This window comes from Platichthys flesus, chromosome 16, assembly GCF_949316205.1.
Source record: "Platichthys flesus chromosome 16, fPlaFle2.1, whole genome shotgun sequence".
NCBI classification, from domain to species: Eukaryota; Metazoa; Chordata; class Actinopteri; order Pleuronectiformes; family Pleuronectidae; genus Platichthys; species Platichthys flesus.
Window position 1 is genome coordinate 17,324,359 of NC_084960.1, and position 68,917 is coordinate 17,393,275.

The 68,917-nt window shown below is 41.5% G+C and overlaps 3 protein-coding genes across 4 annotated transcripts; 2 read left to right on the forward strand and 1 right to left on the reverse strand.

The window, feature by feature from the left end:
- Positions 1 to 19,138: 19,138 nt before the first annotated feature.
- hlfa (HLF transcription factor, PAR bZIP family member a) lies at positions 19,139 to 31,056 on the forward strand. The gene is made up of 4 exons (XM_062408594.1): positions 19,139 to 19,478; positions 20,255 to 20,614; positions 26,636 to 26,838; positions 27,290 to 31,056. The coding sequence occupies exons 1-4, from the start codon at positions 19,364 to 19,366 to the stop codon at positions 27,503 to 27,505; spliced, it is 894 nt and encodes a 297-aa protein (XP_062264578.1). The 5' UTR covers positions 19,139 to 19,363; the 3' UTR covers positions 27,506 to 31,056.
- Positions 31,057 to 31,548: 492 nt separating this feature from the next.
- Positions 31,549 to 47,162, reverse strand: mmd (monocyte to macrophage differentiation-associated). Of its 2 annotated transcripts, none has more exons than XM_062408596.1 (7): positions 47,006 to 47,162; positions 37,751 to 37,832; positions 37,488 to 37,648; positions 35,974 to 36,048; positions 35,761 to 35,862; positions 35,061 to 35,130; positions 31,549 to 33,203 (listed from the first exon to the last, which is right to left on the reverse strand). In XM_062408596.1, the coding sequence occupies exons 1-7, from the start codon at positions 47,041 to 47,043 to the stop codon at positions 33,000 to 33,002; spliced, it is 732 nt and encodes a 243-aa protein (XP_062264580.1). In that variant the 5' UTR covers positions 47,044 to 47,162; the 3' UTR covers positions 31,549 to 32,999. The 2 variants fall into 2 exon arrangements, with proteins under 2 accessions (XP_062264580.1, XP_062264581.1); XM_062408597.1 differs by lacking the exon at positions 47,006 to 47,162 and adding an exon at positions 38,681 to 39,069.
- A 2,965-nt stretch (positions 47,163 to 50,127) lies between these two features.
- On the forward strand, positions 50,128 to 52,595 carry LOC133970987 (EP300-interacting inhibitor of differentiation 3-like). The gene is made up of 3 exons (XM_062408153.1): positions 50,128 to 50,439; positions 51,581 to 51,714; positions 52,452 to 52,595. Exons 1-3 carry the CDS (start codon positions 50,259 to 50,261, stop codon positions 52,593 to 52,595), a joined length of 459 nt encoding a protein of 152 aa, XP_062264137.1. The 5' UTR covers positions 50,128 to 50,258.
- The last annotated feature ends 16,322 nt before the right edge of the window (positions 52,596 to 68,917 follow it).

Genomic DNA, 68,917 nt, shown 5'->3' on the forward strand with positions numbered 1-68,917 from the left:
AATGATTGTGCAGTGAGGGTTCTTGACTGTGATCTGGGTGACACGCAGCTGGCCAGTGGTGTGCGGAGCCGAGGAGAGAGGGAGGAACCCGTCAGGCGGCAACAACACACCCTGACCCGTTGATTAAAACAATGTTTGGCACACGCTTGGAGAGCAAAGTAAAACTTCTTTCACGCACAAAAAAAACAAAAAATCAGCAGCCTCATTGAACGACCCGTGTGTGCACGTCGGCCTGCAGGTTTCATGCCACAGAGGAAATGGATTGATCCATAATTGGGCAGCCATGAGGACACTGATGAATAAATGGAAGCATGAGCAGTGAGCTGAAGAGCGGGAAAAGGTCACAGCAACAAAAAGGGTCATGAAGTATTTTAACATGAAATGAAGCTTCTGCTAACGCGTCACAGCTCCTAGACCAGATGAACTCGTATCAGGTTCATTTCCTTGTTGCCATAGCCTCCAGTAAATTGATAATAAAAAGAAGAAAAAAATCTGGCAGGAGCTTGGTCCGTGTGCGTGCAGGTACATTCTGCATTTTTGTGCCCACTCAGTCTGAAATACTTTCTTCTTCTTTTTTCTGCTGAAAAGAATTTGGTATTCAGTCCACAGGGGCTTTAGCCCAGGCTGGGATCCTACCTAGAGAGAAGAACTGTTGCAAAACCCAAAGGACTTCGGATGATCTGCGATTGATGCACCTTGAGGAATGTTGTTTTGAACAAGCTCCAGCTGAAAATACACTAGTGACAAACACACACACACACACATACACGCACGCACACACACACACACACAAGTAAGATTGGTAGCGGGGATTTAGCTAAGTTTTGAACTGAATTACCATGAATTGAATCACACATTTGTCCTGTGATTTCATAAACCGTCACTCTCATTCTTTGAATAACTGTACAAAAATTATTTGGAGGGAAGATTTGGTTTTCGGGATTAATGGTTTTGAGTCATCGGTTGATGACTGTCAGCTGAGACAACTCAGATCGAATTTTATTTACACAACCCAATATCACTTTTGGCTTCCGGCAGCTGAACAGTCTGCAGGGCATATGACACCGTCTATCTTTTTAACCCCACAAATTGGATAAGGAAAAACATAAAAAAAAAGAGAAGAAAAACACTCAATGAGATCAACAACAGACGGATCCGCCCTGTGGGATGAGGAGTGGGCAGATGTGCAATTGTACATTTAAGAACAGTAGATTAGACCCTCAGGACATGGACGGTAAACAATGAAGAAAATGATCTGAGTGCTGAGATCAAGTGTTTTAGTTGACCCACTTCCATTTCATAGAATGTAATATACCTTATTGCACATGCATAAGTCTACATTTCATTTATTCTATTGCAGGGACATGTCAGACATAAAAACGGTCTATACGCGCATTATAAACAACAATTTATTATTTATAATTCCCAGGTTTTACCACTTAGAAAATGGTTGAATTTCTATCTTTTTTTTTTGTGGTTTTCGCTGGGTCTGAAAAACGAAATGTAATAATCTGAATGTTAGGCCGTTATAAAATTTCTGAGCATTTAACATTTTAGCACATTTAATTCTCATATACATTTAGGTAAGTTTTAATTAGGTTAATGTTCACTTCTAAACAGATTCTGCCTTTGAAAACATGGAGTACTGTAAACGGTGGGTGGTGACAAGAAGAAGTCTTGACCCAGCTCTGTACTATTGACACCAGAAGCCCCAAATATTGGCTTTCGCCCCCGGAGGCTAATGTGTCATCCGATGATCACTGAAGGGCGCCGGGATTAACGTAATTTACCGCCACTTCTGTTACACCTAAAACTGTGTCATCCTTCATTCTATTCATCACTATCAATCTCCATTCACCCGTCTGTGGTGAAGACTAGACTTACTGCTGTGTTTCAGGACTGATCTTCAATTATGAACTTAACGTGATTCTGGGACTCTGATATTTCTTGACAAAGATCTTTGCTTTCATTCATCAGGAAGCCTAAAATTGAACTGGTTGAAACCAGCAGCAACCCTGTGTTTTATTTATTTCTACATTTCCTCTCACTCTGCTACTTCTTGTGCTGCTTTGTCCAAATCTAATTTAAAATGTTCCCTTAAGGGGGAGGCTTTTCATTGTGAAAGAAAGACCGTGAAATAAGTATTAAAAGACGTGTGAACAGTGTGACTGACTAACTTCTTACCCAAAAGCCTTATAGCTTCTTTTACTTTATTGTATAATCAGCCGCATCTTCAGTTGATTAACCAAAACCAGAGCTAAGAGGGTAAATATGATTTGCTCACATCAGGTGGCCGGAGACACGGCTCTAAATGAAAGATAAAGCTACTCCCTCTCTTCTGCATTACTAAATAAGAACAGAACAGTTTTCACTTATTTTACTACAGTTTAAATTATGACATGTGATCTGCCAAAACGTCTGCTATTGCAGGTTTATATTTGAATGATCACACCTTATTTTATCATTTTTTGGAGCAAAGATGGGTTTGTTTTTAAAGAACACCAATAATTATCACATTTTCCCTAAATTCACATTTCCGTTGCACCAGGTTATGATTTGTTCTCATTTTCCTCTGGCAGAATAAACACCCAATAAAAGGATTGCAGATGATACTGTACAGTGATAAGCACAGGCAGGAGTTCAGTCTGTGTTTGAGCAGGTATATGCAGCATATGGTCTGGAAAAGTTTCCATTTCTTGAGCTAAATGAGTCAGTTTTCTTTTTCCTCTGTCGAAAAAGCCAAATGCCTCCCAACGTCAAAGTCTGCAGGTTTCAAATTGCTGTGCGGGGCCAGAATAAAGGAGACGTACGAGCAGTAATATGTCAGCTCTCCGTTTCCTGCTGCGATTCTGATAACCTTTTTCCTTCCTCATTAACAGATGGAGATTAGGGATTTTCTCAGTTTTTTTTTATCTGACATGTTTTCATCTCAGCGTGATAGAATCCCATCAAACAGGTTGTCTGGTCGGCCGGCCTCGCTGTTCCTAACTCCCTCATTCGTCTTCAGAGACTAATATTAAGTCGTTCAATCTGATAAATCTAGATGTAGTTGACTGTGGGGAAAAGTTTAGCGGTTGATATTTGTTCTCCTGCTGCAACATAAAGGAAGATGGCAGAGATGCTTTCTGTTCCGTCTCTCACCTCATGACTGAATTTGTTTTTCATGACTCATTATTAGAAAGAAAGGCCTCACCCGAGGGCGTGGGCGAGAGTGACACGTAAATATGTCAGGTGTGTCTTGTTTAAAAGAAAAACAAACAATAGTCAATTACCCATTTGAATAACACAGTAGAAGTGAGGTGTCCAGGTGAATGTATAGCCGACCGAGACTTGAATATATTTAAGTTATTTCCAGGGAACATGAGAAGAATTAAAGATTAGAAACCACATTTAAAATAATAACTACGACAGAGCGCCTCATTAATGTGATGAGCTTTCGCCACACTGTCACCACAAGGAAACAGGAGCACAACGTGTGATCGGTTTGAAACCATTAGAGAACATCTGTCATCACGAGCCACTAATCACACAGCAGACCGGGTCGGGCAGGTCTGTCAGGCTCAGCTCGACAGCAGTGACTGAGTGTTTTGTCACCTCAGGAAAAACGTGTGTTTCACAGGAGACATCTTGACATGTCAGAGAGGAAAGCACATGCTCTAATTCGAACAGGTGCACGTATTAATAAAGGTTAGATGCGTTGCTGCAGGGCCACAGGGGATAAGACTATGTGGATCTGAATTGAATTATATAATGACACATTTTTCATTTATTTACTCCGGTGTCGTATGGGATTATACCTGAAAATGAGAAAAGAGCAATTTATTTTGAATCCCTAATCTTAAAATTGCAGTTCATGACTAATCAATCTGTTTTCCAAAGTGTGTTATTTTGCCTATAAAATCTGTCCCAGTGACCATCCCTGCCAAATCTCAAATGACACTTATATACTGTGTGTTTGTTTCAAAGGTCTTTGGTTCTGCAGAGATTAATGCACGACTCACCATTGCATAATGCACGAGCTGCAGCAAAGGACACTATGAGGAAAGTGATGTGTTTTTCTGAATATTAGAACATGTCAACCTTCCTGAGTCATAACACAAGATAAAATCACCGACCTCGATATGAGGATAGGCCGTTTCCTTATAAAATGTCCTTCAGTCGATTCGGGGACACTGATCCCAGGACTTGCTGCCTCCATTCAGACTTAGACCGGAGTCGTTTAACTGCTATGAACGTGTTACCCAAGCTCCATCCAAAAAGAAACAATTTCCCGATGCCACTAACATGATTTGCTATTTGTTGTGCTGATAGGTTTTTTTCTACTTTCATTGTCCATTGCTCGCATGGTTTCAATCGTTCAAACAACCAGAAGTCCTGCCCCAGTAGCCCCACTCAGAGGCTCATAATGTCTCTCATTCAACTCTGAACATTAAACTGTGACATAAACATCACAAAAGGGTTTGTAGCTATCTTTAGAGCTTCAAGTTCAGTGAGGAAAAGTGGAATTATTTCCGATTTGAATCATTCATTTCAGCCACTTTCCAACTGTTTGACAGTTCAAAGAGATTAAACAAACCTGGACCCACTATACTGTTACATTGGTATGTTTCTATCCACCTCCATGTTTTTATTTGTGTTCCTTTCTTTAAAAATGGAATAATTGTATTTAGAACAGTCCAGTCTTTGCATGGTTTCGTGCTGCCCACACAGCTGCCTGCTTGTTTCTCTGTGTCTCTGTTTCCCGGCTCAGTGCTCAGTTTAGAGCTGCTCCTGTTGTCTGCCTCGTCCTCCGCAGGGAACAACAGAAGAATCCTCCAACTGCTCCTGCAGAGCTGCACAATGGAGGACTTCAAAGAAGCTCTTCGCCGTGGTGGAAGTGAATAAAAAATAAAAAATATTGTATAAATAAGGTATGAAGTTTTGGATCCGATGCCGACATTTTGTGTCCAATATATATATTTTCAAAGGTTTTTGCAATGATTACACACATGTAATAAACAAACCCTTGTGACAAAGGAATGTAATTGAGTCTTAATTTTGGACAATTTATCCAACGACTTATGTATAACTATAAATTAAGAAAACAAATGTTTTTCCTATCGTCCAACAGAAACGCAGATACCGACATGTCTGTGACACCGGCTGATTATCGGCCAACAGACAAATCGGTCAGGTTCAAATTGGAACCAGCTCAAATGATTGGTTCATGTTCATGTCCTCTCTGCTAACGCTGAGGAGGCCAGGTTTACGACCTACACTGCAGCCGGCCACCAGGGGGGAATGAGAACTTTTGGCTTTACTTTGTCATCCATCTGTATTTGCTGTGTTTTAATTGAACTATAATAGATCCCTCTTTTGATTGTCGAAAGGAAAGCAAGAAAGAAAGTAAGACCAGGCAAAGGCGACACAACTAATTACTGTCCTATTGTGTAAGGTGATTATTGGCTTCTTGTTTCAATGCTAACCGAAGGTTTAATGTAAAAAAACACATGCTTACACTTTTATGTTTGCCAGCTGCTGTTTCACTACGTATACATTTTCGTCTTGGCAGAACGTGGGTTCTGATGCAGCTCAGTGAAATGATCAATAATGGAAGGAGTCAACGTTCGGCCTTCTCGTCTCTGCAGGATCCAGTTCGCTGCAGAGACAAACCCTGCTGACACAGACGAGTCCTCGGGTCAAAACGTGGCTGGGTGCCGCACCTGCCGCCCGCCCTCCGCTGTGCGTCCTGAGCGGCTTCCCCGGCTCTGCCCTCAAAAGAGTCTTAACCCTGTGTGGCCCCCGACTGCTGCTTTTTATGCCCGACTGCTGACATGCTTACTCAGGGTAGGCAAGAGGATGAACATGGAGAGCTCAGATTTGTCCTCACTGCACCGCATCATCACACACTCACAGGATAGACTTCCAAGTCGCGGTGTCTCAAATCAATTTTTGTGATCTAATTACATTCTTTCTTTGTAATTACAATATAGCCAGCGATAATACGATTTTAGAGGTCAAAGGTCATGGTGACCTCATTTCTCCTACTGAAACTGGATATGCTGATGCAGGCATTGCAGCCGCAGAGCAGTCTTGACATTTTGTATTTCTTTTCTTGGAAGGAAATGTAAAAAAACCTGAACGTGTTTACATATTGTGTTACACCACCTGCCCTTGAGCAGCAAAACAGAATTTGTTGAGAGGTTCTTAGATCGTCTGAAACAGCTTCTTAGCACGTCACATGCCACCTAAAAGCTCATTTACAAAAATATTCTTTTATTCCACACCTGATCCGTGCTGTCAGACATGTGAAGACGCTGCAGAACAAACCTGCTGCTGTTGAACGCAGAGATGAGGAGAGCAGGTGTAAGTGAAGCTCGTGAGGGCGCCCTCATCAAATAGAGGATGATTGGCTCAGAGGGGAACGGGGGGGGGGGGGGTGTTTGTGTGGAACTAGGTCGCGTTAACCAGAATACATAAGAGGGACAGCTTGAACTCTCCTTTTGAACCCACCGCGGTCAGTGGAGACGATGTTGCCTAGAGACAGAAACTGCTTGTTCTTCAGTTGTGCAAGGTCTCACATTGCTGTTGTCGTAATGACATATTCATCACTACTCTTCACTCTGAGCGATTAGAGGCTAATTCTTAAAAGGAAAGAAGCACAGACACGTAACAGCAGCGAACAGCAGCGTCGCCCCCGTCCAAAGACGGCCATTATGTCATTCAGCCAATTTTCTCTCTATTGTCAGAGTCCCAGGTTTCTGCCGTGATTTCTTCTCAATGAGGTGAAATAAGTCTGGGGGACGAAAACACGGACCCAGTGAACCTTTATTCTTGATTCAGGCGAGTGGGAGCTGTGGACTTGGGGAAGTGAATACGGACGCCATGTTGTGGAGGAACCGCCGGACTCGATTCTTCTTTACCTCAGCTCCTGTCAAACTAGTGATCCAAAGTGCCCCGCCACACATTTAGGTGGCTTGTTAAGATTTCCAGGACATGGAGGGATTTACTTTGTAATCCTCCCATCAGCTGGTCAGTGCCCGTCGACTATTTTTGCCCTACTGATGCTACACAGCACCACTCCTGTTGTGTTTGTAATCGCTGGTGAGCACTTCTGCAGGAACACACGCTGCACGATGTGGGTTATTATTAGTAGTTTATTCATTCATTGATGATCAGGAAAAAATAACGGATCAATGCTTCGAGAAATCACAATCAAGCCTGAAGCTTCTGAAATGTGCAGATTTGAAAATCAAAGGGTTTTGGACGTCAACATTAGAGACATGTTCTCATCTGAAAAAGTCCATTTGGTTCCTTTGGCTTCAGTTGACGCTGACGTCACGTCCTCGAAAAGGTCACATAAGTCAGAGTAGCTAAATTTTCAGAGCGACAGTTTGGCTGTAATCACAGTGCTGCAGGAGGGAGATTAGAAAGGGCAGAGAGAGAAAAGGGCTGGAGACAGCGGGAGATGCAGAAAGAGATGCAGCTCGATATATTTTGTTACAATGCTTTTATAACCAATTATCAACCTCATCTTTTGCTTTAGTAGAATTGTATTCTATTGAAACGAATAACTCATTCTGTCTAAAAGAAAGAAACGTGGATGTTTACTGCATCATTTGTATCCATTTCTGTAATAGGGTTAATTAGTCTTATCTAACCAGTAGGTGTTGAAGGGACACAACCCTACAGTATGAAATTGATGTACTACATGAGAGCACTAAGAGTTGAGGTTGTCATCTGCCTCTGTTTGTCTGTTAGTTAGCAGGATGACAGGATTCTAAAACTACTGGATGAATAACCGTGAAACTTGGTGGAAGAGTGTGGTATGGGTCAGGAAAGAGCTCATACAATCTTGGTGTGGATCCAGGATTTATTTTTCTCTTTCATTAACGTTGCTACGTTTTTCTACAGAGACTGTAATTTACGAGTGTGTTCAATTTGGGGCAGCTTGGTAGATTTTTAGGAGGGCAGGGGTTTGAGCTGTGGCGATTGACAGAAGTTTATATTAGTGATTACAATAAACCTCTTTAACACCACATTTTGCAGTTATATACGTTTTTTTAAACACAGGTGAACCTGCTAAAAAAAAATACTAATTTCCCATTGCCACTAGAAGAGATGGCGGTTGTGTGATTTCCCCCGGTGCGTCATGTTTTACATTATGAACACAACAACAACTGAGGCGCTCTGTTACCTCGCTGTCCTTCTTCAAATTAGCACATTCATCTGAGTGTCATGTTTCCATCACTGCCAACTCAATCCTGTGTCCAGCAGAGTCATTTGACCCAGGAGCAGATAAAGATTGTATTCATTCCCATTGCAGACAAAAGCTGGACCTCAGTGTGTTAGTGGGTTCTTTGACCAGTGGGAAAGTGAGCTTTGTTTTGCTGTGTGCAGGGTCTCACCTCTTTCCCAGTGTCAGTATAGGTAATGGATGGGGGTGGAGAGATTTTGTTTTACTTTGTATGTGCCTCTGTGTAAATGTGGAATAAAAGGTTGCATGCCAGATGTATGTTTAAAGAGACGGAAAAGCAGCCAAGAGAATAAACAATCATCGTTTTGAAGCTTCATTCTCAGACTGTTAACATTACGTGTGGTTCATATAATCCAGTTGAGCCCTGTTTCTTACACACTTCCTATTAAAAAAAATTGCGTATCCCGGAGTGAAGCTGGGTCCTTGGCAGCTTAATGTTCGTTAGACAGCCGGAGGACGAACACCGCCCACCCCAACCCTCCCAAGAAAAACACTTTCACTCGTACAATAACACACACATATCTGAGCGTCCAGCTACACCAACTTCCCCCCCCGTCTCTGGAACCTCGGCTGGCTCTGCAGATGCCAGCCTTGGCTCGGCTCTGGCCGCCTGAAGGCAGGAGGACGGTACCGCCGGGGCAGCAGCTGCTGTTGCCATACCAACACTTGCATACCGGAAATAACAGACGGACCAGGAGACACTCTGTGCTTCATCCAAACAGTGCGTCACATCAGAGAATTCACATCTTCACCCATTCAATCAACGAAACCGGGTTGTGAGTAGATGCTCGTAAATATCGTCCGATCATGAGAAGCAGTCTTCAGTGACTCGGCTCGCTCTCACACTTATCCAGGTCCTGCGGCATGGAAACTTCTTTCACCTTCAGCCCAGGAAGGAATTTGGGGTGCCGCCAACAGATGGATTACTGAGAGCATGCAAACACATTGAACGGTCACACTTGTTTCTTGCTAAGACTCCTCTGAATGCGAGTGGTCAACAGGCCTGTTAAACATTAGAGCCACATTAGCTGTGGCTGAGGAGGATCCTGTGGAGCGTGAGGACCCGAGGAAATCAGTCCACAGTCCAACAGGGACATGAAGCTGCGGAGGTTCTGATGAATTATGGCCGTTTGTTTGTTCATCCGCTTGATTACACAAAAACTACTGAACATGTATTCACTAAACTTGTCGAGAGGATGGGACATGGGCCAAGAAAGTCACATTCATCTTGGTGCAAATATGGACAAAAGGACGAATACATTTTTCTTTTCACGTGCATTAACATTGTTAGGGGAGATCTTTTTGGGGGTTTAACCTTTTGCACTGATTTCCATAAGTGTAATTCCTGGATCAGACACATTTAGAGGTGTGATGTCCATGACTGTGTGAAATTTGGTGAAGCTTGGTTGGATTTAAGTGGAATGTTGGGCCTCTGCGGAGTTAAGAGCTCTACTGAGTGACTTTCAAGATTCAAATCAAACCATCTTTGTCAGTTTGACTGATCCCATTGGTCTACATTTTTTAGATTGATCTTTCACTGCACAACCTCGACCATATCCTCTGTTTCAATAAGAAATCAGCAGAGATGACCATGGTTGTTTTGTTTAAGTTGCTCTTTGTTCCCCCTCAAAGTTATTTTACTAATGGTTTCTTTTGAGCCCCTGAACTGGTTTGCATAATGGCTGAAAGTTCCCTGTTATCACAGTCACCACTTTTCAGACAGGATCTAAATCACCTGAGCTGCTCGTACTGAGTATGTTGCATGAATAGCAAGATACAGACACCTGAATGTGTCATTGCACAGCCAAGCAGCCTCACCTGCTGCTGTGACTGAGGCTTTCAGGTTTCAGGCTCTCCTGCACATTTTGGACCACGGCAGCCGGGATTTTCTCCTGTTCAGCGACAACAGCATTAACAACGGTGTTAAGAAATAAGGCCTGGCACACGTCCCCAAGGTGGAGGACAAGGTCGAGGTCAGGGTTCTGTGCAGGTCCTGTGTATCATTATTATTATTAGTAATTTTGTTGTTGTTGTTGTTGTTGTTGTTGTTGTTGTGGTTGTTGTTGTTGTTGTGTCTCATATTACCTTAATGGGGGAAAATTATTTTAAATGCAGCCAGTTTTAGCTGCACTGGATGCACTGATAACAAAAGATGACAATTTAGCCTTAGGGTAACCTATATTGTGGGACTTCCAGTGTAGAGAGCAGATAGAAGACACCTTCCATTCGCCTTACACTGTTTGTAGTCGGACTAGTTACAAAAACAAAACACAAACAGTGACACTTGTGTAGCTGTTTAAGGTCTCGATGATATTGTCTGTGATCTTTATTAACAGCTATCTGGATACGAAACGTAGATAACTTCAAAAGCCAACGCATTTCGGTCAATGTCTTCCGCCGCTTTAACGCTACACACGGACCTGTAGGCGACTCTGAAGCCTGCTCAAACGTGATTGGTTGAACTTGGGGTCTGCCCACAGACACTGTCTATATTTACACACTGACCCTATAAAATGCCACTTTCTTTGCTGAAGCGTTAACATACCTGCAGCAAAAGTGAACGGTGGTGGTTAATCACATGTTCTGTGGTTGCAGCAGTCGTTCAGTCCCCCAGTGATCCCCTCGACTCAACACCAGTACCTTCAATCAGCCGAGCGCTGGAATGGGAGCGAGCAGAGGTGGTTTAATGAGGCGCTCTGCTGGGTCCAGATTGTTTACGCTCTATGTCATGGAAAGATGAGAGGGCTAAATGGAAATGGTCTGCTGTGGCGTGTGGACTCGCACACTGCCTGTTTTCTTCTTCCACTTTCTGACTCACTGCGAGACGCATCAACATGGAAACACACAGACACACACAGGCCCGAAAACATCATCTACTGCACAACAGGTTTTTTTATTGACTGTGTGACGGGGAGAGAGAAGAGGAGAAAGGGTGCAAAGAAGAAAAATAAGAGAGACAGAGTGAAAAATAAGGGAGTGAAAGCTGACAGCATGTGACTCCTCCAAGTCTGTGAGTAGATGTGTGTGTGAGTGAGTAGGTCTCACTGGGCAGACCTACTACCTACTGAGTGTGTGTGTGTGTGGGTGTGTGTGTGTGTGTGTGTGTGTGTGTGTGTGTGTGTGTTTGTGTAAAATACATGCAGTCTAATTGACAACTTCACCAGAACCTTTGGTTTGCAGATTACAACAAAGACCAACAAACTAAGAAATAAAGGGAAATATAAGCTTTTAATGTAACCTCTTTTTAGGGATTATAATCAAGTTGTTTTATTCATTTTATTGTGAACATTCATCTATTGATTTTTTGGTCTTTTAAAGTCCCTGCATGTGTCAACAACATACCTCGAACAAAACTAGATTCTCATGCTTTTCAAGGTCCAGATATGGCTGTAGTTAGCCCAAAAACATTTGGTAGCTGACATCTGAATCAGGAGAGGAACAAATGAGAATGAATCAATTTTAGAATTAAACTAAATTTATTGTGAACAGAGGAATTGACTTTGGCTTTTAGAACTCAGGGGGAAATAAAGAACATCAGAATCAGAAATGAGGGTTTATTGTCGAGTAGGTTTACACATACAAGGAATTTTCGTGTTTTTTGGGAACATAAATGTAGACTAGAAAAAGCATTGAGCGATAAGTTGTAAATGTCATATAAAGGATTGTTCAATAACGATAGTGTATTGGAACACCATAGAAGCATTCCTGTGAATTAGATGCTTTGATATGAGGGAGATGTCCCTCCAGGGTGACCGTAGTTAAGATTGTGCAGGGGTGGAGCTGGCTCACTCAATGGTTTGATACTTAGAGACAACATTTTATACTTTGACAGCTTACAGGTGATTGGCTGAAGGTAAATGTGTTAGGTTGTGATTGGACATGAAGAGAGAATGCACTGGCGATACTACGAGATGGTGGAAACTGTGAATGTGACTTAGGAGGAGCTCCATGTATGCAAGCAGGATTTATTTTTTCCCCTCTAACATATTCACTTTCTTTCCTCCATGTCCTCTCTGACAACGTTCCTTTTCTCAAGCCCAATGCTACAAGTCCTGCGAAGTGCTGAAGAGATTACTGTGAGATTAACAACTGCAACAGCCGGGGTGCATGGAGGCCAAAACAAACACGTTGTTCCCCCTCGGCTCTCTCAGCATTAATTACCAAAAAGGCCAAATTGGACAGAGCCCTCTCTCCACTGTGCCGCGGACAAGTAACCAACAGGAAACACAGTCGGTTACTCGCTCTCGTCAGAGCTGCCAAATCACTGATTCCTGTACGGCTCTGCAGCACTCTGGCAATCTGAATAATCACTTGAGTGGAAGAAAATTGTTCCTACATCAATTTGCCTGCTGCAACACAAGACTCAGAAGATCTGAGTTTGTTTTTAGCAGCACGTTGCTCTTGAAACGAGCGGCCTTTAAGAAGAAATGTACTGAAAACTAAATATTCCTCCAATTACCAGCATATGTTATTTGAAGAGACTTTATTTACGGCTATTTCCTTTTTTTTAAATCACATTTTTGGCTCATTCCTTCATCTGTATCTTAAACATTGAAGAAACCCAACAGAGCACCCATCCGTTCCCCTCCCCTCCTGCCTCTATAAATGGACAGGCAGCACATCCAGAAATAACTGTATCAGCCACTTGGCTTCACCTGCAGCCCTCTCTGTGTGTGTGTGTGTGTGTGTGGGCATCTGAGTATGTGGCAGCGAGCGGAGCGATGTGAGTGCTTAATGCAGTGAGTGGGACGTACAGATGAGCAACCCTACGCCTCGACATCTCTCACCTGGCGGGGAGTGGAAATGGTGAGCAGGTAGGTGGAGAGTCCGCTGGAAAAAACCTCTGAGCTGGAAGCAGTGACTGCAGAAAGCCTGAAGTCGAGCTGGAAATCACAGAGAGACTGTTCCCATTTGGCATTTGGCAGAATGTGGCTTGAAGTCATTATCCGACCTTATACCATCAACATGTGGCACTTAGTTTGGTTCAGTGGGGAAAAGGAATATGGGCCCCTGAAGTGAGCTGGAATCACAAGAGTGTCGTCTAATTTAAAAACAATTGGATGCTTTAATTGAAAAACCAAGCAGATAATATTATTTTCTTCTTTAGCAGGAAAACAAGAAGCTGGGCTTTATATCCTGCGCCATTCAATTTAGTTAAATTATCCCTCAGTTCTGTCTCCTGCTAATACCCTCACTGCAATAAATACAATCATCGTTGTTGTTTTGTCTATCTGTCTGGTGATGTTTTTTTTGTTCTATCTTCCTCTTTTCTAAGCTCACATATAATGCCCCATTTTGAAAGAAATACGGTCTCTCTGGTTTATTTTCCATAATAGGTCTGAGACTTGCACAGTGTGCATCTTTTGCAGATCTATCAGAATAACAAGCATGTCTGGTTATTGTGGAGTTTTCTTTGTAGTCAAACAGTTAATGATGGAAGCGTCTGCGAGGAGATTCCGTCCCGTCCTGACTGGAACAGCGTGCGCCGGGCCGGTGGAGTAGTTTCCGACCCAGGGCGCTGCTGTTCCAAGCGAGGGATGACCGCCCGAGTCAATGTAATTGCTTCGCTAAGTGTTACGTAACAGGAATGGTTTTGTTGCAGATTCAGGCTTCAAGCCCTCAGTGCTGCTGGATTATTCCACTACGTTTCGTCAAGCTCATTCATTTCCACTCCTCCCACTCTGATCCCAGTAATCGGAAAATAGAAAATTTGGTGTCCGACATCGTATGATCAGTTTATTGCAGCAGGTCAGGGTTGTGCTTTGGGATGACGTATTTCTCACACAGCTCTTATTACTTATGCCCTGACAGAATAATTGCAATGAGCCCTTTGTAAAACTAAGACAAAGGAGCTTTAGTTAGATTTTTTTTTTCTGTTTTTACTTTGTGTAGTTTTGGTCTGCCGGGCTGTTTTTCCTGGCGTGGCTGCAGAAATCTTCCTGCCACAAAAACAACACACTGTATTGGGCGACTCTATTTCTCCATGTTTTGTTGCAACAGTTTTGGGGAAGGCCTCTGCCTGTTTTAACATGACTCTGCCCCTGTGCACAACACACGAGTGAAATATCCAAAAACCACTCACTATCATAATAAACCCAGTAACTGAAACTAACTAAACCCTGTTAAAAGCACCTTTCAACTAATAATCACTCTGTTTGACATTTCTATGATGTTTTCCGTTTGATTATTGTTGTATGTTTGGTGTTTTTTGTAATTTTAGACTATTGATACATATCCATGTCATATGAATCTTTTGAGAAACATGAGAGATGTTTACACACTGACCTAAATGTTGTGCAAATAACACTGTTGTTGTCTGTGTGTGTTTGTGTCTACATACCCAATGTGCCAATATATCAACATTATCGGAGTATTTTTCTATCACGCAGCCGACTGCGAGGAAAAAAAGGATACGTGGATAAAAGACAACTATAGCCAATTAAGCCGAAGGTAGATTTTTAGAAAAAGCTTTTTTGTCCTGTGTAAACAGTGAAGTGTGTGTTATGTCGGCTGTATGTGTTGTTTAGTAGGAGACATGTGCACAGAGACAGTTGTGTTTGTGTGCAGGTTTTTACACATGGTCTGAATAAAACACAGTCCTGAAAAAAACTTTCTGTTTCATGTGTCCAGGTTTTTAGATCTCGACTCTGAAGTTGTAAGATGTATATTTATATTTTTTTTTGTTTTTCTACTGAACATGCTGCCCCACATATTCACAAATAGGAGTTTCCATTGGCAGATGTTTGTCTCCTGTGTGAATAACAAACCGGAGGAAAACTAATTAGTGATCAATCTCACACTTCTCTGTAAAGAGAGCTCTGCATGGGTTTGAATGTCTTGGTTCAAAGAATAGTCTTTTCTTAGAAAACACAGCTCCTAATGTTCCCTAAAACCTCTGACAATGGTATTGGGAGAGGTCTTTTGCGATATTCGCAGATGGAAACTCTTGGATAACGTACCGCTAAACTTTCTTGTAACCTTCGCTATAGCAAATGTGAAAATGATCGCAGCAGATCTTTATCTGGCGAGGACGTGATCTTCTATCGCTTTCTTGTAGGACTATAAAAGGCAGAGCCAAATAAAAAAATGTCCTTTATCCGCACAACTAACATGAAACAATTATGAAGAACTACCACCGACACTGAGGCGCAGTTACCTCCACACACAGCTCCTTGTCTACTGTCACAGTTTGAAATCAGAATTTTTTTTATGTGGCTCAATTTCTTTGAATTTGTCTTAATGTAGCCTTGACTGACCCTGTTTCAGTGATCCGGGCCCACTCTGCCCCGTTCAGCTGAGCACTTTGATACAACACATGTTTTGTTCTGTTTGTACGTCACAGTTCTCTCTTTTTTTTCTTCATAGCTTTTCTTCGGTCACAGTGAACAAAAGCCCCATAGCTGCAGACAGAAGACTGCTCATCAGTTCATCCGTTCACCTGCAGCTGTTTGGGATCGGTCCAACCCATCGATACATGAACTCTGACCTGTATCTGTCTTCAGAGCAGCAGCGCAGCTTCCTTTGCTCACGAGATTCTTTAAACAGCCGCAGTGTCTCACGTGAGTCAAGCAAAACCTGAAACTCCTCAGTCTCATCATCCTATGAATCTGATCACTATCTCGAGATAGGTGACCTCACTTTAACATTTTTGTCATATATATTTCTATTCAATCATAATAATAAACTTTATTGAATTAGCACAATTCATATATAAAATGCAACTAGTATGATAATCGACGTAGATCAATGAGTCAGAGGAAAATTCACACGTTTGTTGACCATTTTTAATGAAAAAACGATAAAAATATGAATCACGAAAAACCTTGTGAGAGAAAAGAGGCTGACAACATGTGGACTAAAACAAACATGTAGGAGAATGAACTAAGAATATCTGAGACAACAGAGAGGCCAAGACAGATCATGTTAGATGATAATGTCTTTGAAAGGTTCCTCGCTCTTTTACAGCTAAGCATCAGATTATTTCCTTGACTCTTTCCACATGTGCTGATGTCCCAGTGTTCACTCTGTGTATTTGTCTCCACGAAATTCATTAATTAAAAAAAAAAATCCTCCTCCCTTTCCTCTTATTTTGATCCGTATCTGTTTTAATTCAGCTTTTTTACGCAGGACATAAAAATGAATGCAGTATTATGCTGTCTAGAATCTACAAACCAAAGATTGTTTTTTTGTGTCCAGTTGAGATCTGGTACTTTATTGTAAAGTTTGCTTGTCTTTGTCCAATGATGTGTTTTTATTTTATGAATCATAATATTGAATGGTTACCTGTTTTATAATGATAAAAGGAAACAATATACGATACACCTGTAAGATTCCTTATTTCTAACTTTTCTTAATGTTTTTCTTTTTTGTTACAATAATATATATTATTGTAATAATATATTTTGTCAGGATATGAGGTATGGTTCTCTATAAAAAATAATCTGACAAGTGGGTTTGCTCAGCCTTTGTGGAGGAAGGTGCTCCACTAAATGTGTCCTATTCCTGCCTCTACAGAGGAGGCTGTCTTTCCACCCCTGTTTGTTTGTTTGTGAGCAGGTTTACACCAAAAACGTCAAAATGGATTACTACAAATCATCGTGGAGGGATGTGGAATGGGCTCAGTGGTGAACTCATCGAAATTCGGTGCAGATCTGGATCAGGGAGCAGATCCCAGACTTTTATTTTCACCTCCTTTTACATTGTGATTTCCAACATCCTCCGTGATTTCTCAAAGAATAAATTATGGATCTTGATGGGGGAAATAAATCATGTTTAGGGGACTTGTACCTACGAGTGTGTGGAATTTGGTGTAGATCCATCGGGGACTGTTGGGCCATATGTGCTATCTGAGAACCTTTCAAATTTATTTGAGCTCAGGATTAGTTCAAGTACCCTGATTAGATTTGCACCCAACTGGTGGAAGGAAGCAGCGTGGAACAAGGAAGAAACCACAACATTTTTGTGGATCCGTTTGAAGGTGTGGCATCCAGGACCCTTTTTCCTAATTTCTTAGGGAATACTGTATGTATCACATTGTTCGGTCTTGGCAGAGATAGACGCTCTACTGAGTGTTGTTGTGCATGTGATGCAGCAGATGCTTTAGTCTGTTTATTTTAGGTTTTATATACAGTCACATCTTATTATACTTCCTGGGGATGGGTTTAAAATATGCGGACTACAAGTAAAAACAGAGAATGGACTGAGACAATGAATTACAAACATCAGAATGAAGCTGCTGGAGAGTCTCATGTAGATGCAAAATGTCAAAGGCAAAATTCTAAATAGAGCAGTGTCATGGCTTGAAAGATAAGATCTGCTGTGACATTTTCATAGGCATGGGGACAGTTTCAGATAAAGCAGCTTGTCCTTGTCTGGTTTGCATCCATGTCTGCATAATCCTGTCCTCTCATTGGCCTGTTGTCATATCCTGCACACCCTCATGCGACTCGTTTTTCCTCAGCCTGTCACTTTGTCGTGCATGGGGCCTTGTTTATATGTGTGTGTGTGTGTGTGTGTGCATGTGTGTAAAATTTGTGTTTCTGATGAAACAGACTCATTAATCATTGAAAGCGAGGAAACGGGCAGAGTGCTGCCAGGACTTATAACTATGACTCAGCCACTACTGTTCTCGACAGCATGAGTTTGCATGTGCCAGGGCCTGCGAAGAATCAACGGCAGCCTGACAACAACTATTGGCTGAAAGTAGGTCAAGTTTAGATTCACGTCATGCTTCGCTGTGGTACTACACTGTTTGCACCTCATTGCTCATTTACAGATTTGCAGCAGAGGCCATGTTTATAACACAGAGAAACAGTCAAGTTCAGTCTCTGTTTTTAAAAGTGTGATACCAGTGGTGTTGGAGGAACTTATTATGAAGGATTGCAACATATCTCGCGTGATCGAATTTACCAGAAATCTACGCATTCCATCTATGGCTCCATCTTTCATACCATCTAATGTTCCATTTTTTGTTCTATCAATCATTCCATTTATTGTTCCATCAATCATTCCATCCATCATTCCATCTATTGTACCATCAATCATTCCATCCATCATCCCATCTATTGTTCCATCAATCATTCCATTTAGCATTTTATCTATTGTGACATCTATCCTTCCAGCTATTGTTCTATCTATGATCCAAACACATAATATTATTTATTTTACACACAGTGATAAACGACTAACTAAAGTTGCAAATGTTCTTTTGGGAATGAAAAAAAACAATTATTGCCACCATTAATCAATTATCAAATCATTTACAGCTATTTCTTAGCGACTAGCTCATTGACTGATTGATCGTTTCAGCTCTTCAGTAAATCTACGACCATACGGAGCTATTTCTCTCTTTTTAGAGTTGCTTCTGTTTAAGTTGTATTATTTGTTATACTAATTTATTACCTGCATTTATTTCACTATCTCGATTCTGTAACACAGCAAATGTCCCCATAGTGGGTCAAATACATAACTACCTGCTGATTCCACAACCATCTCCCCGTCTGTCCGTATGTGTGGTTTGCATATCATCTTATCAGCTTCACACCTTGCATGTGGACTGTGGATAACCAGAGGAAGTGCAGTACCACGTTTGTGAACACGGGCTGTACAATCCAATTTGATTGATGATTTATTGATAATAATACCGCTACGACAAATACTAATAAATATATTATCATAACTTTTCACTTGAGCACCTTGTTCAGAAACGAATATTTTGTACACTTTCTGAAGGCAGCATCATCCGTGCGGCCGCTCAGACCAACGAAGCTCCTTTTTCGCAAAGTTCCGTGAACCCGTCTCACGCAGCGCGCCCCGCCCCTCTCGCTGCCGTGACGTCAGCGGCGTCCGTCCCCGCACATGGAAGCTGGAGCCCCGCCGCGTTGCCTCCGCCCTCCCGCCGCAGATACCCGCCCGTCAGCAGCGCCCCGGCCACACAGCAGCCAGCCGCTCTCCGTCCTGCAGCACCGCGGAGCTCCGTCTGCTCGCCGCCGGCTCGCTCGCTTCTCACCGCTCCCCCCACCCCCCGCTCTCCCAACAGCTAGCGCGGTCGCGTCTCTCTCTCTCTCCGAGGCGGGGAGCGTACGAGTCTTCGCGAGCGTTCTTCTCCATCTTCGCCCTTCGAGACATATGGAGAAAATGGCCAGACCTCTCCCCGTCAGTCCGGCGTTCCTGCCGCCGACCCACGGCGTGCTGAAGTCTCTGCTGGAGAACCCGCTCAAGCTGCCTTTCCACCATGAAGACGGTACGTGTGTTTGTTTTCTCCCGGGCTGACTCTCGACTTGACTCGGCTCCTCGGCGCCGCTTCCTCCACTGACAGATAACGCGCAGTGACGGGTGAACCGAAGCAACAGGCGTCTCTTCGCACTCTACGATCTTTGTGGAAGACGATGTAATTGTTATTGGTGTGTAGGCGGCAGAGATGAAGTAAAAAGAAAGATGCTGCCTGTCTCTGCTTAATGTTGCTCCACTGACTGCTGGACGTAAACTTCAGCTCAAGCTAACGAGCTATTCTAGCTTCTTCTGATGAAATTAGCATCGTGCACGGCGGGTTTCATGCGTGATTATTGTGACTGCGCTGTTTTTAACTGCCAGGTGCGTTTCTAACCTTTTTAAGTCTTTAGTCTTCAATGCGATTTATATTAGCGACTAGCTACCGATAGAGGGCGTGCTTTCTGCCTGTCAGCTGTCAGTGCATGCAGTCCACCCTCTGTTTACATTGTTGAATGTTTTGAGTGTGGTTCCACCACCTGTTCATGGATGGAGACCTAGTTTCTCATTCACCCAAAAAACGAAATGTTTCCTGATAACCAAAAACTGTTTTATTTTGAGTGTTCTGACGAGGTGGATGTAAAGATATCACACTAGCACAAAGTCATAATTAACTCATTGTTTTTCAGTATATTAAATTTAACCTTTAATGTGAAACCAAAGCTAGACTTTCTATTTCTGCCCGTGCGTTGACCCGTGATCCTCCTCTGCTTTGAGACAATGAAAATGACTGTGTGCAAACGTTTACAGGATTTGGGAAAGACAAGGAGAAAGAGAAGAAGCTGGAGGATGAGAGCAGCAGGGCCAATAACCCGCAGTCGGCCTTCCTCGGGCCGACGCTCTGGGACAAGACCCTTCCCTACGATGGCAACAACTTTCAGCTGGAGTACATGGACCTGGAGGAGTTCCTGTCAGAGAACGGCATCCCCGCCAACACGGCCCAGAGCCACCATGCTGAGCAGGGGGCGCTGCCACCGCAGGCGCCCCACCAGCAGGCCTCGCCGCCAGCCCCGCCCACGCCTTCCGTGGTGGACCTCAGCAGCCGCGCCACCACTTCAGTTCACACGGGCATGGTGCCTCAGACCAGCATTCGCAGCCCCAGCACAGCAGGTAGGAAGCACATGCAAACGGAGCCTGATGTGCACCTGAAGTCACACCTGCACGCAGGAACACATGGGTTCACACATGGGTTCACACATGGGTTCACACAGTTGTTTCAAGCCCCTCCTGTGGTCTACACTGCTACACACACTCACGGCTTCATCCTCCATCAGACTTACTTTCAACCTTGAGAGGCTAAGAGAGAGCACAGTCCTTGTGGTTTGTGTCCTGAGTCCATGAAGGCATGAAGTTGAAAGCAGATCATTTATTTTCAGACGTAACACTTCAGGACAAACTTCCAGTGTTTCCGTCATCAAACAGAGCCCTTTGCTATGGGAAATCTTATTATCGTAATGAACTGACATTAAGTGGCATTTAGACTGTGTATCAGAGTTTGTTAGACCGATGCCAGATGACGCTCAGGTTTTCAAATCACAAGACACCAGAACCATTTGAGTCATTAAAGAAAGGGCAGATCTTCACGTTGTACATGAACAGAGCAAATTCAAGTAAAGCCACGCCACTGCACACGGTTCACGCTTAACAGCCGTGCTTGTCACTAAACACCTCCTGGCAAAAGATCTGAAGATATGTAAGAGATAAGCAGATGGGGTGTTTGGGTTCATGGTGTGTGTGTGTGTGTGTGTCTGTGTGTGTGTGTGTGTGTGTGTGTGTGTGTGTGTGGTGTGTGGTGTGTGGTGTGTGTGGTGTGTGTGTCTGTGTGTGTCTGTGTGTGTGTGGTGTGTGGTGTGTGGTGTGTGTTTGTGTGTGATTCTGATAAATACTCTGCGTATGTGTGTTTTACCTGTAAACACTGATTTGGTGGGCTCCTGATGTAGAGCCACATGTTAAACATTCAGACCACTTCACCCACAGTCGGATTAACCCTCTGTGCTGCTGTGTATTGACCCCAGAGACGATTAAAGACTCAACCGAATTTGAATGATAATGGAGGATGAGTGGTGATTCATCACTGTCCTGTTTTCAAGGACTCATTTGGACCTGATCAGCCGCCCAGCCGCCTGTTAATTTGTCATCTTAATTACATGAAATGTGAGCGTGCCCGTCTGCCTGTTGTTATAGACTGCTCCCTCAAAGCCACAAAACATCGTGAGCACATTTAGGTCTGTCTGGGCCAAGCGATGTTTGTAGATCTCCACAGCTGGTGTTCCCCAACACACTTTGTGCAAAGTGTTTGTTGAGTTTCATCATTAGGAAGGAAGGAACTTGATAAATAGGACACCCATGCTTTGTTTATTATAGAGACCATGTCTTACCAAGCTCCCTTTAATTTAAAAACAATTCGATCAGAATATTCTCCTGTGTTAGGACTGTAATTAACGTGATGTATCAAGTCAGTGTGTTGATATTATAAATCACATTTATAAGCAAGAGAGTGGCAATAAAACTATGAATACATAATTCGATTGAAAAGTAAATAATTGAACTGGTCAATGCAAAATACTGTTCAGGCACGTTAAAGAAAAAGCCCGATTTTAAGTTCATAATGAGGAAGAAAGCAGAAAGAAAAACAATTGGTCCCTCTTATAAGAGTTATAGATTGATGGTTGGTTGATGGCCTCTCACCTGGCCAGGTCCAGCCTGCCAAAGAAAACAGTACAGCTTAAAGCCGCGTTTCACAATCCATTTGGTGTTTATTTGTGAAATATTGAGACAATGCCCATCGCAGGGTCTGAGAGGAAATCAGCTTTCTGATCTGCTTTTTTTGTAAAAATTTGAAAGAGGTGTCTTAATTCATGCGCTTCAGAGGATGTGTATGTGTACAGTAGTGTTTATTCCAGAGTGAACGCACATGGGTTACATGCAGTGACAGAACTTCAGTGCTCTGTTTGCGTCTGTCTCCTCACATTTCACGTGAACGCGGCTGGGGTTTCCTGCAGTGTGCCCAGCCATGTGACGGACACATGCAGGAGCCGTGTGCAGCACTGAGCTTCAAACAGGAGCTTGTCACGGCATTATTCGGCCTGCCTCTCTTCCCTCCTCCCTCCCTACCTCACTCTCACTTCACCCTCCCTCCCCTCCCCACCTCCTCTCCCTTTAACACTCTCCGCTTCCCATCCAGTATTTCGCCCCTCCCTCACTGAGCTCGGCTCCGACACAGCCTGGACTCAGAGCCAAGGCACAGGCTGTACCCTGCAGAGATCACATGGACTCGGATGTGCTTTTGTCACGTGCACACAATATTGTTCCAGCTCGCTGAGCCGCGTCTCGTCTAACCAGCCACTCCAACACCAGCACCACCCACAACAACCACAATCCCTCTGTGCCTGCTCTCTGCTTGCAAGCAATACAGCAGGTAGTGTTACCACTACCAACGGACAAACGCAATTACAGGCGTTTGCAGTGTTTTCTCAATGTGACCAGCCCCCAGACACATTCAGGGTCTGTGTCAGGGTCGAGTCGGGAGGTTGCTGTGTGTACTGTTGGCAGGGGCCAAAGGGGAAGTCAGGTGGAGGAGGGGTCAAAGGGCGTGTTGTGGTGTTAGTCAGGGAAAGGTGCCTCAGATAGAAACGTAGGTCAGCACATTTTGAGGAGGTAAACATGGGGGGGTTGTGTTTTTATCAACAGGTGGAAATAGTTTATTATGTTGAAGCAGGAAAAGTCAGAGGTAATCAGACTACTTATCAAAGCTGCACCAAAAAAAACGGTGTATTCTTTAAATTCTTATCTTTACCTTTGTTGTTGAAGCTGTTTCCTCAGGAAAACCGGGTCGCCCTCCTCTCCAATGTATCATGTGGCTCAGGATCAGTAATCCTACTCATGATAAACTAAGAAGCTGGTTTCTACTTTCTTGCAAGGACCAAAACAAAACGAAACGAAAATCTAAATCTTTTGGGGGGAAAATTATTAAAATGTAGATTAATATCTTAAAAAGGCTCGGCCATTTCCTGACACAGCTGGGCACTGTGGCATCAAATCAAACGCTTCTCATACAAGAGGAAATGGTGGATTTGTTGGGGACGTTTTTTTCAGCAGTGGATAAAAACACACTTGGTATTTTGGGCAGCACTTAGGGATTTAGTCAAAAACTATGGAGCAATGTGATCAGTCAATATATTTCACACAAAACCAGGTCAGGTCAATGGGACTTATTGACAAAAAATGTAATATAGATTATCTGTGATTTTCATTGTGTGATTGGCCTGAAGTCTTGTCACGTTCTTAAACTATTTAAATCAATTACCCAGAGAATCCTAACGCCTCTGCGGAGACTTTGAGTGGATGATTTAGTCATTGTTGGTCCCGTGCTACACCCAGGTTAAGGTTCATCCACAGTCCCCGCACACAAGATACGACCAAACAGCTCCTCTTATCACCAACTGTAACATTCCCCACTCACACGGCAGGGTGATAACACACTGCGCTTGTGTGGCACCTACCCGACCTGCAGCAGGCGATTAGTGTGAATAGATACAACGCCCCCGGGGTCAGAAAGAAACGGGCTCCACAGGTATTTCAATCAGGAGACCTGAACAGGTTCCAGCCTCTGAGCACATCTTTGTAGGTCACCGCTGGTCTACCTCTTCTAGCCTGTTATTTTTAGATTTCCTATTTAAGATGGCTGTTTTTCAACGATTTCCTCTTACCTGGAATGTGTTGTTCATTAGTTAAGAGGTCAAAGAACTGTCCTGTACCTTTTACTTTTAGCCCAGTGAGATCAAAATTAGTCGTAAAGGTGATTAGGGCAAGGCGGGCTATTTTCACGTTTGTGACAGATTGTCTGAGACAGCGACCAGTTTTAGACGGGTAAGGAGATTGCAGTTTGCCAGTGCTCGGTGTGTGACTGGCGGGAGGTCAAGTTAGGATATGTGTCCTTGCACTTAGACTAATTTACCTCTGCAATAAAAACATGTGATACACAGGAATTCTCTTGAGCTGGCAGAGCTGTGCAGGCGGTTATTTTCATCTTGGAGTTTTATCGCGACAGATCTTTTGAGGTGTTTCATCTACAGAGAGACAAAACATTGTTGGCAATTACAGAACATGGAAAAGTCCTGTTTTTATCCAATCAACATTTCTAGAGCGCAAAACAGTCAGTACTCACACTGGAGTTGCTGGGTCAAAGTCAAATGTTTTATCAGTGGCAACTGACGATTATTTTCATCATCAATTATTTTCTATAAAGATTAAGAATTTTCTATCTGTTTTATAGTAGTTGACATTCTAAAGCCCAAATGATTAGTTCTATATTTTTTTAATAAAATTATGAATTACGTATTCAAATAGTTGCAGATTAATTATGTTGATCGATTTTAATCAATTAGAGAAATATAATAGAGTATGCAGGCAAATTTAGTCGATTGAACCATGAACCCACGACAAAAATTAATCTACTAAAGATAATCGGAGTACCCGTTTCCAGATTTGCTGCTTTTCTCAGTTTTAGATTATTTAAACAGATATATTTATGTTTCAGACTGAAAACAAGACTTTTGACAATAAAATACATTTGAAAATAATAACTGATCTATCTAATAAATAATAAGTAGTGGTAGATTGTTCAGTAGCACAGATAAACTTCCTTTTTCTGAACTTTTTGAACTAGTTATTTGGGTTCTGGGAAATTGTGATTTTAAAATGATAAAACAATTAGTAATTCATCTCAAGAATAATGGGCAGATTGTTCCCGTCTGAAATTAAAAGCTGAGATTAAAACAACTTTCCTTATTTCAGATCGAGGAATTTCTCAGCTCAGCACTTGATAGTTGTTTGATTGAAAATCTCTGTTGCCGTTTCTTAAAATCAAAATGTTATCAACAAAGTTATTGTTTTGTCCTCTGATCGAGAAACTTCAAACCACAGCCGGTCCTGCTTGTGTGCAGTGAACCGTGACATCAACATCTGTTGAAGGTGTGTGTATCGTTGCAGTTATGTTCTCATTGGGGAATTTTTTGCATTTGTGCTCAGTCTTATGAGGTGATAATTCGAGGCTTTAATAGTTTGTGCATCATTTTTTCGAACGAACACTGTGTTCACTTTCAGCAGAGAAGAAAATGTGAGGCAGCGTGGCAGACAGCGTCTCCTGACGTACACACTGTCTCGCCGTTTGTTTCTGATTTGCACACAGAAATCGGTCAGAGGTGATTGAGACGGGTCCCTTCTCAAATCTCCACCGCAAGCCCAAAGCAAAGAGTGGCTCAACCATGCACACTCTGAACGAAAGTCAGTGGCAGGGCTCTGATGGCAAGCTAGCAAGCTCAGAAATCTAGGTCATGGTGTACAAGCTGTCTGAGGATCAGCAGGGAGTGAGAGAGCCCACTGCACTCTGCTGCTCGGTCATTTCCTCACAAACTGCGGCTCGCGGAGCTTTGGGAATACACGTTTGGTCTGAAACAAATTGCTGCGAATCTCTAATCCACCGGGCGACGCATTCAGTTAGTGAAGGAGATGGAGGGGAAGACGTGCAGCAGCTAAATCTGGTGGTTCCGGATCAGGGCGGTTGATACCTGCAGAGTTTGAACATGAAATATAAGTGATTCATTGTTTTACCTGTTTTTCAAGCTTGTGTGATAGCACCACCTGCTGGTCAGATTCAGGTCATACCTCTCGGAACAGGTCAAATGTTGTTTTTCTAGAAAATTTATGTCACCTGCTCTTGAGCTTTAATGTCGGTGCAGACAATCAGGCCTGACATTTCTTCAAGGATCAGCCCTCACAAACAGAAACATGTGAGCTCAGAGGGAAGAAAGGCAGCATTCAGCTCCCCCCCAGAGGCCTCTCAGCAGGAGGACCCACTGCTGCTCCTCCTCTGTTCTCCTCTGTCCAGCTTTAACAGCAACACAGTATCGATTTGCAGAGGCGGACTCAATCATGCTCGGCGTGTGGTTTATTTAACCTGGAGTCCTGTTCGAGATGGAGAGCAAATGAAACAATGTCACAAAACAACAAACTCAAACACAGTGAATAGACTGAAGCACAGACACAAACGTTCAGGAAACCAATGTCAAAAATGCACAAAATAAAATAAAATGCCCATGTTGAGGTTTACACCCTTCTTCTTCTCCTCAGCCCGGGACAGCCCCAGCCCCATTGACCCAGAGACCATTCAGGTGCCAATGGCCTATGAGCCTGACCCGGCAGACCTGGCGCTGTCCAGCGTGCCTGGCCAGGAAATGTTCGACCCCAGGAAACGCAAGTTCTCTGCCGAGGAGCTGAAGCCCCAGCCCATGATCAAAAAAGCCCGCAAAGTCTTCATCCCAGAGGACCTGAAGGTGACGCAGGGTGGGGAGTAGGGGAGGGGTTTATCCCACTGTGGGACTTCTGAGGCTGTTAAACCCTGAAGGCTGCATTCTCTAACATAATGAATGGATTAAGTGTTTAGGTCCCAGGAAAGAGGATTTCCTTCACTTTTAGTTTTAGTCATCTCTAGAGCCTGACAGGATTTTGAAGTGCAACATTTCTGATACCATGTAATATAATATATCAAGGCAAAGATTCATAAGATGTCGTTATCCAACCCATGACGAAGAAATGTTACATTAATAACTATAACTAAAATAAAACCCAAATACAGCATGATGTTTGTACCTTTTTTGAAAATATTTTATGAATTATTGTAAACATCTAAAAATGGAATAATAGTGGCTCTGAAAGGTCAATACCTGTACAATGGTTCCGAGGGTGTTCTTAGAATGTTCTCACCCGTTCTGTTCTCCTCTCCAGGATGACAGGTACTGGGCTCGGCGCAGAAAGAACAACGTTGCGGCTAAGCGCTCACGGGACGCCCGCCGGCTGAAGGAGAACCAGATCGCCATTCGCGCCGGCTTCCTGGAGAAGGAGAACGGCGCTCTCCGCATGGAGGTAGCGGACTTGAGGAAGGAGCTTGGCCGCTGCAAGAACATTGTGGCCAAATACGAGGCCCGACATGGGGGCCTGTGAGCCCCCCCACCCACCCCTCCAAAAATATCCACTACAAGCCCCCCTCCTTCTCCTCCTCCTCCTCCTCTCTTCCACATTTTACCACCCCGTCCCATTTTCTTTCTTGGAGTTTGAAGGACAATGTGTCTGTTTTGGTGGCACTGCCCCTGCCTCCTCTTCCTCCACCACCATCCGCACCTCCTCCCATTCCTCCCACACACCCCCCAACCCACCTGTATGATTCTGGTATTTATCTGTCATTTTGACTTATTTCATAAGCTTCGACTTGTCTGTTCCTTCTTTTTCCTTACACATCGTTCGACTGAATATATTAACATATATACATAGATAAAAAAAAACATATATATATATATATAACATACTTCCCACTTTAGTGTACTGTGAGGAGTCATGAGCCAACCCACCCGCTGAGTCCACACCATCCCCATCTCCCCCTTCCAATTTTGAGAAACGATTCCATGCTGTTTGTCGTTTTCATACCGATTTTATACCCGACATCAGGACTAAAAACTCTTCTGTTTCCCTTCTTCTTCTTCGTCTTCGTCTCCTGCTGTGTTACAACCATGTGAAGTGTCGTTGCTCGCCTCTACCCGACCCCTCATATCTTCTTCTTTTCTCGATGTTCATGTTGTATTTCAGTTTTCGAGCACAGCCCCCCCCCCCCCCCCCCCCGCCCCCGCCCCCCCAGATAATCTAGAACAGCATCGCCTGTAATTTGAAATTGTCTTTGCATAGCACTTAAATTTGTCTCCGCAATTGTGGTGTAGATTTGCTTTCTTATTACGTTTTTCTAATGTATTTTTTTGAATGTATTTTTTGTTTTGTTTGTTTCTCTCCATCGCCCGGACACTGAGCAATAATCCCGGTCCAGAATTGAACAGACATGACGACCTACATGTTCCTTACCCACCTCCTGTGCCCCGCCACCTCCACCCCCACTGCCAGTTAACTACCTAGTTGCTGTCCCTCCCCCCCCTCCCCCCCACTGTCATTTTAGCTCAGCTCCAATGCGTGTCTCACAATCTGAACTGGTGCAATGTTTCAACTCGAACATACTACACACTATTCATATTATGTTAAGTATTAGTACTACTCCCGACATTGTTGTCGTTTAGCCTCCTTGTTTTCAGATTTAAGCATGATTTCTTTAACAGAACGAAAAGCTACTCATGAATTGTTTCTTCCTTTTTATTTTGCAAAGTTGTTTATAATTATTTTGGCTCCTGCTTAACTTTTAGGAATCAACAGATGTCTGTAGTCTCCCTCTTTGTAGCTCTATGTTCGACCTGTTCTTAAAGATGGCTGTATGAATGTAAAAGATGTTGACAACGGGAAAAAAAAAAGTTGGATGGTGTTGTCCAATACTGTGGTTAACCCAATCAATTTGTTTACTGCAAACCAAACGATTCACAACAGAGATGATATATTGATTACAAGAGATATGTTTATATAAACCTTTAAGTTTTTTTTGTACAGTATTTTTCCTATACATTACTGAAGTATGTATTTTAAAGGCACAACAGATTATTAAAAGATAGCATATAACTCAAAGACAATGGATATAGTGGTATTTTAATATTCTATATAGGATAGGATGTGGTAGCTCTACAGAGAATTGTGATTATTCAGCAGCACCCCAACCCCCGGGGCATTATTATCATTATTGATCTTATATTATTATGATGTTGTCATAATAACAGCTCATGTCATGTTAGTCCCCATTCAACTCAAAGGAAAACTAAATGCAGTCCAGAAGAGAGAATGTACAGCTGGACCCTTTTCTAGAATCCATCAGCTCACATCCAGCAACATCACTTTGTTCATCATGTTTAGTGGCATTACCCAACCCCCCCGCCCACTGCCGCCCCCCCCCCCCCCCCCCCCCCCCCCCCGCCATCACATCCCGACACGAGTCGTCCAGCAGCAGCTTCTCTGTCAGAGGCAGATACCTGAGGGGTCTGAGGTCTCTTAGTAACCGTGTGAGTCTTGTCTCTCTGATCTGCTGAGATGGGATGAAGTTACTATGAAGGAAGGGAAAACTGCTGCCGTGAGTGTGTGGGATACATATTCCTCCAGTCGATGCATGTTGTAGCGCATCCCTGAACCTGAGTGATGGACACTGGGTAGCCTTTATGTTATTTTAAACAAAAATACAAACTTTAGTGCTGTTGTCGTGCAGAGCTTTCTTCAGTCAGGAGCTGGGTCGTGACCAACTTGTGTTTTTAAAGGTTGATACTGACATTTCTGATCAGTTAGCCTGAGCCTCTAAAACCATTGTGTGTTGTTTTGTTTTTTTTCACTTGAGAGTAAATCCCATGAGATACAACATGTTATTTAATTAGGTTCAGAAGAACCGCTAGGTTGTGTTACCTCCGCTCAGATCCAGGTCGGCTGTCTCCTCATGCTTGCAGTCGTTACTAAACAAGCTTATCTGATTGTCTTATCTGCAAGAATAACGAACTTTAACCCAATAGATCATTAACGTTACATTTGTGTGCATGTAAGCAAAACATTCCACCAGCTGAATAATGGTCACCAGCAGGAAGGATTCCACCCAATAGTCGACAACAGTTCAGGCTGTCAACCAATTTTGAAAAATAATTTTTTATTAAAGACAAAAAAGATAAAAAACAAGAAATACAAAATACACATTAACAAAAATGTGGTTGTTGTATTGATTACACATTAAATGTTTTTGATTTAAGCTTGTCGAATATCATGTGCTCAAAAATAGAGGATTAAACAAATTAAATAGATTTTTACTGTTAACAGGCCTGGAATCAGAAATGTCAATATTGAACCAGCAAATGTACTAACTGACTCGTCTGTCTGATCGCTGTCCAGACTTGGGTGAACTAAGTCGATTTGATCCAAAGCTGTGTGAAATGTAAAATCATTCTTTTCTATCCACTCACTGTAGTCATAGTGTTTTTGCGCTTTAGAGGGCGTTTCCCCTCCTATGTCTTTTCTGCACTGGCGCTCTCGAGGTTGAACAGGGTTTGTAGAGAAGAGGGACGACTGGAACAATGCCTCCCGAATCTGTGGAGCATCTTTTTAACGAAACATGATATATAAATATATAGGAAAAAGCCAATAATTCATCCACACGTGTCCCAAAATGACCTCACTGTTGAGTGATTTCACTACCTCACCCGGAAACGTTAACCATAATTCTGAGTCTATTCCAGTGCCTTGAATACACTGACTGTTCCCCAGTCTCTCAGCAATGTAAAGATCTCCTCCCAGCTCCACGCGGATAGGTTCAGATCTGCACTGAAGAGCTAATCAGTGCATCAAAAGTATCTCTATATTCTATACACACCGACAACTCTCCTCATTTCTGATTTTGGACATTGCAACAGACTTGTAACCATTGTATTCATGGCAACACCAACGGACTGTTTCAGAATGTACACAAATAGGACACCGAGGAGTATTCGGTCTTGTTTGTCATGGAATGGATGCATAACATTTATTTGTGCTGTTCGGCCCTCCGCCTCTCTGTCGCTCTGTAATTTGTAGTGTCTAATAAAATCCCAATTCTTTTCTGACATCTTATTTCTCTGCTTCTCTCCATAAACAGGTTATCATTCATACATGCATATATTTGTTTGTTTATCTTTTATCTAGGATGCTTAGTCGCCATTAATATTTAGACAGAAAAGGTCTAATACTTTATTTTTTCTTTGGCTGCCTGGTGAATTACAATGTAATTGGGGACTGTTATTATTATTGGTGATGTTTTCACCCGTTTGTCTATTAACCTTTATTTATAGTCGAGTGATTCACAATGAGGTAGAGTGACAGGTTACAATAAAATACAGATCTAGTGAATAAATTGACGCAGTATATGAATATGATTCACAGAAACACAGAACTAGAAGCAATTTGAATCAAGTAAAACACACAAACAGAAGATTAAGCTAAATTGCTACAAACCACGGATTTAATTGCCTCAACTATCACTGACCAATGCAGCAGCCAAGCCATGTAGGATTCATGTATTCTCTGTCATGAATGAGACTCCTGTTTGGAGGCGCAGACGTGGGGCAGTAAGATTTTTATTGTCACATTAGAAAGGTGATACAGCAGAGGAGCATTCGTGATCATTATTCAGCACCATTAACAGCCACTGGAACAGACAAGAAGCAGTTTGTTTCTTTGCCCTGCAAAGGCCAGGATCAGGTTCTCACAACAAATCAGAATATACAAACATTACAAAACACAGTGGTTTAAGGAAATCATTACAAGGGCCACAATAACAAAACAAAAGAAAATAATCATTCGGCTCCACTAGCAGGAAAGCAACAGAACGATGGTTTAATCAGGAGCCGTTTAGTGAATTTACAAAACAAGAGAATGAGGTTTGTCCTCTTCAGAATAAAACACCTTTTGTCATGTGATGCAAATCAAGGAGAGAATCAGTAGAAATGTAACACTGGACTACAGTACAAAGGTCGTGCACGCACACATGCACACACTCTCTCTACAGCACGCTGTTCACATTAAAAACACAGTGGAACTTTTGTTGTTTATCAAACTGAACAGATTATTTTTCTCTCAATTGGCTCAGTAACAAAAGTCCCACCTAACCACAAGGTTTCACCTTTGCACGTCCTGAAATGCTGCATCTGACCCCACTCCATCGCCAGGGGGCGCTAAATACTACCAGGATTGACTGTTCCCTGAAAACTGAGGACTACAAGTCAGAGATGAAGCATCAGTCATATGGGTGTGTATGTGCATCAGATGGACTGAAAAATGAATAAAAAATTATTAATATACGATTAAAAAAAATTCAGAAAATGAGAAACAAATGACCGCTGCACATTCCTTGGTACACAACTAAGGAACATGTGGTTTTAGGGGGCAAGTGTTGAAAAATTATATTTTAGTATTTTTGATTAAATTAAATTTTGCCAGTTTTAAACTATTCTCTTTTGCAAACGTCAGTTCTTTTACAGCTGCTTGTGTTTGGATACAGCTTTGTCTTTGCTTGTTAAATGAAAGAAAAATGTTCCTTCTTTTCAAAAGTAAAGCATCAAAACAAAGTATTATTTTAGTAATTTGTGGTTGTTTTGAGACCCAGCCAGGATTCTTAGCACCTCAAATCCCCAGTGTTTAAACCAGCAACTAAAATTAGGAAATCTCCAGTTTTCGACCCATATGTGGATGTGGAATGTGACGTTCATCAAGTGTTACAAAAGACGACCATCAATTATCTCAAATACTCATAAATGTGCCATGATTTACACTAAGAGTAAAAAGTAGAAATCCCCTCCCTCGCTGACTACATTGAGGTACAAAACAGCTTTTAAAGTAGCTTTTGTTCGTAAAGGAGACGCTGACAAAATCTGTTCTCCATGTTAGAAAACAGTAAACAATTCACTGTCAGTTTGTTCGTAAACTTTTTAAGCTGTCGCTGCCGCTTCTGTGGGCAGTTGAGGAGTCGTGTGCAAGCTCTGCAGCTTGGGATGACGGGCTCTCGCCGTGGTCACGAGTCGAGGAGGGCGTCGACACTGGGAGCCTTGTAGAGGTATTTCCAGATGGCATAGTAGTGCACGGCAGCAGCCAGCGCCACGAACACGTGCCAGATGGCGTGGGCGAAGGGAATGACGCCGTCACTTTTGAAGAAGAACACGCCGAGGCAGTAGATGAGTCCTCCGCAGGCAAGTTCATGGAGCCCCTCAGTGTTGCTCTGCAGATAAATGTATAGAACAAGAGACGTTAGAAAAGAAAACAACTCTCTATGAATTATATCCAACATGGAGGTCATGTTTTCACCCGTCTGTTGGTTTTCTTGTCAAAGTACTGAATGGATTTCAACAAGACTTGGTGGACAGATGGTACATGGGTCAAGAAATAACTCAATACATTTTGAATGGATCTCTACGAGGGGCTGGATCCAGGAATTTTCTTCCCATTCTATATAGAACATTTTGACATTTCACTGATTATCCGGAGAATAATTCATGGATCTTGAAGAAAAAGTAATCAGGCACATCGAGAGGACGGTTATCTAGGAGTGTGTGAAATTTGTCAGCATGGAGTTATTTTGCAAAAATAAACATTTTCCTGTACGTTTGGCCACATGCGCACGTTTCTGTGCCTCCATGAGTACATGCATGAGTACGCGTTTGAGAAACAACCTCCCAGCTTACTGTTACCGTGTGTAATGAGCACGCACTAGAATCCATGATCTCCATAAGCTCACTCAACGTGCTCAAAATGTTCTTGACTGGTATTTGTGCTGTAGACTTTATCGCCACCTACAGGCCAAACACGCTTGTTCGTAATTGCTTTCAAAAATTGGAACTATCCGCTCAACAGAATAGCCACAGTATTGTAGATGAGGCCTGAGGCAACTGTTGTGCCTTGGCTGAGTTATGTGCTCTACTACGTGACTTTGTGCTCTCATAAGCTTGTGGGTTCACATCACATGATGAGAAGCGGAAATAGGTTTCCATTACAATCTTTGAAAAGGCAGCTGATGAACATGTTTTTACAAAGTGGTGGAAAGGCTTTGACGACAGCTTAGAAGAAAAATAAATTCTTTAACCATTTCAAATGTTACAGTGCAGAATGCAACAGAGCAAAAATGTGAAGTATAAAAAGTTGTTTCGTGATTTCCCACTGGACGGTTTAAATCCTACATGAGCTAGACGATGTTTCACTGCAGCCTTTATTCTGAAAAACTTCCTGTGCTGAAAAATGGTGTGAAACAATGTGCAGAGTAAGATCAGCCTGTTTAACACCATGTGGGGCCCAGAGCAGGATCTGAGTTGAGGATCAGTGTCTTCAACAGTTTGACCTTAACTGCTCATGTGAAATGAATTAATTTTGTGTATAATTGCCTGACAAAGTAATGATGTTAAGAAGTTGTTATGAAGCTAAAACCACGAGCGAAAGAATTCAAAATTTTAAAATACAATAGCACTCCCTAGAGTCCATAGGCCCAACAGTCCCCTTATGAAACCATTAATTCAATATATCTGGATTTTTCTTTGGATCTGCACCAAATTTCACGTAGAAATCAGTTCCCTAAAAATGCCTTTTTTATCAAGATCCACTAATTATTTTATAAAAAAAATAATCAACTTAAATGTTGGAAACCCCCAGCTGAAAAAAAACCTGGATCTGCCGCCTGATTCCAATCACCATCATTTACTGGATTTTCCTTGGACCCATACAGCCTTCATCCAGAGTAACTGGTTCAGTAGATTATTGTGATCCTGATGACTGGCAGTCAGACTAACGCAGACACAACCTCCTAATAGGTCATAATGAGGCTTATTAAATTCAAAGTTATCGAGACAGAAACCTCCTTGAAAACAAGACAGCAACAATGGGACTCTCTGTTTCAATTTAATAACACAACGTTCTTTAAAACCTGTCGCATGGATCATTTCCTGACATGGATCACTTTCTGTGTATTCATAATACTGAGTTCAAACCCTGTTAAATAACCTCACTCATCACACACTCAACAGCTCCAACCGAATGCAGGAACCTGCCGAGCTGCCGACGCGAGGATGCGTGACTGCAGATTACTTACCATTGACGTCACGACCAATGCAGGAAAAAAGCCCATCGTCAGATAGAAGGCCAGCTCAACAAGTTTATACCTGGGAAGAGAACAAATTTAAATACATGTTTCACTGATGAAGTCCATGTGGCTTCATTTATCATTTTCAGGAAATATAAAAATTAGTAGATTAAAATATGCCAAGTTTTGCTAAGTTTGGATTCTAACTCCTGAGTTGCTGCCTCTCATTTGTGTTTGACTCGGGCAAACTAAGGTGAGTTTATAAAAGATATCATTCTCTCATTACACATTGAGTGTGAGGAAATATTTGTGTAGCGACTTGGTCGTACAATATTTCACACACTGCACAAAAAGGAAATATGTCACCAGAAAATTTGATTCTAAGCTTTCAGTAAAAGGCACAGTATTGTGAGTACACAGAAGTGTCTTGTTCAAAGTCTTTTTTTAATCCTAGTACACAAGTTGTATTACACACACATGTTAGTTTTACTGCTATATTTTTTAGTTTCAGAATCATTTTATTGACTGATCTTATTTGCCTTCTTCCAAATATGTTTTTATCCTGTTCGACCAAGTGAAGCACTTTGTACCTGGGTTGTGAAAATTATTGACTCAACATTGCTTTATTATTCACGTTTATCATGATATCTTTATGATAAGTTTTCTGTCTCTAACACAAACACAACCACCTACAGTAACATGAACTCACTTTTCATGATAGTTGAAGACGTAGATGGTTCCAGCAGCAGCCATTAACCACACAAACCAGCGCATGTGAGCCGCCATAGGACCGAGTTCCCGCAGGTTTAACCTGAGGAAACAGCACAGGAGTAATGTCTCCATGTATGAGACGATACACACCCCCCCCCCCCCCCCCCCCCCCCACCAGTACTCTAGAAACTGACAACTGAGCGACACCCACCAAGGTGTGTAGGAGGCAGCAATGAAGAAATAGATGACCACTCTGTCACACATATGGAAACACTGTTCCATGGACCTGTAACAACAAACAAACAAACAAACAGGCGGAAAGGTTACTACTTTTATACTCAAGGTCTCTTGTGTTTTTATGATCAGAAATAAAAAATCCCTCTGGTTCACAGGAAGTCATGTTCCCACAGAAGTTTGACAATTACTGCCTGGACAAGCAATAACAAGTAAGCAAAGAATGCAGAGGCAAGAAGTCAAAGGCAGAATGTGATGTGGTGTTAGTGAAGCTGCTTCAAGTCAGTGGAACATGAACACAAATATACTGTCTTTACTAAAGCGATCACGTTACATAGTATTAGCATTATCAACTAGACTCAGGGGGGGGGGGGGGGGGGGGAGCTTCCTCCCACAGTCCAGAGACATGCAGATTGAAGTTAGTTTGACTGAACACTCTAAATTGACCTTAGGAGTGAAAGTGAGTGTGAATGGTGGTTTGTCTCTGTAGGTTGGCCCAGTGCAACTCTGTTCAGGGAGTATTCCTGACTCTCGCCCATTATCAGCTGGGATGAGCTACAGCTCCTCCCCATGAGCCCTCAAAGGATCAGCGGTACAGATAATGAATGGATGGGTTCAGAAGTGTGAGGAGAGTATCACTACTATTAATGAGAAAATGTAAACTTTTATCTTGAAAAGAGGGGGAAAATTATCCTCAAAATAAGTTTATGTATCAATACTCGTACAGAAGTTCTTACTGAATTTTCAAAATGTAAGTCTTTTTCGGGTTTGTCAAACAAGGAAATTTAAAAGTTTTAGTGAGACTCAGTATCTGGTTTACTCATTTTTGATCACACAGATCTTCATTTTAATTGTTTTTTTCCACTTGTGGTTCAGCAACATTTAACAATTTGAACTTTGTTAACTTAACTTAAATTTTGAGGAATCAAAAGCGAGCTGAAACTCAGATTTGGCATCAGCACTAATGTAGAATAATTCCATGCAATACGCAGCCCTAGTTGTCAGTGCATGTGCCACTGCAGCACAGCATCTAAAAAATCACAACACACAATGAACAAAGAAGAAAACAGGAAACACAGAAAACGGCACATCAGGGGTTTCTATTTCACAAAAAGCAAAAATATATAATCGAATATGATATGAAGTCTGTGTGGGAGAGAGACAGCAAATGTTTGCGGTGACACTTAAAACCAAATCATGACATTCCAGGAAGAAACCAAAGCCACAGTGGAAGCTGAGGAATGCAAACAAATGAACATGTCCTTGTCAACAACCTGATATCTTTTTCTGTGGGGACATACCATGTTAATCCTACTTTACCCACTTGAAATTAGACACCAGCATTACTGTAAACTTTGAATATACTTCAACGGGAATAACTGTTTGTTTGCGTCCCGTGCACGGTTGGCAGGTCTTCGTCCTCGCGCTAAACATGTCAGTTTGGGTTTTCTTGCGACTACATTGTCCCGTCATGAATCTGCTTCTCCTCACCTCATGTGGCTCTTCTTCCAGGTGATGATGTGAAACACAGTAGAGACCAGGAAGAGTGCGCAGAGGCCCATTCCGTACACCCAGGCGGTGATCCTCTCCCAGCGGTTGTCCGACTGACGGTACAGCAACGCCATGCCCACAAAGGCCGGCATGATGAGGAACTACGGGGACGACAATTAAATCACAGAACCGTCAAAGGGATCCGTCTGTAGACATTCAAGGCCACTTCAGGATCGATGCAGAGATAAACACGAGACACTCACTGCATGAGTGTAGCAGTTCGCAGCATGCTCATAACAGGTTGGCTGGTAGCGGCAGTTAGCAGAGGCCCGTCTGTTCATGAACCTGAAACACACAATTAAACAAGACTGAATATTAACAAGTAAATGCACTGTATTTTGAAAGACACATAAGTGTAAGCCTTGATTCAAACTTGTAAACTCTAGTATTTATTAAAAAATAAAGAACGTAAACCATAAACAGTGAATGTATTGTGGTTCCTGTATCGACCAGATAACCCCACTCGGTTTGCACAGGCAGAGATTGATCATGGACGGCTGACAGAACAGTGATGAGGAAATAACAACACCGAAAAATCTAATCTCAAACCGCACATCTACAATGAGTCATTCGCCGCACATTTGATCTGATTAGTTGAGACTTTTATCACATTTATATCAGTCTTACACGAGGTTGTGTTTATAGACGATTATAAATTTGGTGCATTACAACACATGTTAAAAAGAAAATAGGTTTGAAAATAAAGCGATTAGGAGACCAGTTGTTCAGGAAAAAGATACAGACTGGAGCCAGAAAGTAAAGGAACAATCATTGTAAAGATATATATATAAAACAGAACTAAGGACATTAGGAGTTGAAAATAGCGTTTGTCAATGTTATGGTATATGTCCTTTGTTAATTTATTTTGTACTAACTCAAAATATATATTAAAAAATAAGCAACAATAATTCAACTTGAGAATAAGATCACCAGATAATTAACTATTGACTCATTTACTATTTCAGTGGTTTAGAAAAATTCACAAGTGCTTCTGAAGTTCCCTTGCTGTGAGTCGTACAGACAAACATGTGAACATTTTGTTTACGGTAAATATGAAGTATAATAGTCTCTCTGCTGATGTTTTACATTAGAATCTTCTCTGTTTGCCTGACAGATGATCGGATGCCACTCACCTCTGAAAGCTGTTCACTCTCTTCATTTCACTGCCTGATGAAACACAGGGAGACAAACCCCCGCGAACAAAAGCTCAGAGCAGCGGCAGCAGCAGCTCTGGTTCACAAATCAAAGAACAAGACTGACGAGCCGAGGCCTAGCATGCGCTAACGTTACAAGCTAACTTTCATGTGGGCTACCAGGCTCCGGCAGCACCTTCACTGAGGCTCCGTTTTAGCCTTTTCCTTAAAACCATTCTGCACCGAAACACCGACTCACTCCCTGTTCCTTCAGCGGCGAGTAACCATGAGCACCGGGAGCAACCGGCACGCACAGAGAAACAGCCCCCACAAAGTGAAGCAGCCCGCCGGTCAGTGACGCGCAGCTCCCCGCGGTGAACCTCCACTTCAATAATGAGGGGCCCGCCCAAACTGTGGTCACATGTTGACTGGCGGCGCCTTCAGCCAATGTGCAGCGGGGTAATCAGTGCACCGGCCAATCAGATATCAGGTGGGCGGAGAATTGCTCGTACAACCAGGAAATCAACATGTTTTCAATGATTGGACAAGAACAACTTAATACACGATTAAATAAATAAGTTGCTCCAAAGTCTCTTGGCTGTTGGATTGTTCTGTTATTAACTGACAGACATTGTTATTGAACCAGTTGCACTATCCAGTGTGTATTTCAAATGTGAAACCACATGTCTGTAGTCAACCCTTTGTAAAACACTTGAAATGTCAAATAACTAAGACCACCGATATGATTGTATTGTTCCAAATCTATAGCTTTTTCATATTTCTGCAGCACTTTCCATTGCACCTTTAATAAAGTGAGCACTAGAAATAGAACCTGTCTTAATTAACATTTAAATTATGTTGTTACCACTTTATAGGTCAGATTTAAGACATTTATATAGTCATTTTAGAATTCACGTTGCTGTTGTGAAAAAATTGTATTAAGGTTTTACGTCTGTTACAAGCACAATTACTGACTTGTTGGAAATAGAGAAACTCTGTAATCAAGGAGGAAACAAACCTGGCAACATAAAATTATTGAGCTTTGACTGATCTATTAAGCTTTGGTAAATGTTCATTTAATCATTAATGAAGCCAGTAGACAGGATGTCGGATTAGAAAGTGAGGAACCTCTCACTAATCATAGCTGTTTTAGATTTCAAACCTCTTGAAAAGAAGTCTGCTTAAGATTTCTATCTATTTACATCCATAGTTGTATATTGTATTACTTATTATTTATGAATGAAAACACAAATAACCGGATATTTGTCATATTAGCGTCCACAAAATCCCAAATATGCAGGGGATTACTATCACATATTGATAAGAAGTACGAATGTAGTTTTGAAAAATAAGAACAAATTCTTGCAAAAGCACCTTGACTTAAATTGAGAAATTGAGAGAGAGAGAGAGAGAGAGAGAGAGAGAGAGAGAGAGAGAAAGAGAGAGAAAGTGTTTAACAAGGAGAGAAAAAGTAGAACAAAGATTTCCTCCATGTTTGATTCTGTTCATGCACCATGATACAACATGTTCTTTTACACAACACATGTTGTGTCACATATTATGTGATGTAAGAAAGTTCCACGAATGGAGGAGGACACACTGGCACACATAAATAAAACCAGCTGATGCTATCGCTGCCCTGCTGGTTTATTCTTTTCTAACTTTGATGGATTCTCATCTTAACCATTAGACCGGGGCTGCAGAGGCTGAACGAGACCACTGATGAGTCCCTGCAGCAGATTATCACCTGACCTGTAAATGTATATTTCTTTTGAAACTGAGTGTGATGCTGTGGCAGACCCAGCCAGATAATGAACTTCACACACACAGTGTCACGCTGTGATACCAGTCCAGTTACATAACAGCAGTGTAACTTGATCAGTGACTTTATGTAAGACCAAAGTGCAATCCTTAGGCTTAATGAAGCCCAAGCTGGACACTCTGTCATTGCTGTGAGAGTTGCTGCAAAAAACAAGGCGCACATTTTGTTTTCTCTTGCTAATGTAGAGATAATACAATCATTTTCTTGGATGACAAAGAAAGGTCCAGCACATATCAGAAAGTCACAGAAGAATGGTTGTGCTAAATCAGTTAAAGGTATCTCGCCCATTGTGGTACGCGCAGAGAATGGGGTTGATCCAGATGAAGAGAAAGAGCTTATTGTCCGTGTCGGGCTTTTAAAAAGGACATTATCACAGACAAAGCCGGCATGCCAGAGGCCATATGTCAGCAGACAGCGTCTCCTTGTTTCTGGCCTCGCTCTCGCTTTCACCCCCCCCCCCCCATAGTGCTTCACTAACACCTCTAATGTGTTAACAACCTGAGAGCAGCAGGTTGGCACAGTGTCACAGCGGCTCAGGACGGCCTCCTGTCCCAGCCGCAAACAATTTGCATCTGACTTGCCCGGATGTCCTTGGTGGTGGATCCAGTTTCGCGGGCGTTCGACCAGCCGTATACGTTTACACTTGACCTGTCGCTTTATGTAACCATGCACGTTGCATGCTGAGCTGTAACTCACAACTGGCCCCAAGTTGTAAGAAGCTTACCTTGAATAACATCCCTTCTAATTTGCCTTATTCCCTAATTTTTATTTCAATAAATGCCACAATCACTATTTCAAGGGAAATCTGAGGGTTAACATGAGGATGAATTTGTACCAATCTATCATTGACCTAACACGGTTCAAGAAAATAACAATCAAAATCAATATAGCAGAACGTAAGGTCTTCATTTATGAATTCTTGTTCCTCGCCAAAACCTGACGCCTGCATTACCCATAAAGCAACTCCATCGCTTCAGTAGCCTGAACAGACATATGGTGAGCTCACTTATTTCTAACCACACCGCAAAATGTCTTAATTTGCCATTTTCAATCCAAGCAAAAGCTGATTGAATGCAGCAGTGTCCCCCAGCCCCTGTCGTTGTGTCACACAGAGCAGAACGGATAACACACCTTCACCAGTCTGAACGTGCATCCAAAACATTCTAGTACTCTGCTTGAACCTGCGTGTGGACTGGTTCATGCTTGTATTTCCTGTTATGGTGAAATCTCCTGCATCCCGTTCACAGTTAGAGTTAGAGTTTCACACCACACATCACTCTTGAAATGTGCGGAAACCCTTTACACTCGACCACTTACTGAAGCAATGCTCACCTACATATTTGACATAATTTGCACTTTAGGACTTTGCTCCATTTTTACTTCCCTCAATAGACATGCATCAGGTGAGCAGTTACCCTGGATGGATGATTGTTGTGAATGTACCTTTAAGTCCATAGGCCTCAATCACTACATTTATTACAAAATATTCTTTTTTTTACTGTTATTCTAAAAAAAGACAACATGCAATTAGGCTATTTACATAGCTAACTGATTGACAAGGTGGAAAAAAAAACCACGGCTTACATCCCACATTCATTGTTCTGCAAGTTTTACAAAGCCGCAACTTCTTTGTACAAACTGCATTACAAACCTAAATGAGACGCATATTTCTGAATACACTTTAAACATGCTCAAATCATGTCCCTAAAGCATCAAGTATATCAGTTTATCACACATGTATTCATTCTAAATTAGGAATATGAACATATTTGGAATAATCAAATATAATACAGCATTTACTGGTATCAGATACAGATTAAAGTTTCAGTATTTAGAAGTTACTGACATCTAGTGGTGAAGTTGCATGTTACATCTGAATACCCCTCATCTCACCCTTCCCTTCCAAACATGACAGATAACCAGTGGGAGCCTTCAGTTGTCGTAAAAGCTGTAGAAAACATGGAGGACCCCCTTCATGTAAATATAAAGTATTTAAATATAAAGGGTTGTTGCATGTATGTCAATGAAGATTCAACCCCAATTATACACATGAATTTTCTTAGAATTGTTTTTTATATTTGAGAGACGCAGTTGTTATGTTGTTTGGTGTTGTTGTTTTTTGTGTGTACATTAATGGAGCCCGACATTCCGACATTTATCCTGTCTCTTTAAATTCCTTCAAGTTGTTCCTCTCAAGCCTGAGCCTTTTTCTCTTTCCAGAGAGCACCACTGTGTCCAACCTGGGACTAAAGAATCTGGAAGGACCAGACAAAAGCAAACAAACAAAGCTGGAAAAAGTCTGCAGGATGTATAAACCAAGCAAACCAAGCTGAGCTCTCCAATGACAAACAAGCAATTTGGCAGTTACCTGACCCTGCTCCTCCCTGCACACCAGTCTCTCATTTCCCTCATCAAGCCACCACTGCCCCTCATGAAGCCCGAGCACATAACCTCCAACCACTTGTCCTCAGTGTTCATCTGCATGGCTCAATACATCTGGATCAGGGACCTGATCCAGATGTAGGGAGCAAAATCTACTGGGTTCTTCCCTGATCTGTATCGCATCCTTCCGCCAAAGTTGTGTGCTAATCCGTCCTTTAGTTCTTGTTTAATCTTGGCTACAAAAACATGCAAACAATCAAATTAATATAACCCTCTTAGGGGAGGTCAAAGGGGTAGAAACAAAATGCCTGAGAACTTGGACAATCTAGGATTCCTGCCAGGGTACAAAAGAAAACACGTCAATATATAATAATGTTTAGGACTAAATTTCAGCTCTCTCCTCAATCTGCAACAATATGATCCTAAACAAATAGTGCAATTTATAATGTCATATGTTGCAGGGAGTAAAGATTGTGTACTGACCCAAGGATTCATTTTTTTTATGAATAAATCTTCCTGATAATTCTGACTTAAACTTTGCCTCTCAGATGAACACTCATATCATTTCATAATGAGAACACACGCAGGCACGAGTAAACACAAAAGTGTCTGATCATTCCCAGATAAATAAAAGAAAGTTATGAAATATGTTTTCGGTAATGTACCACTGTCACTTAAATAACTTCCAATGGTCCTGCAGGTCAGACATATACTATAGGTGCCTTAAAATAAAGGAGGCTTTATGTGCACACGTGACACACGGTAAATAGCTTGTAATTGGTTTACTGTTTATGGTTAAATGTTTTGCCCATAGTTGACCTCCAGAGGAGAAAGGGAAGGTAAGCTAACAAGTTCAGAGGAGGTGCATCTGATGTCACTGATCAAATAAACACTTTAACACATTGACAGTGACTGTGAAAGTAAAGGCACCGCATTGACCCAGTAAATGCATTTTCATGGAAAGACTTGGGAAAATCTGATAAATCAAGAACTTTTTGCAGGATATTTTCATGATGAAGCATGCAATATCCACATATAAACATTTAAAAGATTAGTATAGAGTTTCGTTGTAGCCGGTTTAATGACTCGTGCAGGTAACAAGCTGAGCCTAGCGTGCTGTATAATGTACACACACTGGTGCTTCTGACTGGGGATTACTGTGTGTGCATCAAGGCATGGCCGCCGCCCTGTACTCATTTTTCACCTCAATGTCACAGACAGACGTCTGTTGGGTTTCGACTATCCTGTCACAAATAATCATTTAGAGCCAGATGATGTATAAAGCAGCGTGTCCATATCTGGTTTGGCTATTTTAGCAGGAGTCATGGTTTCACATATGTGTGATATTCAAATCAACTTATATTGAATACAAATATTCCATGGCATTAAATTTGATCCCTTACAGAATTAGATATCCTGCATATTACTGATTTTAATTGCTACAGTTATTGTTTTGCCAAGGGGTCCCCTGACCTCTTTCCGGTACACCTATCATGCAATATCAATACAATGAATTCCTGCTATCGGGTGTTGTAATTACAATGGTACAATAGAAACAATACAAATGAGCTTGCTAAATATCTGAATTTTTGTTGCCCAGCACTGACTTTAAAATGATTTTTCTCCTCTGTTTGTTTTTGGGGGGTAATGTAGCTTACGTCGATATGACTATATAGGTTGTATCATCTGAATTTAATTGAATATTTATAATAAGTAAATCGTATGTCGTGTCAGATTGAATACAACAAAATATTATTATAATTAAACAAAAACAACCGTGTTCCCACCATCTTTGGCATCCTTGCCTGGTCACAAATGCTTAAGCGTGAAATTTTCTGTGGTTGTTCCGACCGTAAGAGGTGGGTTAAATTCCACGATCTATTCAGTCCCATCTGTACTAAAATGGCAATAATGTCAAAGTTAAGCATACAACTAGACAACGTTTTAGCCATTTAGGATCAAATTGTTTCCATTACGTGATGTCTTTACGTCTTCCCCATGGCTGATCTTCAGAAACTTTACAGAGAATGCTGTGGGCTGATTTTACGAATGAGGTCCATTTATTGCACATTTCTCAGAAGCAGGATTAAACAGATTTCTTACTATGTTTACTCCAAGACTTCTCAGAGCGATGAGATCTATTTGCGTTGAGTGTTGGCAGCACAAACCGAAACGCTAATCACAGTTAAATGATCAAGACCATGGTGTCGGATAGTTTCTTTAATAAGCAAAGAACTGAATGGGTTGCCTCTGTTTAACCTCTTCTTTGACGTAGATAGTACCTTCAATGTTTATACCTATTTCCGTCTGGAGGGCACATGGCCATGTGTGAGAAAAAGTGAATGATGCTAAAGCTAAATCTATGGTCAAGAAGATAAAACAATGATTTACAGATTTCATATTTATTTTGCTCGTGGTCACAGTGTTTGTCATTTGTTAGCATGGTTAGCATGCTAAATGAGCCTTGATTGATCAGATATTGTTTCAGTTTATGAGAGCTAAGCTAACTAGATGACATTTTCATGTATTATTCAGACTATTTACTGATACACTACAATACAGTCCTAATGTACAGTATACAAGATTTCTTGAAATTAACTTCCAGATAGGGTGACTAACATCAAAACTGGTCCGATCAAAAATGGATCTTGGGCTCCACTCATTGAGTATTGTCTCTTAATATTTGTTTCCAGCTGGGGTCCTTTTTCCAAAGAGGGTGTTCGGGGAAATATCTCCACGACTCAGTAAATCCCAGGAAAGGCTGCGGTTAGTCCTGGTTTAAGGTTTGACAGGCCTTGATGTTTCACTCTGCACAGTTATCCTGACAGATCAGTAAACCTGCTTCACGGAATGATGTCCCCCCCCCCCCCCCCCCCCCCCCCGCTTTGATTTCAGACCCTGTGATGCTCGGACAGGACTAGCTAATCGGTCTGACTCGCCACAGATTACAGCACAATTCTGCACGCAATGAAAAACTGTTGATAAAGATGGACGGAGCAAACAAGCAGATGCCATGCAAATGTTATTTTAAAGGCTAAATGTATAATAACTACGTATCTTCATGAAATGATAGGCAGTTAATTTATTGTACACTATCAACACAAAAGCAACTTCCGGTAATACAAATTCACTGTTGTTTACACAAACTTTGTTTTCATGTTTCTACAGATTTGATGCATCATATATATGTGCACTTTGAGTGACATGTGCAAGAAGAGGGAATAGGGACAACCCTTTGAGCATTCAAGCATTTATTTATGTGGGTTATCTATTCTTCACCTTGAAGAAAAGCTGACAGACAAGCAACGTTTTTAGCTAAAGCTGGCTGGTAAGTGGGAAACTAACCTGACCAAAGGGTTAACCCTCTCCCGCTTTGGGCCGGGACGATCGTCTAAGATTAAGAATCGAGACGTGGCGGGTCAGGACCTTGATCGTAGGAAGTCCTTTCACTCATCCATCAGCCACTTTGACAACCATATCCATGCAGATCGCACTTTCTCGAGTCGTGTAAGAGGTTAAGTGTGTCCAGACTTAATTAATCCCTGAATGGCCTCCAATCAAGAGCAATGCACCTTTGATATCGAAAGAGTAGTTAAAGTCCCATCTGTACTAAAATGGCAATAATGTCAAAGTTAAGCATACAACTAGACAACGTTTTAGCCATTTAGGATCAAATTGTTTCCATTACGTGATGTCTTTACGTCTTCCCCATGGCTGATCTTCAGAAACTTTACAGAGAATGCTGTGGGCTGATTTTACGAATGAGGTCCATTTATTGCACATTTCTCAGAAGCAGGATTCATCCATCAGTCACTTGGAAAGAGTAGTTAAAGTAGAGATAATAGTTTTATCTGCATGTAGATGTGGAACAAAGTCCAGAGAGAACAAGGTGCAACAAAGGCACTGGTTTGTTTTTGAAAAGGCTCATTTTAAGTCTAAAGACAATACGTCACCTTGTTTACCCTCTATGACAATTCTCTGTATGAAATCCAAACTCGAACCTTAATCGAACCTCTCCAGAGCAGACGGCAGCCTTTGGCTTGAGAAACTCGACATAAAGAGGGATTTCACATGTATACACACAGCAGATACACACATCAACACATGTCCCCGTCCCTTACCGTCCAAGACTGGTCGTGTGTACTTTCAATCCTCGCATCGTCCGGGTGGTGAAAAAGTGTAAAAAGAAAAGTATGTACAAAAAAAGTGTCCGGTATATACAACGGTTGAATCTTGTCGGCCTCGGTCAAACCATCGTGCTCTTCTTCTCCCTGAAGTCAGAGTGCGTGGGCTCGTGAAAGGTTGTGATCATGTTGGTCGTGTCCCACCGTCCCACTGGGGCTGGAGAGTTCTGCATCACCACCAGCCTGATGGGAGACTGGGTTGGCTGCGGGTCCGGGGCGTACTCCTTGGTTGGATCTTTGCCCCGGCAGTCGTACATGATACATGATATCAGGAAGACCAAGAGCAAGATAACGTAGCTGGCGATGAGAATGCAAAGGTTCAAAGTGACAGGGTCGATCTCCTGGAAGTTTCCCAGAAAACCCATGGTGCCTGCTTCATGCTGGGAGGCCCAGAGGCCTTGAAGAACAAGAACAAGAGGTGCTTGTTCTTCAGCGAAGGCAGAAGGTATCAGCGGCCGTCCGAGAAAATCTAAACAAGCCTAGTGGAAGCAGGGCTTTCTCCCTCTCTATCCTCTTCAATCTGTCTCGCTCTACTGTCCTCCCCCCACCCTCCCTTCATCCTCTCCGCCTCGCTCCCGTCTCCCACCTCTCTGTTTCAGATGAGCACCGTGTATACGTGGCTTTGCGGTAAAAATACTTTAATCCACGTCACTCCTCCAGCCTGAATTTTCTGCGATTGATGGATCACTTTAATAACTTAAGCTTTAGCTGTAACTCTGCAAATGTGACAGACTCTTTGTTATGTCATCTGCGAGCAAGTGAACATTAATTACTGCATGTTTTTTACGTATTTGAGTGCATTTCCGTGTGTGTGTGTGTTTGTGTGTGTATCTGTGTGTTCGTAGTGTAATCCTAATCTTGATTGTGAGTGGGGATTGAAGGGGGAAGCCATCTGGCTAAATACAAGCGGCAGAGGATGGCTAAAAATGCTAACATGTTAACAGAGGACTTAATTAACCACATGACAACGCAAATGACATTTTTTCCCAAAAAAATATATGATCTCATATGTTTTGTTGAACATGCGATCCAACCAGATTACAGCAGTCTCTGTCCTCTGTGCGGCAGAATCCTGGCGGCAGGCTTCCAGGGAATCATAGGCGGGATTATCACAGTGGACGACTAACTCCTCAGGTTTTTAATCTCTGTTTGCTTGATGCGTGGCAATACAAGCCATGTATTCAGGCGTATGACTGCGTTTAGGTGGGCACAGAGTGGGTATGGGATAAAAAGATGCATGTTCTTCAACAAGTCCTTTTCTTAAAGGCTACCGTGGGGTAGGTGATTGAGATGGATTGAACAGATGAACAGCAGAGGGCAGCAGTTAGCAATGAGGGGGATCAGAGCTGGAACTCTGACCGAACCTTGACCCAACTCTTCCAGAAAGAGAGGGAAGACCGAACACATATAAACCTCTTATAACTCAATCAGACCTGAGAAGTATAGAAACTTTTATCATGGATTCAATGTTTTCCGAGTATTCTCGCCCCCTTTTAAAATCGTTACGTATTGTGAAAAGCTTTTCGCAAGATTCCAAAATCAAGGCTCTGATTCTGAAAAGGCTTTGAGACAAATATAAAAAAAAAATATATATATATGTATTAATCAAAACCATTCATGTTTTTCTTTGAAGTTAACTATTTACAAACTGCAAAAATCTGTAAAAAATGAAGACTTGAATATGTCACTCAGTAGAGTTCATAACTCCGAACAGTCCCCCCAGGAAACCACATTTAAATTCACTAGATACTAGATTTGTATTTGGTTGTGTACCAAGTTACACACACATACATATATGTCCTTTAAACATGCTTTTGTCATCACTGAAATCAGTGAAAATGCTAAAGGTCACAATCTCAGAGTCAAATTGCACTAAGTTTCATGGTAATCTGTCAAACATTTTTAATCTGTTGTATGAAACAAAGATCCAACATTCAGGTTTCATTTTTAACCCTGATTTGAATGTTAAATGTTTCTTTAGTAGTTTTCAAATATGTCCAACTTTCTCCTGAAATGTTTGACATCAGGTTGAAATACTCATTTTATGTTTCAACATCGGTCTTTATTATATATTTAAAAAAACTAATTCAGTTGCAAAACAATTTGTCTTTGTACAGAAGTACTCCTACAGACAAATTCTGGTGCTCTGTGCACCTTTTATATTCACATTTCATCACCAACTGCTAGATGGTTTTAGGAATATTGAATTAATGGTAGTTTTTATAACCAGATTGAAAACGCGCTTTTTATTGTATTTTATTTGTATTATTTAACAAAGTTCTATCCATTTTATCTGTATTGGTCTACCCCTTTAACTAGTTATTTGACTGTATGACTTTGTGAGGATGCACTAACGGCCTTGTGCAATCTCTGCATTCAATATAGTCTATGATATGTTACAAGGCAAAAAAACTGAAACTGAAATCCTGACAAAACATCAATACCTTTTTCCCTCCAGATGAAAATGTGCTGATAACATAATTCAAAAGACTTCAGAGACAATCAGACGGTGGATAGAGGGACATCTAAAACACTGTGACTTTATTTTTACTAGCTTAACTTTTCATAGCTAACAACGGCTAACGCTAGCACGGACCACAGATACAGGATCAAGAAAACAGAAGGTAAACTTTTGTCCTTTTCCAGTGGCTCAGTAGAAATTAGCTTTGGATTTGACTTGATCTATTTTCATATTTAACAGTCTATGCGGTATGAATGTTAGCTAACAGTTCATTGATACAGTTTTAAGTCAGTGTTTGGTTGTAGATCTAATGAAACGTTAGCTGCACAGCTAGCGCTAGCTAACCCTGACTCAACGAAATGGTTAGCTAACACAGGTTGTGGTTAGCATTTACAGGACAACACTGGTAATTCTAAAGCATCAGATTCATCAGATTGCACTAATCTACTTTGGTTTAATCTTGTTACACTGGGCACCTTGTAAAGCAGCCAAAGTAAAGTGTTTATATCTTATAGCATCTTTGGCTAAATGTGAAGTAAACCTTCAGTTTTCTTGTTACACGTCTCAAAACAATGTCCGACAATTTGAAAACACCATCCAGGATCAGCTTGTGTCTGTAGTTAATAGCTGTAACTTTTGCTAACAGAGTCACAGCTTGTTTTTATCAGACGTGTTTTGCAGCAACGTGTTTCCCGCTCAGCACCACGTTCAGCTCGTCACAGAGGGAACATGAAGAGAGCCAGAGGAGGCGTCATGGACCACGCTGCCAGCCCCGCTGGCTGCCGCAGGAAAGTGGGCCGACCGAAATGTAAGAGGGGGGTCAGCGTCTCCATTGACCTGCAAGACAAGGACCTGGCTCCCAGGATAAAGGTACAGAGCCGGTTCAGAGACCTCATCAACAACCTGCAGCGTGAGTAAGACTAACAGGTCGGGACAATCAAAGTCCAATGTTGGTTCTGTCTGTATATATGTATTTGCATGTGTTCATAAAGACATGTCAAAGTTAGTTTATAAAGCAGGTTTAAATCAACCAGGCTTAGAAAAGGGAAATGAAAGATCATTCAAATATGAAAGGATGAATAGAAAATACAAAAGCAATAACATTTTTAACATTATGAATATTTGAGAATTTATATAGCACAGTAATAGATGTAATGAAGGTCCCAAACTAAATTCGAATTGAAAGCCAGTGTGAAGAAGTGTTTCTTTAGCAAGTTTTTTCCAGGGTGGTGCCACACGTAGAAGACACAGATGTCAAGAGCTTTTGGTGATGGGTCAGACGTCAGTGTCATTGTTCTGTAAACATAACACACGATCTCTGCAGCAGATTTATTGTGTTACATCCTGCCTCTTGCACAACCCCCCATGTGAATGCTCTGGAGTTCTGTGTTGTTTTGAACGTGTCTGTGCCTTTAGTCAAGCATCGACAGACACTAGAGTCGTGCATCCAATTAGGTGAATGTGTCAAAGTTTGCCTTAGGGCCACCATTACACAGCATGTACTACACAGTGGTGGCCAGAGGCATTGTGTTTTTTCATTACATCTGCCACAACTCACTTGGACTCAAGGATGACTTGATTAGAATTGGGTGGTCAAAGGTCAAGGTTACTGTGACCTTTCAAAACACGTAGCTTGCCATGTGAATGTCATCTCAAGGGAATTCTTTCAAGTTTGGCAATTATGTTCACTTTGACTCACTGATTTTGGCCCATTGAATGTTAAAATCTCTTCAACTTTTGTTCAGTTGTCACTTGAACTCAAAGATGAAGTGATGGGATTTCAGAGGCCAAAGGTAAAGGCCACAGTGACATTATATCAATCTGAAAATATGTACATGGAAACTATATATTTCCCCATGCGTTTACACTGGGTGCTCTGATGTTCACTCACTGTTCATGGAAAATTGGGGATTTTTTCAATTGCTCTTTATAAAAAATTTGATTTTGCATTTGTAGTATCCAGAGTAACAATCCACATACAAATTACAACATTATCAATATCAGCATGCAGTGCTGCAGCTCATTGACTTTGAATCTGCTGTGATCTTTAGCAGTTCCACACCTGAGGGAAGTGGCTCCCAACGCCCAGCTCCCCCTGGTGGCCACCGACCTGGGGAAGGAGAAAGCCAGCCAAATGTCTGCTGGTTGCACCGCTTTTGATCCCATCGCTATGGCTATGCATCTTGTGAGTACATTTACTGAGTTTGCACAATATGTCTTGTTGCATGAAACGTTTCACACATGCACAACTGAGGGAAGTTTCCTTTAACCAGAATGTCTGAGTGTCCATGTAGTGGGACGGATGACTGCTGCAGAGGGTGAAAAGACGAGGAGGCCAAATTAGCCAAAAGAAGAGTGTATCTAAGATGTGTGGACATTCAACTGTAACACATCAGTTATAAGAGCTAGAAATAAGTAAACAATTCAAACTAACAACCTAGATTCATCAGACAGTCATATTAAGTGCTTAGGTTGTTTCTCCTCGTAGAAATGACAATTAATATAATTTAGATGATTAAACACTAGTGAAAACATCACTATGATTATTTTATATTCAACGTCTGCCAATAGATCCCTTTCACCTCAATCACCCTTAGAAGCAAATTTCACAGCAGCCATATCTGTTCATTTAATGAATAACATGAATGTCACATGTCCCCAAGTCTGACGATGTGTCCCACAGCATCCCAGTATATCTCCCTCTACTTGTGTCACCCATTCTAACAGCATATCCATGAATGGCTAGAATTGCTGTCACTCTCTATCTTACAGGTGTTCACATCCTTTTGGATAAATAAGCCTTAAGTATGCATTCCTAAATCCCATTGTGTCCTTACGTCTAAAATCTCAAAGCTGTTGTTTTGTAATGCAAGCGCCAGTGCATCTTATGTAACAGTGGAAATGTCTCTGCTTCTCTGACAGTTTTCCTTCATGGATCTCCACCAACTAGAAGACGAGGAGAACTGGGGCACAGCTCAATGCCAGCTGAAACCGGATGCTTGGCACACATTGGCCAGGAGAGCAGAGTGCTGTTTCAAGACCGCACCCACCTTCCACTACATGTGAGTGCCTCAACATATTATGTACAAGCACTTTATGATGAAAGGCCCAATCATATCATATTGTATTTAAACACCATTTAACCAGACACAATTTTATTTTTCCGTTGTTGTCCATTTGTCCATCTGTCCCGTTCGACCAAAATATTCAGGATGAACTGATTCCATTTTTGTGGTCAAAGGTCAAAGGTCAAGTTAAAAATCTGCTACAAACATTCACTTGCAACAGACTTAGGTGGTCTAAGGTCAAGGTCACTGTAGCCTCACGCCATACTCTTTTTGCTTGTGGGAATGAATTTAAGGAACCTTTTATACATTTGGCACAAAAACGCACGTGGACTCAAGGAACTGATTTGATTTTGGCAGCCGGAGTGGGGCCTGAGGGTGAAAGGTCAAGGTCACAGTGACTTCACGTTCCTGCGAAAAAACATATATAAGGACTGCCCATAGGGAGTTTCATTGAATCTGGCACAATTCACTTGGATTCATGGATGACCTGATTAGAATCTGGTGGTCAAAGTTCAAGGTCACAGTGGCCTGAGAAACATGTTGGATATTTGAATTTCATATCGAGGGACAATTCTTCACCTTTGATCAGTTGTCACTTGGACTCAAAGATGATTTGATTTGATTTCGGGGGTCAAAGGTGAAGGCCACATTGAAATGATATGAATCTGGAAGGGACAAAAAGTGAAGAAATGTGCAGACTGCACCGGTTGGCGGAGGCATACAACTGCCCTGCGGTAAATTTAGTTTTTTGATAATCTATTTTATTGTTTCTTTCATTAGGAGGGGCTCGTTCCATGCAGAACTACCTCCTCCAAAGCAAAGGAGATTATGGCCAACTAAGGCTTCTACCAAAGATGCCAAAAAGATAATTCCCACTCAGGTAGCCTTGCTCCACTTACCTGCATGTAACTGTCCTTTTGCAAACAGGTAAAGATACACTTACTTCTTACTGCCTCGTGTTCATATTTTCTGACAGCTAGGGAAAATTGCTTGTCTGCCCTCTAGTGACAGCATTGTCACGTTTCAGGAAGGTTTTGCACGGATATATGTGGATGACGAAATGCCTTGCATCGGTGAGAGGATGTGACTTTTAGTTGTATTCCGGCTGGGGAATAGGAAACAGGAACATCTCAAGGGAATTCAAGGGAATGGGAAAGAAAAAGTCTCAGGCTACATTGTGTGTCTTTGTGTTTCAGCACCTGTAGTGGAGGTGGAGGGAAAGGCGGAAGCTGGAGGATCCATGAGGCTGTAACCAGTGCATTATCACTATGAGTCCAAAGATGTGGAGGGTTAGAGATAACAACAAAAGATCTAGTGTACACATTATTTTAAATTGTTGGTCATAAATTCATTATTGTACTGCTTTTTTTCCCCCAGGAGGTCATCCATATCTTGGACATCAGAGACGCAATGATTCAGCCTCCTCACACACAGAGTGCGTGAAGGACCAGGCCACTTTTTCTAACCTGAAACCACAAGTCTTATGTGTGTCACCGTTCTTGTTCTGTTTTAAATGTCTACATTACTGAGATGGCCATTGTTTTGTTTATCTTGTTTTGTTGCTTCAGAAACTATGTATTTTTTTAAAGGTTTAATTTTAAAGACAAATTCTTAGACATTGTATCAGAAATGTAGCTCACATTTTGAGATCACAAGAACGCAACTGTAGGTTTTGGTCTATTTGTTTTTAGAAGTTGGAATAATAAAGGAAATAGAAAAAGAAAGATCGTATTGTTTTCTTTTATAAGTGTAAATACCAGATGCCCATCATCATTGACAACAACATAATACACTTTACTGTATATAGCTCTGATACAAAGGTCCTTACATAGTTGTGTTTGGTCAGTAGAAAAGAGTTAATGATATGATTTGAATAGTTAGTTAGAAGTAATGTTAACTGGTCGGCCCATGTGCATTAAATACAGTGTTTATATGTAACCATATTTGTATTGTTTGAACTCTTTAATTAAATGACTTAAGTCAATAATTAATTAGTATGGGTAAATGTACTGGGTTCTTCCACCTCCCTCAAAGGGATGGGACAAATGTGTTTGCAGGAATGTGTTAATGCAAGTATTGTTTTTTAGGTGCTGCACACCAAATTTTGTTGAACAAGTTTGTGCATGACAATAAAGCTTTCTATTGCATTCTAAATCGCTCTTTGGTTGACCTTCAATAACACACGTATCTGACTGGTGCCAGATGGTAACTATGGCTTCATTTTGGGCTCATAAGATGAAAAGATTTGGAACCATTACCTTACCGCACCAACCAGACACACATTTTACATGAGGTTGATTTAGGAACGAATTATATAATAGTGTTTCCTCTCTCACTCTTGAACCTGTGTCTGCATCTTTAGCCCTGTTACTGCAAACTGCATGATATTGTGCCCAGGTAAGGCTTCACCAGGAGGGTGATGGGGAGCTGCATATGAGTGGGTTCTGTAGAGAGGCTGACTGCAGCGTTGCTTTACTGCCTGTCGCTCTGGGCAGGGACAGTGTGTGGGAGCAGGCAGAAGAGATGACTGATGCGTCTTCTCCCAAGGAAAGGCAGGGAGAGACAGACGGCTTCAGTGGTGGAGAAAGGGCGACGTCAGCTGGGGAAAGGAGCTGTGGAGAGCAGGGAACAGGGGTTGAGGAAGGGAGGCGCTGTAGAGAAGGGTGGGAGGCAGGTGGACACATCCTTAAGTGTGCTGGATTCATTTGGACAAAAAAGCCTGTTGCGGTTGGAAAAGAAGAAACCTGCAAGGCAAACTGGGAGAAGGAAGTTTACAGAGTGTGCTGTGATGTCTGTCAGAGACCAAGCTGATCCAATCAGTGTTATTTATAGGGATGATAAGCCTTGTCTCTCCAGAGACCTGGCTCCGCAGCTCAGGCCTCTGATGATGGCAGATAAAACCCCGTCCAACAAACATTTGTAAATTTGTGTATCAACTGCTGCCAGTACACGTCAGTCACCGCAGAAGCCGGAGAGACCCGACCCTGAGCTGAAGACGAGATGATACATTAATGTAAATATTTGGAAGCTGCAGGTTCACGACGAATGAATTTAAAATGCAGATTCGTGAGTTTGCACAAAGTTTGTGCACATAAAATTAGTTTGGGATGATGCCCTAACTAAGCTGATGCATTTTGAAGGGTTTTCAGAGCCTTGTACAATCTCTGCAATCATCCTAGTCTATTATATTCTATGTTTAATTCTGACAATCATAGCAAAACTAAAAGAGCTCCAGGACAGGAAAACAGAAACAGTGAGGCAGCACAGTGGATTATCTTTTTTCTCTCAACGAAAATGTTCTGGTAACACAAACAGGGAGAACGCGAAATCCAGCACTAATCTGCTGCAGAGCAAACTCTGACACATGTGATGTTTCCTGCCTCCTGGTAGGAATCAGTGGCCGAGCAGATGTGTGCGTTATATCAGCAGAGCACAGATTGACCTCGCTCAGGCCTGTAATCCCTCTGTATGTAGGAAGCTGATGTCAGAGGCAAAACACTCGACCCCGACCCTCAGCGACCTTCGCACAGATGTGAGCTGATGATGACGGTGGTGCCGTGCGTGTGTGATTGTGTGAGTGTGTGCATGTGTGTGTGTGTGAGTTGGGCAAGGGGGGCTGAGAATTGAAGATGACCTCTGTGCGTCACAGATCCAGGTGCTGCTGACGTTGTAAAGACATTATTTCCATTTTGAAATTGTTAATATTTCCAAATGCATGTGTATTATATGGACTTTTATTCTATAAATCTGTATTAAATTTCAAACTATTTATATTTCTGTGGCTCATGGATAATAAAGGCTTCATATTATTCATGAATATAAGGTTGCTCATATTGAATAGAATGTTTTTGATACACTACACATGAAGAAACTGGCAAAACGGCAAAAAATATGTTTTATGGTACATTACGCTCTCAAATCTGTTAATAAAGGATCCTGCAATACAATATTTTCTCTAAATAACACTTTATGTTTTTAGCAACATTCTGCAGCGAAATTAATACACGATTCAAGGTCCTCATGTGTCTTGTTGAAGGGCCAAATGCTTCCCCCTGGTGGTCAGCCTGAAGAGCCTGAAGAACAGTTTGAGTTTTTTTGTGTTTTAAAGCTGATGCGGGTCACATATAGTTCAATTGATTCATGGGTGTTTCATTTATATGCCAATTTCAGTTTAATTGAATCCTCCGCCTATGGAAATATAATTAGTATTAAGCTAAATAAGGATAAAGGCAAATCAGCCTTTCAGCTGTTTTAATTATGAGGACTACCCTGACACTGATTCTGACCTACATATGCCAGGATCAGGATGGTGCAGGACATCATCAATGAAGTAATACAGACCATCACATCAGTAATGACCATCCAGCATTAGAATCACAATGGAACAGGAGTCCCGTAATACCAGTGTGTACCCAGAGGATGTGCCCTGCTACTGAGGCAGATATACACCATCAAACTCAGAACAGAACTGAAAACTTATTTGAAGAATTTTAAAAGATATTTCCATTGATTTTAAATTAAATTGTTCCATCAGAAGGAATTGCTCTAGTATTTCTTTACTGAAGTGAAATAACTTTAGTTGTATAAGTGATATAAAGAAGGTGACATTATACGGCTTAATATTAACAAACACTTTTCATTAAAATTAAGATGGCTGAGCTACATAAAGCTTTTAGAGGAAAAATCTATTATGATCGTTCTATTTGTGTTTGACCAACGTAAACACTGTCTTTTGAGTTCCTCGATAATGGCTGAGTTGGAGCTACTTCAAATGATCCATGCAAATTGTTAACTTATGATAACTCATATGATATATGAAAATGACACACACGCATGTGTTATCAGTTTTGTTTGTTTCCATCAAGATCCATGAATTATTACCATACCATAAGTATTATTTATAAGACGCTTTTAATAAATCAGAATCTTATTGTTTGTGTAACTTTATTTTGTCTGTATGTGTCTTTGTGCTGTTTTTTTTATCTCATCAATGTTTGCACTGTATCTACACTTTGTCAGAGCACATTGCAATAATATTTTTGGGGGTTAAGATGGCTTTTTCCTCAGAAAATTGTATTTAATAAATAAAGTTGGCAGAGTGTGTTATTATTGTATATATGGTATGATGTCCACAATAAAGATTTTCTTTAAATCAATCAATCCAAAAAAACAAGTCATCAGAGAAACAATAATTTTGTTATGAACAAAGAAAAGATGTGTTTGATTTAAAGCTCTAAAAACGGCAGCAGGTCGGAGGAGAAGTGTTTCTGTCCTGGGAATGTTTGTGTTGTTGTGGCGTCAGGGAATGATTGGCTCAGAGGATGTATTAGGTTTGTCTGTGCGAGTGGGTGTTTTTGTGTGTGTGTGTGTGATTGTGTGTGTGTGATTGTGTGTGTGTGTGTGTGTGTGTGTGTGCACACCAGGCTTCTAGGGTGGAGTTTCTCCTGCTCATATCTTGGAGATATAGATCTTCCCCAGCGCCAGGCTCTGGTGCCAGTGAGTCCGGCAGCCCGACTGGGACCAGGGGGACAGAGACAGAGGCAGGGAGTGATGTGGGAGGATATGTTGACAAATCGTGCAGGAGGACTTCAGCTGTTTGTGGCTGAGAGCTGAGAATGTTAAGAGTCTGTTCTCCCCCTGTCTCCCAGGCATGAAGCCTCAACATGCTGTTTGCTCGTTTTCACAGTGTGAAGCTCAGTCTGTCCGCGGTGGATCAGAGGCATCCTGAGCTCAACCTCTGCTCTCCCACCATCAACCATCCAAAACAAATGAGGAGCAAGAAACAAGCTCCGGTGCCCCACTGTGAACTCACACTGAGATCTCATCTTTCTCTTTGAGCCTGGAGGATGCTGACTGACTGATAAATGACCCGTGTAGAGATATGGTTTCATAACGTGTCCTCAACAAGTGCTGTCATACTTTGATGCTGATACACAATTTATATTAAATAAATGCAAAAAGTAACACTTTTCGCAAATAGACCTGACTTAATAAAATAAACTCTTTCACAACCACATTGTTTGGTCTGGACCTTCAGATGTTTCAGTTTAGTCTGAACCAAAACAACATGTGTGAAAGGTGCCTTGGGCCGTGGTCCAGACCGGAAGAGGTGGAATCTGTCCAGATCAAAGTGAATTGTGTTTTGGATCATTTGCAGTCGGACAGAAGATAAAGAAGAGGATTGCAGGATTGCCTGTTGTCTTCACCTCTGATGTTAACAATGGAGACATTCATTTTGCTGATAGTAAAACCTTCATGCTATTAGGCTACTGTGGCAACCAAATGAACCAAACAAACCGGTTCATTAATTTCCTTCATTCAAACAGAAAGAACACTACCTGTCCAGCTGACAACATGCTGACGTCAGAGACGCACGTCCACAAACCAATCGATGTCCAACCAATCAAATCAATACCCACGTAGGTGATAACGACAGGACGTACACAAGTTAATGTTCCCTAAATTAAAAAGTGAAGCCTAAACTAAGCAGATCAAATTTAAACATTGCAAACAAAGTTGATGAAGCTTGGTTCAGACTTTCAGGTGTTCAGGTTTTCTTGTATTCAACGTTCTACTTCCATTTGACAACCTCCTGCATATTTTTCTTTGCAACTTCTTGTCTTCAGCGCCCCCATGAGGTTGAAAACATTAAACTTCCAAACAAGATTTCCTAGAAATACTAGTCTCTGGTCACATTCAGTGAACGTTCCCATAAAACTACAGGGGTCCATAGATATCGATAGGGGAATATTTATTTCAATCTGAACCAGCCTATGCAGGGTAGAGGGCGGTGAGGAGGGCTGAGGAGGGCTGAGGAGGGGTGAGGAGGGTTACGGGGCAGTGGTCATGGTTAACGGGATCCTCCATCTCCTTTGTGTCTTCAGACTGTTTGAGTTACGGCAGAGATGTTCCATGAGGTCAGCAAGGAGGTGCTGTTACACAACCAGGAGACAGCTGAGGGACGCTCAGAACTTTGTTTGTTTGGAACTAACGGCTGCTACTGTGGAAGTACTCGTTCCACTTGTTTAAAAGAAAACAAATTAAAACTCGGTTTGAGCGAGAAAATGCAGTCAGGTTCTTCTTCTTCTCTGCAAAACAACCAAGAAAGTGGATGGAAAACGTTTTTACATTGAAAACATTAATTCAAATATGTCATAACACGAAAACAAATCAAAGGCATTAACAACTGATACTTCAGTCTGTACCATAGAGACTGAATGAACATGGACCACACGTCTCCACTTCCTCCCACTGTGCAAAAATCAAGCCAAAATAACCTGGATACAAACACTGCCTTCTTATTCTTGTGGGACCAGAGGCTGAGCAGTCGTGATCATTGGGAGCTGCAGTGTTGAAGTCCCGACAATACAAACCAGTCCCTAGTCTCAGTTATCTATTATGACGTTTCACCCTCTTTTGATATCAACAAAAAAGAACAAAGGTTTAGTTGTGAGGGATATTTTGTTTACTTTTTAGTTTTGTCCATGCTCCTTCTGAGGAGTCTAGAATCATGACTACACTCCAGCCAGCCCCCAGGGGGCGATAAAGACACTTGGCTTCACTTTTTTTCCATCTCCGACTTTAAATATTTTCGAATCTCCCAAGACAGATCATTTGAAAACAATCCGATAGAGCCTCCTACAAGTTTCCACAAGATGAAAAGTTAACAGAAATCCTATGAGTCTGAGGGACAGATACATTACACAACATTTCTAACTGAAACAACTGGGGGAGAAATGTTTTCCAAGAAATGTCTTGCAAGTGTCAACAAGGTGAATTCTCAAACTAGGCACAGAAGAAAAACAGATAAAGCTAGAGGGCAACATCGGGTGAAGTTTCTGTCTCTATTCTGTTCTCCAGCCCTGTGGATCTGACATACATGAAGAAGAACAAGAAGAGGCTGGGTGGGGTCTCCACCTCCCGGACAGCAGTGTGTGATGGACGGGCCGAGGATCTTGCAGATCTGATAAATAAAGGCCCAAAGAGAGCCCTTTCCTTCCTGAGTGTCGGACTGTTTGTGTTAGAGCCATGTGCCTCTCTTCTTCTGGGTGTGGGAACCTGCTCCTCCCAGAACTCATGGTTTCCTCTCGCCAAGGACCCGCCACCAGTCTGCATGAACTATCTATCTTTTCATCTAACTCTCTGTCTGTCTCTCTGACTGTATATCTATCTATCTATCTATCTATCTATCTATCTATCTATCTATCTATCTATCTATCTATCTATCTATCTATCTATCTATCTATCTATCTGTCTATCTGTCTGTCTGTCTGTCTGTCTGTCTGTCTGTCTGTCTGTCTGTCTGTCTGTCTGTCTGTCTGTCTGTCTGTCTGTCTGTCTGTCTGTCTGTCTGTCTATCTATCTATCTATCTATCTATCTATCTATCTATCTATCTATCTATCTATCTATCTGTCTGTCTATCTGTCTATCTATCTATCTATCTATCTATCTATCTATATATTTATCTATTTATCATATCTATCATTCTCTCTATCTATCATTGCTTCAGTTTTATTTGTGGTAAAAATCAAAAGTGAAAGCCGGCTTGTGTGTCCCGGACATGAAAGTGTGATAATTGTCATTCATTTGTTTGTTATGATGATTTTGCCCGCACCAAGCCACAGGCACACTCACCGTCTTTCAACGTTCTCACTCCATTCAACAACTTCCTGCATAACTTCCAATTATTTTCTGATGCACTTCTCTCCGTCCTGGGAGTCCTCTCACACTTCCACTGTGGCTCTCTGTTGTTTTCTCACTCTTGTCGAGGGTTAGGGGCAGAGGATGTCGCACCATTTTTAGCACTTTTAGGCGAATCGTAACTTGTGAATATGGACAAAACAAATATTATGATTATTAAATTATTGATTGATTGAATAGTTACACATATGATTTATGTTGAATTAAGTTCTATACTTTTGATTGAACTGAGGTTCAATAAATTGCAATATACAAAATGTATTTATTGGAATGAGCAGTTATGGTCCAGGAGTTATAAACTGTTGAATCAATACGTATAATAACTTTTGCCATCGTCTTTTGGTGTCATCTAAAATGACTTGATCCGACCATAACAAAAAACAAGTAACCGCTAATTTCTCAATTTTATTCCAATTATGAATGCCTCATTCAAATAAGTGATGTGTGATGCCTGGGTTAATACTGGATGAATAGAGGTGATTTAGCAGCATGCTTCACAGCCAAAACAATCATTACAAAATATCAAATCCTCCCTATGACACAAACTCAACAAGCTTCCAAACCACAAATCCACATTTTAAACCAGTTTGATTAAGTGCAAATGATTCAGTCCCCTCTGGTGAATAGGAGGACCATATATCTCACAGATTAATGGCACATGTTTTTCTCTGGGCCTTCCCTTCCAGCTTTGTCTCAGTTTAAATGCCTCGGCTCTTTTGTGCTGCGGCCCACATTCACACCCAGTTTGAATCAGCAGGGGGCCGGAGAACTGACTCCGCACCATTGTCTCCTGTACGTCATCGCAGCAGCTTGTGTGCTCCTTCCCCATGCAGCACTCAGAGGAATGTCCACAGCTGATAAACACCACAGAAGCACCCCGAGGTCTCATCCAAACACACCTCCCCCCTCTGGGGCTCACACTGACGCTGTTTACACACGGGAGGGAGGGGGAGACTGGGTAGTGGCCTGCTGGTTTGTGTTATACAACGAAACTACATTTTCACATTTGTTCATTTGCACCGTTACTGAAAATGTCCAATAGATTCAAGATGTGTGATCACGTGGCTCATATATGATGTTTTCTCATCTATGTGAGGAAAAGGCTGCATGAAGTCACATGTTTTGGTTTAGGGAAGACAAGCGTGTGTTGTTCAACACTTTTCAAGCATAAAACCAGTTTCGGAAGAAAAATCAACCGTGACAGGACTAAAGCCGGACTTATACTTCATGTAAGGGGTTAACAGGATCCCCAGTGGGGATAACTACAGCTCGGGTCTTGGTTTATAGTTCAGAGTCGGGTTTCCATCATTGACATCATCCGTTGATATCACCACTGCAACACTAGAAGGATGTAGCCTTTGGCCTTTCATATAGCCTGAATCATTTGGACATTATCCTGTTGTTGTGGGTGCGCCTGACCCAGAGTATCTCCTGCTGGTTCCTCATATGTAAAAGGTAATGTCCGGAAAGTGTAGGTCGCATATTAGAAATGTCATCAACTTCAGGTGCAGTAAATCCTTCAGTCTCATGGGCTCATTTAAAAATTATCCAGACTTTTGACTTGGACATTTCACATTCTCACTTACAACCCCTCTGGAAAATTTCAGGAGGTTATCTGAAATTCACTGCAGTCTGAAAGCAGATCTATATTGTTGTCCACAGAGCTGCATGTGTCCAAACAATCTATATCCACAACAACATAATGTATCAGGGTTCTCATGACCAGGAAATCTGAGATTACATCTATACAAAACATTTAATAAGTGATAGCTACCTTGATTTGAGTTTATAAGACGAGGCCCTAACTTTAATTAGATGAGCAAAGCTTCATGTTGTAACTGAAACTCGTTGAAAACAGATGTATGGAATGTTTAATGTCATACTTTCTCAGATACATGTGGAAATATGAAGAATTATCACAAACCTCTGACCAGAGCAGGTCCTACTTAGCGTGTGGACCTTACTCCTGCTGACAGCAACAATAACTTAATTATAAAGATTTGTTACAGACTGCACGTGAAGAGGTGGAACAGACAATGGAAACGGTTTGGGAGTTTTGTGGGTTTATGAGACTCGGGCAGGAAAGTTTCAGCTCCCCAAAGTAGCTCAGCTGTTCAGATGAATAGGAAACTGAGTGCTGTGAAGACGCTACTTCCCATGACATCATTGTGTTTGTTATATGACCTCTGCGGGCATGTCAGACACACCTTCTTATTTCCCCCCTGAGCCGTTCAAATTATTTACTTAATTCACTGATCGGAGGGAAAACGCTTTAGAAACAAAACAAGATTTAACAAGAAGCTGATGCTTTTTGGCTTGAAGTGGTTTATGGAAAAAAAACGTATATCATCACATTCCTGTTAATTATATCCAATCATTAAATAAATAACACTGTAAAACATACCTAAAAAAAAAATCTTCATTTAAAATTTGCATCTTTATTACCAATCTTTTTTATAAGTGTTATTCACTAAAAACAATATTCACATTGTTGTAGGTGCAGAAGGATAATGCAACAAGTTCATCAAATTACACAACAAAATATGACATTGAATCATTTTCACTTGAGGTAGTTGAGGTGGTTTAGGTAAAAAAAAACGACTTTGTTTTAGATTTTGCAGACCTTTGTCATCAAAATTGGAATAACAAACATGATTTATTGTCCTGCTTGCATATTATTCCTTACTTAGCTTGGCCTGTACCACAAAGTTAAGTTTAGTTAAGCTCAACTCACTACACAAAAGCCAGAGCGGGAGATTGTCGTCCGACACTTCTTTGGGCCCTTAACAATACACATGCCAGTTGGCATTCATGTGAAGTTGAAAAGATAAACAATCCTCGAGATAACAGACTGACATTTCTGGAGTTATTACACAGATATATTTTTTACCCATTTTTAACTTTTTCTCTTTTAGAAATCCATGAATAAAAAGTACAGACAATCATTAGGATTTACAATAAAACATAGACTGAGTCATAACCGGTTATCCAGCCCATCCCAGACCTGGATCCTATGTGACTGATGACACAGTTTGCAGTTGTTTCAGACCAGATTTATGCAACAGGCCTCTGAGAGATTTGATTCATCAAAGCAAGGGCATAAATCTTTCATTAACCCTTTGATAAACAAGCTATGCAAACCCTTTCTCAAGCAACAAGGGACAAAAATGACCTGTATTTATTTCCTGTGTTATTTCATGCATGGCTGGGAGTTTCTTTCCTATATTCTTTCATAGCTTGTCCTTCCTTCTTCTTTTAGGAGAGCTGGATTCCAAGACACACCCACAGCTCCAGCTTGATCATGTGTAACAAAGTCTAGGTCCTCAGCATCAGAGATTACAGACTCAGAATCTTCCACGACCAGGTTTTCATACAGCATCTTTATGAACATGTCAGCAGTAAGTCTGAAATGATTGCGACCAGCCATGCAAACATTCTGAAAAAGAAAATCAAAAGGATATTTTCAAATGCATATCAATCAGTATATACTGTTATATTTCAAGTTTTATTTTCTTGATCGAGCTAACGTTAGCTAGCCAGAATATAAGCTAGATAGCTAACAGCTAGTTAGTATTGTACATATTTCTCTTTCTCACTAGTAATGGATCGTAAAATAAGACTGATATGCACCTGATGTGCAAAAGCAGCTGTGTGAAATGAATGGTAGGTGTTCTATAGTGAATACATATGCTTTATGGGTTATTTTTGACCCGTGCGTGTAAAAGTTATGTTGAAATAATATTCTTTGTAAAATAAGAAAGGAATACGGTTTTGAAAAAATAGATATTTAATGACTACTTAGAATATTAAATGATTAAAGGCATTCATTTCAAACATATAGGAAATAAATACTCAACCATGCACGAAATACCACAGGAAATGAATAAGGGTCATTATTCACCCATGTAGTGCATTAGAAGGGTAGTGAAACAAAAATTTAAATAAGGATTTGTGATGAACAAAAACAAGTTAATTGGGGTATGGCTGAAAAACTGAATGATGAAATGTATTCACTGCAAAGATATGAAAAATTAAAACACTTTTGACCCATGTTGTGTATCAAAGGGTTAACAAAGTCTCCCATGACTCTATTTCTCAAGAAGAAACTTTTCCAGAAATCGTAGTGTCACAATAACAACAGGCCCTTTGCCTGATTTTCACAGATGCCATCTACAGTGTGTTATCGCTCTGTGGGACGATGAGTAAGAGGCTGACACACACACTTTTCCCATCTTTTGCCGAAGCGTGTACGTCAGAGGAGGCAACACCAAGTACAGTCCTGGGACATGCTAAACAAACTCCTGACTTTTTCCTCACACATATGGACTTAATCATCCGTGATAAGTGATGGGACTGCCTACAGGGTGTTAACTTTCCTTTTGTTCCGTCAGTTGTTTTTTTCTGTTCGAGACCTTCGTGTTCCACTGGCGTTGGCCACAAACTTTGAATTGAGGAAAGATGATTAAGATGTGGCAACGTATTGAATAAAATAATCATATTAAACCATGACATCCAACTGCTGTTGTAACACATAGACCTCTACAAAGCTAATTGTGTATGTCTACAAGCTCTGTTGTGTTCTTCTTAGCGTGATATGTGTGGGACATTTCTGTGATTAAAACCTCTGTACTTTTAAACTGTCATATTTACTGCAGCCACTTAAGGGCTTGATTATTTTCATATGAGTATGTTTTGCTGAAAAACTGATACAGACTGGCATTGTTACAGATGGGTCATAAAAGGTTGCTTGCAGAGTCATATATTTATGGAAGGGCAGCCTAGAATGTACGGCAGCTTGTTGTCCAACTCGTAATTGACAGAAGTTTGGGGACTAGCATCTACACTATTTTGTAGTATAAATCAAAGGTGGTAGAACAGACACACAGTTTTCAGACATGATCTCCGGAAAATGTCCAGAAGATTTAGTCTGTCTTTCACATGTGAATAATGCAGCATGAGATTGTCTAGGTCAGACCTGTTCATATCAGCAGTGTGTTAATCCTTCTGCAGAAATCACGTTTTTTGTTTACAAACGTCAACAACAGCGTAGGGCCTTATTGACAAAAAACCTTGAATATTGTCATCTTTTGGCATTACGTGAATGGCTCCTTTTTTTCATCCATGTATTTTTTCAGTTCTGTGCCCATCGCACGTTAGAAACATCAACACATCCACGCGCTTGTTGTGAATTACACAGACATTCTCCTGCTGTATTCCCGCATGGGTTCACTCAAACATTCTTTGGGCATTTTTAGCCCTTATGGAAAAGTCACGCAAAAATGTCTGGAGCAAATGACATTTGCATTCTCACATATATTTCAGGAAATAATGTCAGTACCGCAAGTCTAAAAGCAAAACAATTTCAGGAAATTAAGGGATGTACTGTTTGGAAGCACCTTGTTGGGTTTCTGATTTCGTAAAGCTTTGAAGGAAAATGCTTTTGTATATGGCACTATAGTTCTGCTGAGGGGAGATTTAATGTCAAAAAGATAGGAGGAACTGTCAGGAAGAGCAGTCTCTTTATTATGGAATGAGGGCGAACCCTGTGGGAGTGCGGGCAGCCAACACATCAGACACTCCAAGAACCACTGGCAGCACATGAAAGAACCATAGACAGAGCCTGTCACGCCAGAGGCACTGTCACACTCTAAAATACTGCCGCCTCTTATTCTGTTCAGAGAAAAGGGTTAGCACTTTGGACCCAAACTATAAATGTTGTCCTTTTGCACTGACATTTCGGTTGTCATGGGTTTCTCAATAAAGATCAACCCAAAAGAAAGTAGGTATAAAGGATACTGGATATTGTTATGCATGTAGGAAGTAGAAATATAGAAAGTGAAATGACCTGCAGCCTGTTGAATGTATTGGTCATGTTGGAAGTTGTGGTACCTCGCAACCACTTCGACATTATACTTTATAAAAGCTGCAACACCTCCACCAACTTCTACTACTATAACTACAGCTGAAATTTAAATAGCTTCTCCGCTGAGTCTTTGTCTGCCCATGATGCATGGATGGATTAAGATAGCATAATTATGCCTCATACATTGTGTCCCATTCATTCCAGTAAAATGATGCAAAGGTTTTGAGCCTCGTGCCAGGTCGTACTCACGAAAGCTGTTTTTTGTGAGTTCTTCTGTGTCTGGCTGTGTCATGTGATATTGGAGTTTTTCAGTAGCTAGGCATATGCCAAAGGAAACATATGAGATTTTTTTTACACTACATTACATTTCATTTATATTGACGCTTTTATCCGTAGTGACTAAGACACGTTTCTTCTGGGTTTCTATCCTCATGTGTAATGTTTAGGTTTTTGTGAATGTTAAAGTTCTGCAAACATCTTGACAGTCTGGATCGTGATTCACTGTGATATCACATGGCATCACAATGCTCCACCTTTGCGTGAAGCCCACCTGTTGGCTAGTCCGGCTAGTTTTTGGGGGGTGTTTGGCTAATGCTAACGCAGAGCAAACCAGATCACTCTGTCCACACCAGATGGTCTTTTCTGTTTAAACCAATTGGTACTAGTCAGAGGGTTCACTCAATGAAGTAGTTCTACTTGTAGTCGGTCAGATTTAGCATGTTGATGCAAGCAGAATAACTAATTATTGTCATTTTCTTTTCTGCATTTGTCATATTCCTGCATTGTACTCTGAAACTGCCTCTGTTCAATCAAAAACAAACCAAGCGATCGTGGAACAGACGCACCTCTCCTGTCAGGAAGGGGATGAGCTGATGCGTGAGACTGAGAAGCGTTTCATTGATGTCGTTTGGCTCACCTTCATGCTCCAACTCCGGAGTTTTACTTCCTTCCAGTGGGCGCTGTCCTCTCCTATATGGAGGTTTAGTCCAGAATGTAGCAGCAGAGACATCCACAGATCCCCGAGCAGCTGCTGTTCATGTGTGCAGACTCCAGAGCAGATCCATTGTGATCCACGGCTCATATACTGCACAGTACTGTTCAAATGGTATTGTCAGTCAATGTAAAGGGAGCATTCAAGGTGCAGTAAACACGAGGAATCAATGAGCTCCCTTTGGCTTTAAACAGCACTAATTCACATCAGATTTACAAGATATATGACACGTGGGTTGTTCCAAGCATTGTGGGGATCTTCCTGTAGTCGTTCTGTGGTTTTAAACAGTCTCTAGTGTCTTCACATGATCCCAGACTGACGCCAGACTGAAGAAAGCCTTTGTTGAACTGATGCTTTTAACATCTTTAACATATTATCAGAGCCTGTCTTAACAGTTTTAACATGGGAGTGGATGGGAGCCAGCTGTTATTTAAGGCTTTGCGCTGCGCTGAAGCGTTGCTTTGGCGTCGCCTCAGCGTCCTGGTGAACCTGGAGTTAGTAAATAACTCACAATGCGTCGCTTAACATACGTCACATACTACGTTGCTCTGATTGGTTGTAGGTCTATCCAATTGAGACAAGAGGCATTTTTTTTCTTCTGGTTTGGTTGAAACACGCCCAATTATCACAGCCCAATGGAGCGGTATCAAACTCACATTCTGACTAGAATTGTGAGTATGACAACGTCAGGCTAACTTTACCCCTTAGCTTAAAAAACAATCATATTTTCACTGCCCTTTGTCCTGAAGACATTCTGATAATTTC

Excerpts from the sequence above, each read along its gene's own strand:
- hlfa (XM_062408594.1), top strand. The coding sequence starts at position 19,364 with ATGGAGAAAATGGCCAGACCTCTCCCCGTCAGTCCGGCGTTCCTGCCG. Across the intron at positions 20,615-26,635 it reads TCGCAGCCCCAGCACAGCAG|CCCGGGACAGCCCCAGCCCC; the intron begins GTAGGAAGCACA and ends TCTTCTCCTCAG. Across the intron at positions 26,839-27,289 it reads TCATCCCAGAGGACCTGAAG|GATGACAGGTACTGGGCTCG; the intron begins GTGACGCAGGGT and ends TCTCCTCTCCAG.
- mmd (XM_062408596.1), bottom strand. The coding sequence starts at position 47,043 with ATGCGAGGATTGAAAGTACACACGACCAGTCTTGGACG. Across the intron at positions 36,049-37,487 it reads TGGAAGAAGAGCCACATGAG|GTCCATGGAACAGTGTTTCC; the intron begins GTGAGGAGAAGC and ends TTGTTGTTACAG. Across the intron at positions 33,204-35,060 it reads CATTGGTCGTGACGTCAATG|AGCAACACTGAGGGGCTCCA; the intron begins GTAAGTAATCTG and ends ATTTATCTGCAG.
- LOC133970987 (XM_062408153.1), top strand. The coding sequence starts at position 50,259 with ATGAAGAGAGCCAGAGGAGGCGTCATGGACCACGCTGCCAGCCCCGCT. Across the intron at positions 50,440-51,580 it reads CCTCATCAACAACCTGCAGC|CAGTTCCACACCTGAGGGAA; the intron begins GTGAGTAAGACT and ends TGTGATCTTTAG. Across the intron at positions 51,715-52,451 it reads TCGCTATGGCTATGCATCTT|TTTTCCTTCATGGATCTCCA; the intron begins GTGAGTACATTT and ends CTTCTCTGACAG.